Consider the following 72,089-nt stretch of genomic DNA (forward strand, 5'->3'; position numbering starts at 1 on the left):
TTTCACAACTGCTGGAGTGGCCAAATGCCTCTCCCAACTTTCTGCAGTAATATTTGGGTCATTTACTGGTTTTCTATCTTTAATAATTTTTGAGACCCCCCCCCAACCAGAAGAGTGTGGGTGAGGCCAGCTTTGCTGCCTGTTCTAAGCCAGCCATAAGTCATCAATATAATAAGCCTTTTTCCTCTTCAGTAGCTGCTTATATTTCTGCCTCATGGTAATATACTTCTTCTGTAATTCCATATTCGGGCTCATTAAGTATCTCCTAAGTGATTTCCTAAGCTGTTTTTTCCCTTCCTTGCAGTCATTATCAAACCATGTTGAGTAACTAGAATCAAACTGGCCCATTGACTTAGTAGTCATGAAAAAATGCTTCAATTTCTGACATATTTCCACAAAATATACTATAAGCTCTTGTTCACCCGTACTATTTGAATATATATGCGCTAGGGCTTCCATATGTGGTGAATTCATAAATTCTGTCACTGCTTTCCCATCAACCCTCTTCCATGTTAGCCTTCTCTCCTGAGCTATTTCCAAGTTGAAGCCTATTTGTTGAATTATTTGGTTCCTTTTCCTTAAGTCAGAAGGGAGTGCCAGGGACATCTCAGTCGGAAGATGGTCACTTTCTGGCCTTGGTAACATCAAGACCGAAGTGACCCCTGATACTAAACTGTGATAAACACAGAAGTAATCAATAGAACTACATGCCTTGAGACTAAAAAAGGTTATGGTTACCTTCTAACCTCTGTGTACTGGCCTACTATTTGAAGGTTACAGTTGTATACCATTGTTAGAAATTTTCCCCCATTTTTATTCTTTTTCCTATCTTGGGAGTCCCATAATTGTTGGTTATGTAAATAACCATCTGGAATTGTACCATTTTCAACAAAAGGCTCCAACGAAGGACCCACACAGGCATTAAAGTCTCCTGCCAAAATTAAAGGTGTTTTTATGAATTTTTTACATATATCTAATATCTTTACTTCTAGTGCCTCCCACAGATCACCCATTGCTGGATTGACATACACATTTATAAATACCATTGACTTCCCTCCATATGCCAAATGGATTGCTTGAAAAAATAAAAGGGCCGGCACACGAGCATATCTAATTTCCCTTCTAACCTAATTTGGCTTTTACCAAAATGCACAACCCTCCTGAAGCTCTTCCCTTTATAGCTACCCTCTTTGCTGGCAGCTGCCAAATATTAAACCCACGGAGCTCAATTGGGGCCTCATCACCACTAACCCAGGTCTCCTGCGAGGCAATTACATGATACCTGTTTAAAAATTTAATACAATCATCTGTGCACCAACTCCCTCTCCATCCTGTCACATTCCATGAGAAGAAGTGGACTCTTAAAGAAAGTGATTGCTCGCTATTTCCTAGTCAGGCTTCTTGAATAATCTCTTCCACCCGTTCTCTCCCGTTTACGCTCACACGCCCATTTAATTACCTGCGCTCCATAGAAGACTGTTTAGGCATCATTTCTTTGCCTGTTGCTTTTAGACTTGCAGATCCATAAGTTCTGTTAATCTCTGCCTCCACAATAAATGATTTTACTTGAGGCTCCATGCTTACATCATTTCTTGGTATCATTTTTGCCACTGAGGAGGACTGGGAGATTCCTTCCTGGGTACCTCCCATCTCCGGTGTTTGTCCCACAGCACTTTGCACTGTCAGGTCAGCTGTCTCTGGCACTTTATGCTGTATAGACGCAGATGTCCGGTTTCCTGAGCTTGTAAACTGCTGACTCTCTGGAACTGCATCATAACTTAATGGGGACAGAACTATCGGCACCAAAGGAGTGGCAGAGAAAATGGTCTGCTTCAGCAGCTTCCTCATCTCTTTAAGTTTTTTAAGTACTTCTTGCTGCTCCGTTAATGAAAGTAAAGAAAAAGTTTCTAAGCAGGCAGAGTCAAATATCTCATCTTGCATTAAGCCAATTGAAGGAAATTTCACAGTAGCTGGAACCAAAACCTCAGCCAACATTTCCTTTATAATGCTAGATCTCCTCCCTGTTTCAATTAACTTACTTTGCCTATTTCGTTTACTTTTCAAGTCAGCTGTCCCATGCGCTGCACCACTCTCCCTAGGGGCTCTCTGGATCAACAGGCTGACTTCGCTACTAGAAAAAATTTGGGTTGGTAAAATTTGGTAAAAAGCCAAGAATCCTCTCATTCACGTGAGCAGACTTGGAAAGAGCTGTTGTTTGAACTTAAGAAGAATTCTGGAATAATTATCACATTATGGAAGATATTCATATGCTACCAGATCTATTGCCCCCTTGTCACTCCGAGTAAGCTGTGACAAAGAGGTCACTATCTGTCTTTTTGAAGTCCATCTACCCGCATTTGTCTCAGAATTATATATGTTCAATACAATCTGCTCCTTCAACAATCACCTGCTTCCCCCCACACACCTGTGCCGTGGGATTTCAGGCCCATCCAGCTCACCATCTTTTTTTCCGCCATTACAGCCAATATGCTGTCTGCTTACTCCTTCCCTCGTTCGCACCATTGATGATATCTGACCAGGTCATTCTGTTTGTCAACCAGTCGAAATTACCTGTGGCTTTTCCATCTGTACCACAGCAACAAGATTGATCACAGAGTCCAACTTTAAACACACCTCTGCAAACTGGTCAAAAATGGCCCAGACTGTCTGAGAAGTGATCATGCTGTGCCGGCTGATGAAATCCTTTATGCTGTCACTTAGCTGGTTTTCAAGCCCTAAAGCTGATCCACTATGATTGTCAAACTCCAACTCTAGTCCCTTATCCTGGCTTGAAGCTGACTCACTTAAAACTGCTGAGTCATTTCTCATCCAATTACGCGGAGGGATTAGCGAGCCTCTCAACTGGCTTCTCAACTGGCTTGCCTCAGCCTGCGCCCACAGATCCCACTCCAGGGAAGAATCCCCAAACAATGCCAAAGCCTTGCAGCTATCTGGCAGGAGAAAGGGGGAGGATGCACGACCCACTGCAGATGGTATAGGCTGACAGAAACCATAAATTTTCTGTTGTTTTTGTGTATTGGTTCTATCTTCCTTACTGTTTGGTGAACAGTGTGCTGTCTTTCTTTTCTTCCCCTTGGGAGAGGCCATTGGTGTCCTCTGTTTTCTATTCCGAATGCAGTGCTTCTTTCCAGTATCTCTTTGCCAGGCTCCCACAGCTTGTCAAACTGGGAGCCGCCGTCCACACACACTTAATCTCCTGTAGTCATTCTTGTGAACTATGATCTAGTCATCTTTAGGATTCACAGGTACCTGGCACAGGTGAATCGCTCCTGTAAGTTGTTAATGGGCCATAAGTTTCTGCTGATTTCATAAAAAGCAACCAAAAAGCATGGGACACCTGTGGAAGAGCAATAAAAGATTGAACAGCATAACTTTCCCTTTGTTAGTCCTTTTTACAAAGACAGCAAAGTGTAAATCGTTAGGCATATATGAGAAGAGTCACATACCTTTTTAAAACATTCCTTTTGAGAACTTTGCTGAAACATAAAGCTCTAATCATTCTTTTTTGATCATTTTATCTTTTCTTATTCATGACATTTCCCATTTAGAAAATTTAGCCACTTTGTACAATTCTCATCAGATATTCTCCAACTTTTTTATTTTGGTAGCAGAACAATATTTTTCTATTATGTTGTCCTTAAATGGCAGGTTATAACATGGAAGAGAAAGCAGAATGATTGACAGATAACTGACTCAGTTGATGCTGCATTGATAGTAAACACACAGAGACACACAAAACCCTTAAAAAAAACAATGATACTATTGCCACTTCAAAAAAAGTGTTGGGAATGTCCCACTTCTCTTTTTCCTTCCTCTGAGGACAAGTTGAATAAATGTAAAGGTTTCCCTGTCCAAGGTGTCTGTCTCTCGAGGGTGGTGCTTGTCTTGGTTTCTTAGCCGAGGGAGCCAGGGTTGTCCAAAAACATTTCCATGACCATGTGGCCAGCATGACTATATGCTAAGGTGCAGAGAATATTGTTACTTCCTACCAAAGTGGCACCTATTTATCTACTTGCATTTACATGCTTTTGAACTACTAGCTGGGCAGGAGCTGGAACGAGTAACAGGAGCTCACACTGTTGTGTGGTCCTTGGTCTCAAACCTGGGCTGTCAGCTTTCCAAGGTGACAAGCTCAGTGTCTTCAACTGCTGAGCCATCACACCCAAGCTGGATGAAAAAATGCCAAAAAGCCACTTGCACATGATGTAGTTATTAAGCAATCCTTCTCACATTTGCTTAGAACAGGGGTGTCAAACTGCTATCCCATGGGCCGGATGCATCATAGTAAAACCATGCCCACCCCATTGCTGGCAATGGCAAAAAAAGTCACAATACTTCGTGACACGTCACATGACGTTGCAAGTTTGACACCCCTGGTTTAGCAGATTGAAATTCTCTGTGTGATTTTTTTCCCACTCAAGTTTTTCTTAGACATCTGAATGGAAGAAATATTACCTGCTGGAAGATTTTCTAAATCAATTTCAAAGGCAATAAATCAATTTAAGATGTTAATTTAGGATCAGAGTAAACAACAGTTGTTATAATCAGATTTAATGCATGAACTGTATTTCTTAACAAGTTAGACTTCATGTAGACTTCATTAACAACTTTCTTAAAATGTTACGCAGCAGCTCATATATGGCTATAGAAGTAGAAAAATATATTTTGACAGCCATATTCTGCCATAATAAGGAGCTTGTCAACCAATGCTGTTCTTACTGTTTTAAGAGCCATGGTGGCACAATGGTTAAAGTGCAGTATTGTAGACAAACTCTGCCCACAGTCTTTGATGGAGTTCAAGGTTGATGCAGCCTTCAGTCCTGCCGAGGTCATAAAATGAGGACCAGATTATTGGGAACAATATGCAAATAATGCTTACACCCCCAAAGCACTATGGGGTGGTATACAAGTCTAAATGCTATTGTTATGCAAATGCAGGACAAGTTAAGGAGATCATTTGGTGAAATCCCTCAGCTTTGTTTTCCGTCCCGCATATTTTGCCTATTGGTAGGAAAATAACTGCCAATCATTCTCCCTAATATGAGGTGGGATGATGCTTGGGATGAAGTATCAGCCTGTCAGGTTGCCTAACTGAATGGTATCAGGCACAGTGATGCACCACACTTGTGACCTCTCAATCAAACTATTTCTCATGATAGTCTAGCATTCTTCAAGAAGAGCACTACACACATATGCAAGAAGAACCCATCTCACAAGCTACAAGCTGCAGGGTGTAATAGGATGAAATAACTGATAATAAACAAGCTCCACCCTCAGTGCTGCAAAGAAATGGCAGTGCTGACAGTGAGTCCATTCTCTCAATGTGACCAACAGATACAGCCCATGGATAGAGATGAAACAAGAGCAGGCAAAATGATACTGGCACCCCAAGCAAAAGTACCTCCATGCAAAGGACCTCTTGCAGAAGGACTGAAAAACCTAATGCACTCAGTTCTGACAGAAACAAACACATAGCTAGCAGAATCCAACTTTTTTTCTCAACGGTCTTGTTTCTGTGCAGCAGAACGCTGCCTGAACTCTGGGTCCCTTTCTTAAGTAGAACAGAACTACTAAACCTGTCTTTGTAAGAAATCTGCATAAGACCTGCCTGAAAAATGCTTTGGAACTATTTGTCAGGTGAAACCCCTCTGGAAGCTAGATGCCAAATGATGACTGAGGGCAATTTCAGCAACTGGAGAAGATGGAATGTAATGGCAGCAGCCTTCAAGTAAGCAACCATTTAATCAGTGAAGCATGATAGATAATATCCATTACTAATGCTACGCCTGTTTGTTTATTTATTTCCACCTTTGTTATTTTTAAAAATACCTCAAGGTGGCGAACATATCCAACATATCTTCCTCCTTCTATTTTCCCCACAACTACAATCCTGTGAGTTGAATTAAGCTGAGAGAGAGAATGACTGGCCCAAGGTCACCAAACTTAGTGTGGGTCTATACATATGTTGTTTATAGTATGTTTTAGGCAGTGCTTTTTTTCCAAAAAAAAAAAAAAGGTGCCGGAACTCTCATCTTGGCAGGCGCAGAAGGCGTGGGGGGGCGGTGCTGCTGCAGTCACAGGTACGAAGGGTGTTGGCGGCGGGCTCCCCTCCCTGGGGCTGGAGCCGGCACGGCTGGTGCTGTGGGAGCAGCAGAGCCCACTCTATATGGTGGGGCTGCGCAATGCGGGCAGCGGAGGCGGTGTGGGCCAGGCGATGTTTTAATCTTATGATTTTAAAAATATATTTTTTCTATTGTAAGTTTCCCCAAACCTCGCCATGTGGATTGCATACAAATATTATATAATTGGTAAATAAAGGTAGAACATATGTTAAATATACATCAAATGATAATATGCTCCCCTACAAAGTCAATTCTTGCTCAATGAAAGACCAAGGAGTTAACTCGGAAAGGCAAGAGGAAAATCTAGAAGAGGTCTGTGCAGCTCTTCAACATCTTCATCAACGATTTGGATGAGGGGATAGATGGGGAACTCATCAAATTTGCAGACAACACCAAGCTGGCAGGAATAGCCAATACTCCAGAAGATAGGCTTAAGATACAGGAGGATCTGGACAGACTCGAATACTGGGCACTATCTAACAAAATGAAATTCAATGGTGGAAAAAGTAAGGTTCTACATTTAGGCAGGAAAAATCATATGCACAGGAATAGTATAGGTGGTACCTTGCTTAGTAGTAGTAACTGTGAGAGAGATCTCAGAGTCCTAGTGGACAATCACTTAAATATGAGCCAGCAGTGTGCTGCAGCTGCCAAAAAAACCAACACAGTGCTAGGCTGCATTAACAGAGGGATAGAATCAAGATCATGAGAAGGGGGTTTACCAGTTGGTTACCCCCCTGTCATGGTCCGACCAACATCTCCTGCAGCTGGTCTTCCGTTATGCCACCCCCCGCTGCTGGGCAGCAGAACCAACTAGATGGTTCCACCCCAGGCGCCTAATGGACCCTGAACGGTTCCAGATGGTGCTTGGATCTATACCCATTGCCCTCACTCACAGCCCAGTTGATAACTTGGTGGATGCCTGGGAAAAGGCGGCCACTGAGGCACTCAACTGTGTTGTACCCTTGCGACCTCTGACCCGGCGCAGATCCCGTTGGGCTCCATGGTTTTCTGTGGAGCTCCGGGAGATGAAGCATCGGAGACGGGGTCTAGAGAGCGGTTGGATGTCCAGCCGTTCCAAATCTGACCGATTGCAGCTAAGAACCTTTATAAGGTCTTATCTTGCTGCGATGAGGACGGCGAGGGCTAATTACTTCGCTGCCCTCATCGCGTCCGCAGATAATAGCCAGGCCGCCCTGTTTAGGGTGACTAGATCCCTTTTTCAACAGGAGGGGAGAGAGGATCCCTTACAGGGACGGGCCGAGGAGTTTAGTCATCATCTGATGGACAAAATCGGGCTGGCTTGGACTCTGACTGGGCGGAGTCTGACGTGGAGGAATCGGACGGTCTTGAGCATGTTATCTGGACTGAGTTCAATCCTGTTTCCCCTGATGATGTGGACAGGATCATGGGGAGGCTGAGCTCCACCACCTGTTTGTTGGATCCGTGCCCCTCCTGGCTGGTTTATGCGGCCCGGGAGGGGACACGAGGCTGATTCAAGGCAGTAATAACTGCTTCTTTGAAGGAGGGTGTCTTCCCTGCCTCCTTGAAGGAGGTGGTGGTGAGACCCCTCCTCAAAAAGCCTGCCCTGGACCCAGCTATTTTAAATAACTATCGTCCAGTCTCCAACCTTCGCTTTCTGGCGAAGGTTGTTGAGAGCGTGGTGGCGCATCAGCTTCCTCTGTTCCTGGAGGAAACTGATTATCTGGACCCGTACCAATCGGGTTTCAGGCCCGGGCACAGCACGGAGATGGTATTGGTCGCGCTGGTGAATGATTTCTGGCGGGCTCGGGACAGGGGTTGCTCCTCTGTCCTAGTCCTATTAGATCTCTCAGCGGCTTTCAATACCATCGACCATGGTATCCTGCTGCGGCGTCTCAGGGGGGTGGGAGTGGGAGGCACTGTTTCACGGTGGTTCTCCTCCTATCTCCTGGGCCGCTCGCAGTCGGTGTTGATGGGAGGGCAGAGATTCACCCCGAGGCCTCTTGTTTGTGGAGTTCTTCAGGGGTCGGTCCTCTCGCCCCTCCTGTTCAACATCTACATGAAGCCGCTGGGTGAGGTCATTCATGGGTTTGGGGTGGGGTGATGATACCCAACTTTTTCTTTCTACCCCGAACCAACCCAGCGATGCCCTCGCCGTGATGTCCCGTTGCCTGGAGGTGGTCTGGATGGGGAGAAACAGGCTTCGTCTCAATCCCACCAAGACTGAGTGGCTGTGCATATTGGCATCTCGGACTAACCAGTCCATCCCACCTTTAATGATGGGGGTGAGGTGTTACCCCCCGTCAATAGGGCTCGCAACTTGGGCATCCTCCTGGACTCACGGCTTAATTTTGAAGACCATATAGGTGCCGTGACCAGAGGGGCTTTTGCCCAGGTTCGCTTGGTGCACCAGTTGCAACCCTACCTGGACCGAGATGCCCTACACACAGTCACTCATGCGCTTGTGACCTCCCATTTAGACTACTGCAATGCTCTCTACATGGGGCTGCCCTTGAGGACCACTCAGAGGCTTCAACTGGTGCAGAATGCGGCCACGCGAGTTGTGATGGGAGCTTCCCGATACTCCCATGTAACACCTCTACTCCGTGAGCTGCATTGGCTTCCGGTTGCCCTCCAGGTAAGATTCAAGGTGCTGGTGATGACCTATAAAGCCCTAAATGGCTTGGGTCCGGGATATTTGAGGGAACACCTGCTGCCAGCATCAAGTTCCGTTCGTCCAGTGTGCTCACACAGGGAGGGTCTCCTCAGGGTGCCGCCAGTAAAAGACTGTCTGCGGATAACACCCAGGGGGAGGGCCTTCTCTGTGGGTGCGCCTGCCCTCTGGAACCAGCTGCCTGTGGAGCTTAGGACTGCCCCTGACCTTCGTTCATTCCGCCGGGACCTGAAGACCTGGCTCTTTGAGCTCTCCGGCCCAGGCTGAGAATTTTTAACTGGGGTTTTTATAACTTAATCTTTTTAAATTGTTTTTTAACTTTTATATTTTGTATTGCTGATTTTAAATACCCTGTAAACCTCCCTGAGTCCTTCAGGAAAGGGCGGTATATAAATCTAATAAAATAAATAAATAAATAAAGTATTAATACCACTTTACAAGGCCTTGGTAAGGCCATACTTGGAATACTGCATCCAGTTTTGGTCACCACGATGTAAAAAAGATGTCGAGACTCTAGAAAGAGTACACAGAAGAGCAACAAAGATGATTGGGGGACTGGAGGCTAAAACACATAGGGAATGGTTGCTGGAATTGGGTATGTGTAGTTTAATGAAGAGAAGGGTGAGAGGTGACATGATAGCAGTGTTCCAATATCTCAGGGGCTGCCACAAAGAAGAGGGAGTCAAGCTATTCTCCAAAGCACCTGAAAGCAGACAAGAAGCAATGGATGGAAACTAGTCAAGGAGAGAAGCAACCTAGAACTAAGGAGAAATTTCCTGACAGTTAAAACAACTAACCAGTGGAACAACCTGCCTCCAGAAATGGTGAATGCTCCAACACTGGAAGTTTTTAAGAAGAGACTGGCCAGCCATTTGTCTGAAATGGTATAGGGTTTCCTGCCTGAGCAGGGGGTTGGACTAGATGACCTCCAAGGTCCATAATAATTATTATTAATAATAATAATAATAATAATAATAATAATAATAATAATAATAATAATAATAATAATAGTTGTTGTTATTATTATTATTATTATTATTATTATTATTATTATTATTATTATTATTATTATTATTATTATTATTATATTGTAGAAAGCAAAGGCCCACACTGATAAATTAAAAATCTTTGTGGTCTGCAAAGGAATGCTGGTGAGCTAATCAATGATTTGGTGACTAGAGGAGCATCTACAGTGTTGGAGCTTGTGGTCATGGTAAGCCATGGAAGCACTAGGCAACATGACTTTCAGGGCAGTGGTGGTGATTTTATTACTTTAAAAAAAAGTGCTCTGTCCAAGGGTGCTTGGTAGGCTGCATGTACAGGCCTGGTCTAGAATTTATTTTGGAGCATTCAACTATCTAGAGCAGGCATGTCAAACTCATTTTGTTTGAGGCAACTTTTTGTAAAATAATTGCCATTAATTTGTTTTAATAAAATAATTTAAATCAATTTTTCACTTGATTTCAAATTAAATGAATGAGGGTTTTTTTAGTACAATTGCCAAATGCAATAAACTGGTTTTAGGTATATGTTACTGGAAGGAAAAAGCAATCCCTGTTGCGTTACTGATCCCAGAGAAACATTTGCATGTATGGTGCCATAGTTATGGATGAGAAATATTGGTTGCAAAGTTGGCATTTCTGGATGTAATACAGATATTTTGGACTTATTTTTGTTTCTTTGCATGTTTGATATTTTTAAAAAGGCATATGCTACTGACTACGCTTATGCACATATGTAACATGATCACTGCTTGTCCAAAATTTTACTATACAGATAATACCCCCACAAATTATTTTAGCCTTTTTAATAAATGTTGTTATTGATGTTAAGCTCACCAGGGAAAACATCATATATTGTTATGTATATACTAGGTTAATTATTTAAAGACTGAAGTGCAACATAACTAGATTCTAAATAATCTATTTTTCAAAACACACAACAGTCCAAACAGTAAAAGTAAAGTCCAAATTAAGAATATTTCATTCTTAAGAATTGTTTAGATTCAAAATAGTTTTCAAGAGTGTACAAAAGATACTATTTTTTCTAGAATCAGCTAAATTAGACATATTACATTGAGAAAAATGTTTCTCATTTCTTTCCTGTTACCTTTGATTTCATTGCAGAGATGTTAACATAAGAAATAGATTATTTTGTTATCTAATTTTACCTTCCAAAAGACAGAAGCAGATGAAAAATGTGAGGTTCTTTCCTGTTGGCTTTTCTGAATTAGCTGTTTTAGATTCTAAAAGTTTAGTTCCTAAAGAAGTAATCCTGTAAATAATTTTAATGTGCTCCTCTAGTGCAGGCTCTTTTATGACTCAAGGACTTCAATTCCCAGAATTCCTGAGCCAGCATGGCTCAGCTTGGAAACCTCTCCCTTTCCCCTCAGCATGGCTGGCTCAGGATTTCTGGGAGTTGAAGTCCACGAGTCATAAAAAAGAGCCAAGATTGCTAGCCCTGCAATAGGCTTAGGAAAGCCAATAAGGGAGCTGGGTTGGTGGTTTTTTGTTTTTTGGGTTTTTTTGCAAAAAAAAAGGTTCCGGAACGCCGTTCTGAGTGTTCTATGAGAAAAAAAGCCCTGGTTTTAGGTGTGTGTTTCACTTTGAGAGCGGGCAACTAAATTTCATTTTTGATGTGTGCCATTGTGCCCTCAGTAAAAAAATGACAATAAAGATTATCTTATCTTATCATGGCTAAGGTGGGACTTAAATCACAGTCTTGCTTTCTAGCATGATGCCTATACAACTATAAAAATACAATAGCTAAAGTTTACTTTATGCTTTTTATCTATGGGTGGAGGATGAAAGTGAAGGCAACTTCATTAGGACATGCCATAAAATCATATTGGGCATGTTTATGTTATTTTTAGGAGGGAGAAAAGGGTGAACTTGTAGGATTCTCTAGCTCTTGAGAAATTTCTCTGAAGGTTTTCAGTCGGTACATTTTTCCATACCAAGATCAGAAGCAGAGCTGGAAAGCACAGATTTCCTCCATGTTTTGCTGACAACATCTGCAGAAGTTTGTAAATTTAGAACATACTTGACTAGGTGAAAACCTTGATGGAGGTGTGCAAGAGACAGGCTGATAGATGTTGATGCAACTCCCATACATAATTGAAGAAATGTTTATATCAACCAGAGAGCTTGCCTACATTTATTCCTTCCTTTCGGGCTTGCTAAAACGTGGTGATGAATAGCTGTGCAGATTACAAATAATGGCTATTTGAAATGAATTCAACTTTCTGGGCCAAATTTGGATACATTTAACATTGTCAATGTATTTCAAAAAATATTCCCTTCTACTTCAGCATTTTTTTTATGCAAGTGAATGATATTTTTTTTAAAAAAAACCACCTCTATCACTAAAATAATTGTTTCATTTTGTTCCTTCTCACTGTTCTGTTTAGAGTCAGCAACCTCTCATGAGAAACAGAAAAAATAAGAAGGCTTCCTTTTTACATGGGCTTTCCTTCATGCAACTGGCTTTAGGGTATAAGGAAAAATGTGAACATAGTTGAAAATTCTGATCTGTTTTGTCTGTGTGTATTGCCTAGTTATTTAATTACACAGATGCATTTCTCAAATTGCAGGAAGTCAAGAGAATACAGAACTGCAAGGAAGAATCCAGATAAGTGTAATATTTTGATCAAAGAACTAGTGCTCAAAAGTTATTTTTTCTCCCTCCCTCATATCTTTTGATTTTCCAATCCAATTCCAAAATGTTGGTAGGAAATTATGTAAAAGTGGTTAGGACTCTGCCTATCCTTCCACCCTTTAGCAGGATCACTTTACAAACTCAGTAAAAATGATATCAAGTTTGGTGTGGCTGAGGAAGTCAACAAAATATGAAGTGCACAAATTCACCAGAACCAGCCAGGGACTGCAGGAAACTAAATCAGAGGGGGAAACTAGTTGGGCCAGGAATTAGAATATTCAGGAATGAAGTGTCCCGGGATAACGTTGCAGGATCCAATCTGGGTCGGTCATCAGGACCAAACGTTTTGTCTTCTGAGCCATCCACAGGGAGCTTCTCTCTAGCGGAGTGTGTCTAGAAGATGGGCTCCAGCACAAGTCCCAAGGCTTGGAAGACAAAACTTGCTATTAGAATGTTGCCAACTGCTCCATTCCAAACCCTCTTCCCTCCTCTGTCCTGATCACAAGATCAACAACAGGGCATACCCACCTTGTGTTTTCCAGTCACAGATACACACTATCACATATTCACAGGTGCAAAACAAGAAACAAGCAGAAACACACATACCTGACAGAGTCAACACATATGCACTCCCACTGATTAGTCCCTGCAAATAAAGTACATAGATGCAACACACATTATTTCAACACAAAAGAAGATGCACATGTGTCTTGTAGCTGGTAGTCTTGAAGGGATTGGGAAAATTCTAAAAGCCATGCTCTATATTTTTCCCTTCTTTGTTCGTTTTGTATTACACCAATAACACTGTGAGATTGTTGACAACTGCCTAGGATTTTTAGGTACAATGCTTTACTACTATGTTTAACCAAAATAGTAATTATAACTATTTCCTAGACCCTGTCTATTGGATTTCTCCTACCTATAAAACATTGAAGATGGAGCTATGAGTTTGTTGTTTATTGCACCAACTATGATTGACCCACAATTGATGAATTAACTGTGCAACCCAGTACGTATGAAAAACCTGTTTTGTAGTACTAGTGACTGGAATGATAATTTAAAGGACATAGCAGTGTTCCAGTATCTGAGGGGCTGCCACAAGGCAGAGGGGGCCAGGTTGTTCACCAAAGCACCAGAGGGATGGACAAGAAACAATGGTTGTAAACTGATCAAAGAGAGAAGCAACCTGGAATTAAAGAAAAACTTCCTGACAGTGAGGACAATCAACCAGTCGAACAGCTCACCCCCAGAGATTGTGGGTGCTCCATCACTGGAGATTTTCAAGAGAAGACTGTCTGAGACAGTATAAGTTCTCCTGCTTAAGCAAGGGGCTAGATTAGAAGACCTCCAAGGTCCCTTCTAGCTTCTATTCTATTCTATTCTATTCTATTCTATTCTATTCTACAGTATTCTATTCTATTCTATTCTATTCTATTCTATTCTATTCTATTCTATTCTATTCTATTCTATTCTATTCTATTCTATTCTATTCTATTCTATTCTATTCTATTCTATTCTATTCTATTATGCTGTTTCTATAAAAATGAGTTCAAGCATATATGAGTTTGTTTCCAAACTTTGTTGCCAGTACTTTGCTCCAAACTATTTTTTTTAAAATAACAATAAGAAAAAGAAGCTGTCAACTTATACATTTAAATCTTCAAACCTCTCTAGAACTAATAATGGCTGAAACTGAAATATATGACTTATTGGTGATCAATTTACTTTTTCATGGGTGCAATTTTGTCTAGTATGAGTTTGCCAAGATCTTAAGTGAGACAATTTAGTGTAGTGGTTAAGGCATCAGACTAGAAACAGGAAGACTGTGAGTTCTAATCCTGCCTTTGGCATGAAGCCAGGTGTGTGATCTTGTGCCAGTCACTCTCTCTCAGCTGAGGGAAAGAAGCAATGGCAAACCAGTTGTAAAAAAAAACCTTGCCAAGAAAACTATAGGGATTAATCTAGGCCAGGGGTGTCAAACTGCCAGCCCGCTGGCCGGTTGCATCATACGGAGGACACACCCACCGCAGCTGTAGCAATGCAAAAAATGTTGTGACACGTCGCAACGCATCGCAACACATCACGTAATGCGGCAAATTTGACACCCGTGGTCTAGGCAGTGTCAGGAGCCTGTTCAACTAAATCAGGCATTATAAATAAAGTCCTTCTAAAAAGGACTGTTGTATATCTTGTGAGTGGATCACTGAGTCATGATTGCTTCTATAAATAATTTCACTGTTCCTATTTGAAGGGAAAATAGATATTGATATCAGTAAAACTTGCATTGCTACTTTTAAGAACAGTCTCAGCAGACAAATGAACTCTATTAAAGTTTAAAAGCAGGTAAGAAATATAGTAATCACTGCAAGTGAAACAGATTGGTTAGACAAAATCCTTGAGTCTGCCCAAATGTTTCATGTAGCATGCCTAATAGGATTAACTCTAATTGCTTCCCAAATCAACCTGAAACTGAAAGACTGAAAACTAACAACCGGTAATGACACGTTTATCAGATCATCCAAGAGGCCAGTTCCCACTAATAGGTTTTATTGTTTCTTTCAACCATACTATTGAGCAGTCATTCATTAGAGTCACAAGCTAAAGCAGGGATATCAAACCCCATTGCTGGCAATGGCAAAACTGTCCCTATACATTGTGCAATGTCATTTGACGTCGCAAGTTTACGTGTCTGAGCTAAAGCATCATGTGTGCATGCCAGGAGTTAAGCTCATTTCCTGTGTGCTCCCTGTCCTAAAAAGCCATTCTTCCTCCAAGTGCTCTTTAAGCTAGAACAGGGGTATCAAACTGGCAGCCCTTGGGCTGGATGCATCATGCACAGGCCCCCGGCTCCGCAAAGGCAAAAAAAGTCACAATACGTCATGATATGTCACATGACGTGATCAAGTTTGACACCCGTGAGCTAGAACAGGATCACTTTGAAGGAAGTCCCAAGGAAATGCTGTGTATCAACCTGACAACTGCAAAGCACTTAATAATAAAAGGATAGACTGGCAGTTGGCATTCAGGAATGCAGGCCTTCCTAATAGTGAGAATTCAACTGATTAGTGTGGAATAGCTGCACAGCTGCGGCAATGCACTGGTGCAATTAAAAGCATATGGATTGCTGCAACACTAATAAATCAATGGCAATGGATGATGAAAACAAAGAAGGCCTCTCTTTGCACTCAGAAGAGTTTGCAACAATAGGGTTAAGCTAACTCAGGAAAGAAGCTTGATAGCTAAAGATAAGAATATTGTTCCTTATTTGTTCTTTATTTTAATACAGTCTCTTTACATACTCTCTATTTTTCTCTTTATTTTTCCAATGAAAAATTACTTTGGTTCTTGGTGACCTGAAATTTTGAAACAAATATTAACTGCAAAGTCGCGTGGTCGCACAGAGAGACTGACACTTGAGCTGGGTAGTATTTCTTTTATTCGGATCAGGAATGAATCTGGGACAAAGGGGTTTACCTGGTGTTTCTTATACCTGCCCAGGTGAATGATGGCCAATAGAATTGAACCTGGGCTTCCCGCCAGTGCATGTGGCCAATAGGTTTAAACCCTGGCTTCCCGCCAGAGCTGACCATGCCGGGGCTGTCAAACTAGCTCCGTCCGGCTTTTCCCGCCTCAGCGGTTATCGCCTGGAGCTGACCAGCCCCCTGCTGCGCTGGCATTTCCTGTGTATGCTAGCAGCATACACTACACCCCTTCCCCCATAGTGAGGATTTTTCCTCTGTCATACCATCTCCAACTATATACACATATTTACAAAACATGGTTACAATGGATGCACTTGTTGATCTGTTGCCCCCTTATGAACGTACATAGTCAGCGAGGTAGCTTGGCACTTTGTGTGGCCTACTTGACCTTCTTGGTACATGATCTTCCGGAGGTATGGTGGCGTGGCTATTCATTCCTTCCTGAAGCTCCTGTTGAGGAAGGTTGCTGTGTGTCTGTGTGTGTGATTTGCTGATTCCTGGTGACTGCCTGGTTTCTCTATCAGACTCCTGCCTGTACAGGGGTTGCCATTGCTCCCCCCCAACCATCCTCCTTGGTGAATGTGTTTGTATTGGCTTTTGTGTTGGATCTTCCTCCTCACCCCCCAGTGTGTCCTCTGCCACCCTTTCAGGAGTCCTTTTCCTCAGTTGATCCAGATGCCTTTTCCACAGGAGTCCCCCCTCCACCCTTACTCTGTAGGAAAGGGGCCCTGTTTGCTCTATAATTTCCCCTGGCACCCATGGATAACCCGTACTGTAGTTCCTGGCCCAAATGAGGTCCCCTGAGGTAAAATGTGTCTTGATGTTGGGTTCCCCGTGTCTGCGGCTACTCTGTCTGGATGAAGCCTGTCTAAAGTTGTAATGAGGCATCTCCCCCATCTGAGTTCCGCTGGGCTTTTGCCTGTGGCAGTGCAAGGTGTTGCGTGTTGGTGAAGGAGGAATGTGGCTAGTCTTTGCTTCCAATCTCCCTGTACTATGCGCTTGAGTGCATCTTTTGTTGTTCTCACGAATCGTTCTGCCAATCCGTTACTGGCAGGGTGGAAGGGGGCCGAGGTGACGTGTCTAATCCCCAAGGTCCTCAGGAACACCTGGAAATCCGAGGAAGTAAATTGCGTTCCATTATCTGACACGATTACATCAGGCAACCCATGTGTAGCGAATATCCCCCTCAATGCTTGGATGGTCCCTGCTGATGTCATGCTGCTTACGGGTACCACCTCAAGCCATTTTGAATGACTATCCACAACTACCAGAAATGTGTGACCTTGGAATGGGCCAGCGTAGTCTATGTGCACCCTGGACCAGGGTGAGTGTGTTTCCTCCCACTTATGGACTGGTGCATGTGGTTGTTCTGGCCGTGTCCTCTGGCATGTGTAACACCCCGCTACCTGTGCTTCTATCTCCTTGTCCAACCCTGGCCACCACAGGTAACTCCTTGCTAGAGCCTTCATTCTTACTATCCCTGGGTGTCCTTCATGTAGTGATTGGAGAACTCTTTCCCTGAGTCTTGTGGGAATTATGACTCTGTTTCCCCACAAAAGGCACCCTTTGTGTGTGGACAGTTCAAACCTTCTTGAGAAGTAAGCAGTGAACTCTTGCCCTGGTGATTTGTCTTGCCACCCACTACTCACCCACGAATGAACCCTGCTCAGAACCTTGTCTTTTGGTGTCTCTGTGGCTATGTCCTTCGCGTTGAGGGGGCATTCTGGCAGTTCTTGGATTGCCAGGATTTGGGCAGCCGGTGCTGGGTCCGGCTCCCTGTCCATTAGGGGCAGTCTGCTGAGACCATCAGCATGCCCCATCTCCTTCCCTGGTCTGTGTATCAATTTACAAGAATATGCAGAGAGAAATATTGACCATCTTAGCATTCTAGGTGACAAAATCTGTGGTGTTTGTTTCTCAGTTGTGAATAGTCCTAATAAAGGTTTATGGTCTGTGAAGATTATGAAATCTCTGCCATACAGGTAATCATGAAATTTCTTTTCTCCAGCAACCACTGCCAGTGCCTCCTTGTCTATCTGGGCGTAGTTCCGCTCTGCAGCTGACAGGGTTCTGGAGTAGTAGGCGATGGGAGCCTGAGTTCCATCCTCCTTGAGATGGCTGAGCACTGCTCCAATCCCATAAGGGAATGCATCGCACGCAAGACAGATTGGCTGATCCTCCCTGAAATGGGTGACAGTGGCATCGCTTGCTAACATGTTTTTTAGTGTTTGGAATGCTTTTGCATGTTTGTCAGTCCATTCCCAAGGTGCTTGCTTGTCAAGTAGCCTATGTAGGGGTTCTGCAATTGAGGCTTTGTGAGGCAGGAATGTGTGGAAGAAATTGAGGAGCCCCAAGAACGCCTGCAATTCAGGCTTGTTTTTGGGAGCAGGGGCTTCTTTGATTGCCCTCACCTTTGATGCAGATGGGTGGATGCCTTGAGCATCTATCCTGAACCCCAGGAATTCTGTCTCTGGGACCCCAATCCTGCACTTCTCCCTTTTGAGTTTGAGACCTGCCCCCCTGAACCTCTCAAGGACCGTCCTTAAACGGGTCGCCAGCACGTCCGGGGAGCTGGCTGCGATCAGGACGTCATCAAAATAAGGGCAAACCCCTGGTATACCCTTAAGCGTCCTTTCCATCACCTCCTGAAATATCCCCGGCGCTACGCTAACCCCAAACTGCAACCGGTCTACCCGGAACGCTCCCTTGTGAGTGATGATCGCTCTAGCAGCCCCTGGGTCTACCGGCAATTGCTGATAAGCTTGGGCGAGGTCCAATTTAGCGAACACCGACCCGCCTTGTAGGGACGCTAAGATGCTGCTGACTGCAGGGACCGGATAGGAATGGGCACTTAAAGCTCGGTTTATCGTCCCTTTATAATCAGCGCAGATACGAATTTCCCCATTAGCTTTAATTGGCGTTACGATGGGAGTTTCCCAATCTGCTCCATCCACTGGTGTTAACACCCCCTGGTCTACAAGCTTATCCAATTCCCGCTCTATCTTTTGCTTTAACGCGAATGGAACACGCCTCGACTTCATCCTTATGGGTTGTACCTGGGGATCTAGTCTAAATGAGATTGGGGGACCCGTGTACTTTCCCAACTGCCCATCGAACACGTCCGCGAATTCCTCGCAGACTGCTTCTAGGGACAAATGGCTCCGTGTTTGATTAATCCCTGTGATTTTGATGCCCAAGGCGTTAAACCACCCTAACCCCACAAGGCTAGTCCGCTGGCCCTCGACGACCAACACACTTAATTTACCCTTGAATCCCTTGTACTGCACCCACAACAACGCCTCCCCCCGGATTTTGATCGGTGAATTTTGAAAGTCAGAGAGGGTCAGTCTGGATGTTCTCAAGGGAACCCGTTGGCCGCTCCGCTTGCAAATGTCTAAAAACGTTCTGGCGGAGATGATGGATACGGCTGACCCTGAGTCCAGCTCCATCAAGCAGGGGACCCCTTGCAGCTTCACCCTCAGTTTTATTTTTTGAGCTAGCGCCGCAGGAGCCCCTGTTTTGAAAACGCCTGGCTGTCCCGACGTGTGACTCACAGTCAGACCCAACGACCGCTTCCCAGTACCTGTGGCATACTGGAACTCAGCTTCCACCTCGTGTAGGCTGTCCCACTGCTTGCCTCTGCAGACCGCCGCGATGTGCCCCGTTTTTCCGCACGACCGACACTTCGCTGACTTGAAACGGCAGGTAGACCGGGGATGCTGTCCTCCGCAGCTTGCACAGCGGGTAGACCGGGAGCCGCTCGCGCCACAGCCAGAGCACTGGGTAGACCGGGGCTGTCCGTAACTGCTGTTCTGGGTAGACCGGGAGTTGCAGCCGCAATGCTGGGTAGACCGAGGGCGATTCGCGCTGTGACCGTGAGGCTGGGTAGACCGGGGTCCGCTTGCTCCGCATCTGCACTTCTGGTCTCTCTCGCCTGCCGTGGTTGGTCTCGGTTCTTTTCTGTTGTCTCGGTCGGGGTTGAAGGATCGCTGAGGTCGGTTGATGGCATCCACCTCCAGCTCTGCCCCGTCTGCATCGGTGCCTCTTCTCACCTGGTGGATGGATCCACCTTCCCTCGTCTCGGGCTCCTCGGCTGCATCCCAGGCTAGGAGTTCGTCTTGGACATCCCTCAGGGTCAGTTTCTGCTTAGCAAAAAGTTTCTGGCGCAGCTTCCTGTCCCTCACCCCGCAAACGAGCCGATCCCGCAGCCTAATTTCTAGATTTTCGAAATTGCAGAGGCGAGCTGCCAGCCTCAGAGCTGCCATATACTGTTTGGCAGACTCACCTGGTCGCTGATCCCGTTTTTCAAAACGATACCGCCAGGCGATCTTGGACGTCTTGGGCTTGAAATGTTCAGACAGCTTCGCCAGCAATTCGTTGTAGCCGACGGAGTGGATGTCATCGGGTGCGCAGAGGCCGACCGCCAGCTGGTAGGTTTCTGTGCCGCAGCTGCAGAGCAGTACCGCCGCTCTCTGCCGGTCCTCCTTCACCCCGTTCGCCCTCAGGTAGCATTCTATCTGCCCCACGAAGGCTTCCCACTCCTCAGGGCGGCCGCTATTGAAAAGGGGATACTGACCCAGTTGTGTCATCTTGTCGTCTCGGTTGTCCTGCGTCTGGATCCGGGGCTGCCGATTGGATTCTGTCCATGGCTAGCGTTGTCCGATGCAGGATCCCACCTTCGTCGCCAGTGCAAAGTCGCGTGGTCGCACAGAGAGATGGACACTTGAGCTGGGTAGTATTTCTTTTATTCGGATCAGGAATGAATCTGGGACAAAGGGGTTTACCTGGTGTTTCTTATACCTGCCCAGGTGAATGATGGCCAATAGAATTGAACCTGGGCTTCCCGCCAGTGCATGTGGCCAATAGGTTTAAACCCTGGCTTCCCGCCAGAGCTGACCATGCCGGGGGCTGTCAAACTTGCTCCGTCCGGCTTTTCCCGCCTCAGCGGTTATCGCCTGGAGCTGACCAGCCCCCTGCTGTGCTGGCATTTCCTGTGTATGCTAGCAGCATACACTACATTAACAATGATAAGAGTTTCATGCTTCTCATTTCATCTTTGGCTTTAATGGAAAGATGGTTTCACACACTACACTGAGCCAAGGTTTGTTTAATGTTTTGTTGAATAAGCTACTATGTACTGAGCCATGAATTATGCTCCCTTTCAACATAGGTCTTAACCAAACTGCCACCACCCACCTTTATCCCTTTTTGTGATGCTGAATTTTTTGATATCAGGAAAAGCTGGTAGAAGGCAAGAGAGCAGCTTGACTCAAGGTTCCTTTCAAATAAAAGTTAGAGTTCACTCTCCAGAGGCAAAGAAGGAAATTCAGATTGTCTTTTGGCCCTCACTGGTTTGTTCTGCTCTGCTGGCAATTTTTCTTCTATCATTTTCCAAAGTGAGCTGCATATTGTCATGTTTAATATTTATTCACCTTGGGGGGCTTTGGGCAAGGAGTGCAACTTGCAGCCAAATAAATGAATAAACTAACAAATAAGCAAACATTGACAGCTTTAGACATGAAGAAATTATTTGGGGAGGCTGAGACTCCCTGAGATTCTTAAATGCTCCATTTGCAGAAACTAAAACAACTTTGCTGAAATGCAGTAGCCTGGTGCACAATGTCTCAGAGGGAAAACTAACTGGTTTTCCTCCATGTGTCTTCAACCTGGGGCACTAGTTGACAATGTGTGTCTTGGGTCTGCAAGGCAGCAGGACCAGGGGAGCATATCAACTGCTTCTGACATCAGCATTTTGCTCCAGCTTCTGAAATAATTACACATTCCACTTGACTCAGGTCCCCCGAAGGAAAATTCTGATATTGTTTTCCGCTTTTAAAGGAATTGAGTCGAAAGAAAGAAAGAAAGAAAGAAAGAAAGAAAGAAAGAAAGAAAGAAAGAAAGAAAGAAAGAAAGAAAGAAAGAAAGAAAGAAAGAAAGAAAGCTGGAGTAATATCAAGAAATGTAAATATTAGGAAAGGTGATAGGAGCTTCAGGCCAGTACTTGTGCAATACTTTTATTACTAAAACATTAGATGTTAAAGTATTGGATAACCCAAAGATAGTGACAAAAACAAAACACCTTTGAAACTCACTCAGACCTTTCTTCTGCCTCAAAGGGATCTCCTGTTTTGGCTAAAACAAAAATTTTTTGAAAAAAATACAGCTACATTGTCTGCCTGATTTATGTAATGCATATCCTGAGAAAAAAACTAGTAGTGCTATATCTTCGGAATTGATCTGACACTAATTTGTCTAAGTGGTGGGGGGATTACTTTGATTGATCACAATGTTCTGGATATTTCAGGCAAAACCTTTTCCTAGTTTAGCTTCTGGAGTTTCTTTGTTAACTGGAGATGAATTGCATCTTTTTAATGTCTTTTTAACCTTGTGTATTTTATATTTTTTAGCTTTTAACATTAATTGTTTGCATTTTATTTTTATTATGTCTTGCTATGACCATAATAAAGGTTTTTTTACATGTTCTGTTCTTGACCTATAAGATTAATAATATAATTGGCCATAATCTTTGATATACTGTATAATTGTTTTTAAACTTGTTAGCGTACAGGTAATCCCCTAATTATGATCATTCATTTAATGCTCATTTGAAGTTACACAATAAGCGCCCCCTAGTGTTTATGAGAGAATCCCAAAATTACAAATGTTGCAGCAGCAGCACAGCAGTCGTTTGCCCTTACGAATGACTGCAGAGGCTCTGCAACATTCACTCTATTCCACGTGCAGTCCCCACAATTGCTTCCCCCTCTCTTCCTGCTACCCCAGACTCATCTTGAGAAGATCTATCTCCTCTCTGCCACGATTTTTGCCTTTGAGGGAGAGGAGAATCAATGGAAGCTCCTAGATGCCATAATTTCGAGTGAGTTTGGGCACCCATCCTATTTTGCAGAGAGTGGGTACCTGAACTATTCCAAGATCACAAATCCCAGAAACTTTCATTTTCGGTGCAAAATCTGTGCCTGTCTCCTGCTTTCCCCCCCCCCCATTCCTTTCCTCCACCACCGCAACACTTTTTATCTGAACGAAGACCTAGGAAAGATGGGGAGATCCTTCTGTGAGGAAATGGGATGCTTGAAAATGCAGAAAATTGCTGCATTTTCAAGCGTTGCATTTGCACACAGGAGTTGCTCCTCATCTCCTGAAGGTATCCATTCAAATAAAAAGTGTTTGAGCAGAAATAGCTTGAGTTTCTCTAGTCTGTCCGAGTGGAAGGAAACAGAGGTGCAGAGGTGCATCTTCTTGAGAGCAATACTGTTCTGCACCCTGTTTTTTTTCCTTTCATACGGAGTGGAGAAACTCAAGCTGCTGCTGCCATTTGAGTTGGTAGGAAGGGAAGGAGAAGAATGGTCAGGATTTGTGCTACTAGCCAGTCAGGCAAGGAGTAGGTTGGGCAGGCTGGGTGGTTGAATGGATGGGTGGGGAGGGGAGATCATGGCCACTCAACACCTTGGACACAGGTGCAAGGGGACTCACTCTGTGATGCCTCCCCACTCAGTTGAAGGATTTGTTACTACCCTCAAACTAAGGCTGCCACACATGAGTGAGCGGCGCACCCAGGCCATGGACAGCATTGGTTCCTGCGCCTGGCCGACTCTGATTCCATGCTTTGCCCCATTGGCAAGCAAACGAAACAAACACTCCCCCCCACAATGGAAGCTTCTGAGTGATGATCTCTTTTGAACTCACGTGATATTACAGCTTCCATTGTTAGTGCAAAAAGCATTTCAAAACTGACTCTCCTCTCCCTAAAAGAGAAAGAAACTGCAGCAGAAAGGATTTTTCAGTCCGGTGTGGCAGGAAGGGAGGGGTAAGCATGAGGTATCTTAGTGGGTCAGGGAGGCCTTGGGGGCCTGTTCCATCAATAGGCTCACCATGGCCTTCCCCACCCTGAGACACCCCATGTGCACTTAACGAGCCACATACATCTTAATGAGGAGGGAATGTTCTTGTTCTAGGTACAAGATTCACTCCCACAAATTTTTGAGTTATGAATGGAATGGGTAGGCTCCATTACATTCATAACTCAAGGACTACCTGTATAAGCAAGGCACTTGGCATGAAAGACAGGTTATAAATAGTTTAAATAAATAGGCAAAATTCTGCATCTATGGAAAGGAAGGCAGATTAATTTTTCATGAAATGAAACCTCCATTTCTTCTATGCAAAACCCTTGCATTGAGGCAATATATATCTCATACACATATATACATCTGAGGCAAATAAATATATGTACCTTTACACAGAGAGAGAGAGACAGACACACACAGACAGACACACAGACACACAGACACACACACAGACACACAGACACACAGACACACACAGACACACAGACACACAGACACAGACACAGACATATATATATATATATATATATATATATATGGATCCTTGGTTTTTCGGGTTTTTCCCCGCGTAGAATTAAAGGTGTAGGCGCAACGTTTCGACGGAATCCCATCCGTCATCATCAGGCTTCTGCTTCCTTCTTCTGGGAGAAGCATGTGGCTCTTGCTCTTTGTTCCTCTTTTTTAAACTGCCAGAGGGGGAAACTGCCAGAAACAAACCCCTCCTCTCCCACAGCAACACATGAAACAAACTGTGCACAACATCTCAGATAGGATTCTCACCATAGCCGAAACCAACGTCCTGTCTAAAGGATTTAATTTTGCAGTCACTCCCAAACACATTCCCACGGAAACCATTATATGCGGAGTCGAATCCAGCCTGACCAAAATTAACCCTGATGATGCCAACAAAATCAGACTCGAAGTTACCAACATCCTCTGCACCAGCAAACCACCCAAAAGCAACTTACCCAAAGAGGAACAGACAGCACTACTTAACCTAAAAAATGACACCAGCATAATCATTCTGCCAGCAGACAAAGGCAACGCCACGGTGGTAATGAACTCATCTGACTACCATACCAAATTATCCAACCTACTCCGAGACTCCACATACAAACTCCTCAAGACAGATCCCACCACCTACCTGGAAAAAACCACAAAATCAAAAATAAAAGCCACACCCATCAGTGAAGAGATCCAGAAAACAATCATTCCCAGAGAAAAATCATCCAGATGTCCTAAGCTCTATGGTCTGCCCAAGATACACAAAGAAGGAACCCCACTCAGACCCATAGTCAGCTCCATAGGCTCACCTCTACAAAATCTAGCCAAATTTCTTGCCAAACAACTACAGCCTTATGCAAATTCCATCACCTCACACGTACAAAACTCATTCCAATTCATAGAGATCATAAGTAAACTAAACTTACAGCCCTGGGACCTACTTGTGAGCTTCGATGTTGTATCCCTCTTCACCCAAGTACCAATCAAAGAAGCCTTGACAGCTATCCTAAATAAATACAACCCCCCAAAACACATCCTAGATCTGACCAACCACTGCCTATCTAACACATACTTCATCTACAATGGACAAAGATACAAACAAATGGAAGGAGCACCCATGGGATCACCCCTCTCACCTGTCATCGCAAACCTCTACATGGAACACTTTGAAACCCTCGCTCTGGAAAAATCCAACCACAAACCCAAACTCTGGCTCAGATACGTAGATGACACCTTCGTAATCTGGCCACACGGCAAAGAAAAACTGGATGACTTCCTCATACACCTCAATAGCCTACACCCCAAAATACAATTCACCATGGAAACAGAAGCTAACAATCAACTTCCCTTCCTTGATGTCTTAGTCTACAAGAAATCCAACGGCTCCCTAGGACACACTATCTACCATAAAAAAACACACACAAACCGCTATCTGAACGCACTCTCACACCACCACCCAGCACAGATCAACTCCGTAGCCAAGACACTCATCTCCAGAACAAAACACCTAGCTGACGAACAACACCTAAAAACCGAACTACACACTCTCACTAATGTACTAACAGCCAATGGATTCCAAAGAAACACGATTACCAACTTAATCCAAAGAGAGACACCCACAAAAACCCAAGACAGAGAACAAGAAAATGGCAAAGCCCTCCTCCCATACTTAAAAGGGACCACAGACAGAATCAGCAAGGTCCTCCAAAAACACAACATCAAAACAGCATTCTACACAGACAGAAAAATATCCACCATCCTAAGAAACCCCAAGGACATAATTGGGTTAGAAAACCAAGGAGTATACGAAATCCCATGCACCACCTGCCCCACCACATACATCGGACAGACCAACAGAAGAATAAGTGCACGCATTGAAGAGCACAAAAACTCACTCAGAAAGGGAGAACAAACTTCATCCCTGGTCCAACACTTTGAAGCCACGGGACATGAAATTGATTTTAAAAAAACCAAAACTATCGCCAAAATTGAACATTTTAACAACAGAATAATCAGAGAAGCCATTGAGATAGAAAAACGCCCCCACAGCATGAATAAACGAGATGATACCTCTCGTCTACCAGCCATTTGGAAACCCGCCTTGATTGACAGACGAAGCCCAACCACCAAGAATGATACCAGACCCAAACTCATGATAACATCACATGACATCACCACCACACAACCATTCAAAAAGCAAATCCGAACCCACAACGATAAAGACACACAACCACAAAACAGAAACCTAACTACAGCTGCAACATCAGCCACTTTAAACCCCTCCAAACCACACAATAAGCAAACTGACACCCACTATAAAAACATGGCACCACCACAAACACGAAGCCGAACAAAAGCAGCACAACTCACCAGCTCAGTTCTGGAGCTGGCGGCTGAGACCAGCCCATCCACTCAGAACACACCCCCACCCAATCAGAACACACCCACCATTCAAAACACACTCCCACCCAATCAGAACACACTTGGTCCCCTACCCAATCAGAGCACACCTCCACAGAACACACCCCCTCTGGCAGTTTAAAAAAGAGGAACAAAGAGCAAGAGCCACATGCTTCTCCCAGAAGAAGGAAGCAGAAGCCTGATGATGACGGATGGGATTCCGTCGAAACGTTGCGCCTACACCTTTAATTCTACGCGGGGAAAAACCCGAAAAACCAAGGATCCACATACAGGCACCCGCGAAAACCTCAGAAAACATATATATATATATATATATATATATATATATATATATATATATATATATATATATATATATATATATATATATATATATATATATATATATATATATATATATATATATATATATATATATATATATATATATATATATATATATATATATCAGTATATACACACACACACACATACATGTGTGTGTGTGTGTGTGTGTGTGTGTGTGTGTGTGTAAATTTTAGATTGCTAACAAAGAATTAAAGGGACACTTTGTTAGCAATCTAAAATTTACACAAATATGAGCTGTCACTGTTGTGACTACTGCCTGTCGATGGCCTTCAGTTAGGCCGAAAGAGGAAATAAAGATTTGTCCCATGTTTGGGGCCTAGCAATCTCATCTGTCATCCTCAGGCTGGTAACAGCTTCGTTCTTCTGGGAGAAGTGTGTGATAGTGGCTGTTTTTTCTTCTTCTTTAAACTGCCAGAGGGGGTGTGTTCTGTGGGTGGAGGCTTGGCTGTGTTCTGATGGGGTGGAGGTGTGCTCTGATTGGGTGGGGGCTTAGCTGGGTTAGAAAACCAAGGAGTATACGAAATCCCATGCCCCACCTGCCCCACCACATACATCGGACAGACCAACAGAAGAATAAGTGCATGCATTGAAGAGCACAGGAACTCACTTAGAAAGGGAGAACAAACTTCATCCCTGTTCCAACACTTTAAAGCCACGGGACACGAAATTGATTTTTAAAAAACCAGAACTATCGCCAAAATTGAACATTTTAACAACAGAATAATCAGAGAAGCCATCGAGATAGAAAAACACTCCCACAGCATGAACAAATGAGATGATACCTCTTGCCTACCAGCCATTTGGAAACCCACCTTGATTGACAGACGAGTTCCAACCACCAAGAATGATACCAGACCCAAACTCATGATAACATCACATGACATCACCACCACACAACCATTCAAAAAGCAAATCCGAACCCACAACAGTAACGACACACAACCACAAAACAGAAAGCTAACTACAGCTGCAACATTAGCCACTTTAAACCCCTCCAAACCACACAATAAGCAAACAGAAACCCACTATAAAAATATGGCACCACCACAAACACGGAGCCGCACAAAAGCAGCACAACTCACCAGTTCAGGTCTAAGGCTGGCAGCTGAGACCAGCCCATCCACTCAAAACACATCCCCACCCAATCAGAAAACAGCTCCCATTCAAAACGCACTCCCACCCAATCAGAAAACAGCTAAGCCCCCACCCAATCAGAGCACACCTCCACCCCATCAGAACACAGCCAAGCCTCCACCCACAGAACACACCCCCTCTGGCAGTTTAAAGAAGAAGAAAAAACAGCCACTATCAAATAATAATAATAATAATAATAATAATAATAATAATAATAATAATAATAATAACAACAACAACAACAACAATAACAATAATAATAATAGTAATAATAGTAATGATGATGATGATGATGATGAAGAAGAAGAAGAAGAAGAAGAAGAAGAAGAAGAAGAAGAAGAAGAAGAAGAAGAAGAAGAAGAAGTTGTTGGAAGGGACCTTGGAGGTCATCTAGTACAACCCCCTGCTAAGGCAGGAAACCCTATACCATTTCAGACAAATGGCTGTCCAGTCTGTTCTTAAAAACTTCCAGATTTCGTCGAAACGTTGCCCTGATACCTCCAATTCTACGTGGGGAAAAACCCGAATGACCAAAGATCTACACAAGAGAGAGAGAGAGAGAGATGATAGAAATAGAGATAGAGATAGAGATAGAGATAGAGATAGAGATAGAGATAGAGATAGAGATAGAGATAGAGATAGAGATAGAGATAGAGATAGAGATAGAGATAGAGACGAATAGGAACATTTATAACCAAATGAATGGTTCCAAGGCCACAGCAAATCAAATTGCAGCTCTTGATATACTGCAGCTCATTCTGTAGTGGGTTTTGTGGGAATTAGAAGGAGTTGTTCTAATATAGTACTGCAATGACACTTTGCAATACTTGCAAACAATGCTATTTTCAATGAGCCACAGAAGCTAGACAAAAAGCTAATTCCTGTTATGGATGATTTGTAGCCCACAAACCATAGTCATCCTCTCAAATGTGTGCTAGGTAACATCATCAGTGAGACATGGGTGAAATAAAGCATTATCACTGATTCTTCCTATCATGCTGTGACAGTGACTGGCTGATTAAATTGTATGGTTCTGTTAGGTTATCCTGGTATGGGACCAGTTCTACGCAATATATGCTCGAGGAACCTTGGAAATCTTTAGCATAAGTTACCCATTTTCAGGGCATGACTACTCTGGACAGACTTTATAAATTTAAGTGCTCATAAGAAATTTGGGGAAGTCTGCTCAGGCAAGCCTCAGCTGTCAGTTTTGCACATGACTCTTTTGTACAATGGTTCATGGAAGTCGAGTTTTGAACTGCTAACAAATTGGTTACACAAACCAAACGGAATATATCATGTTTCTTTGACAAAGTCTGCACTTTTCTTTTTTCACAATGCATCTGATATGTAAGGCAGAAAGGCAGCAATGCTCTTGAAGGCAACTTTACACATATGATCAGTTCAGTTATCACTTAGTAACCAGTGTGTACAAGACTTAGCACATCACAGCAACTCATAATCACAGGCAGTTATGCAACCATGGAAACAGAGACACTAGGAGATACTACGCAAGCCTATCACACATGAGCTTCCAATTAGTAAAGCCTATCCACTTGCTGTTTCTAAGGAACTCTTTTAGAAAAAAATGGTCTCAGTGGAAATTCATCACTTCCTTACCCACACATAATTCCCTCTTTTTTAATTTTATTACTACAGTCATTTTCATGCGGACAGGATCCATTTCTAAAATTTCACAGCTCATCCTTATTTCCCACTGGAGCTCACATAATCTATGCAGAAGAGGCAGAATAATCAGTTGCCATGGAGGTGATTACAGCATAAAAATGAAATGATCATTAATCACCAGAGTAAGAAGGTCTCAGAATAAGGTTTGAATAAAATATTATTAGTTTAGTGCTACCTTTATGAGATAAAGATATCACTTTATCCTCACCAAGAAAGAGGAGGGGGGAAAGCACCATTTTCTCTAATCTCACTGAGCTAGGGTAAATTGGGAGAAGTGACAAGCAACAGCAAAATCAGACACTTAGCTCAACACCAAAGATGCCCTTTTCAGAAGCAAATGTAAAAATATGCTCCCACCATGCCCTGCTCAATTTCTGTGGCTTTCTAAGAATGATACTCTCACAGTGTTTGAGTTATCCAGGCATTTCTTACTTTGTTCCATAACTGTTGGGAATCCTTTAGCGGAATTGCCTGCCCAAACAGCATGGTAGGGTAAGTCTGAGAGTTTTATTTATTTTATTTATTTATTGAATTTCATCTCATTGATGTACTGACTTGCCCCCCCCCTCAATCTATTTGGAGGCAGACAAGTTGGAGAAAGTTGCTTTTCTGGGGACTTCCGGTCTTGCACAGTAGCGCAGCAGGCAAGGGATTTTGAGGCTTCTTGCCCTTCAGCTGAGTTTCTTCCTGTTAAAAGGTAAAGGTAAAGGTTCCCCCGCACATGCGTGCTAGTCGTTTCCAACTCTAGGGGTTGGTGCTCATCTCCGTTTCAAAGCCGAAGAGCCAGCGCTTGTCCGAGGACGTCTCCGTGGTCATGTGGCCGGCATGACTAGACGCCAAAGGCGCACGGAACGCTGTTACCTTCCCACTGTAGTGGTCCCTATTTTTCTACTTGCATTTTTACATGCTTTCGAACTGCTAGGTTGGCAGAAGCTGGGACGAGTAACAGACGCTCACTCTGTTACGCGGCACTCGGGATTCGACCCGCCAAACTGCCGACCTTCTGATCGACAAGCTCAGCGTCCTAACCCACTGAGCCACCGCGTCCCTTGTATTCCCTTGTTAGGGGACCCTAAATGGGCCAGAAGTTGCCCCAGAGAGGTGGCAAAGAAGGAAGGAAGTCCTGTGGACCATGGAGAGATGGCAGTCAACCCGATCGGTCCAGGAGAAGCTTTCCAGAAACCAACAGGAGAAAGGCTAACCTAACTTCAGAGTCTAGCCCAAGATATAAGCAACTGAAGCCAAACAGTACTACTTTAAGGACTTCCGGTTTGCCATCGCAGCCTCCAGATGCATGGAGCTGAACTCCATCTTCAGCATCCGATTTCATCCCACTGGGGGGACCTTGGAAAGGGTTGAAAGTCACCCTGTAGGGGCGACGAGTGAGGAGGGGATCTCCACTTGATTGCAGGAGGGTGGCAGCCCTTCCACTTGATCCAGGGCAGCTCTCCAAACTGGCGAGGGAAAGACCAGCCATAGCAATATGGCTCGTCATTAAGCTGCTGATAATCGAAGTTAAAATTACTGCCAAGCACCTTTAAAGCAATCCAGATGAAATTGGGTGAGATCTGATCTTCTCTTTATCTTCTCTAAATATCTTTCCTGCAAAAGCTGCCCTAAGTATTTTTCCCACTGTGAGGAGAGAGGGAAGGGAATTCCTGCCCCACACTCTAAGAACAGCAGTGACTGACTACCCAGGGGAAACAAAGCAATTATAAAAACAACTTTAATCTAATTGGATGCATATACTTTTGAAATTTGGGGGCTAAAAAGTTTTCCTAAAAGTTTTCTTATTCCTATTTCTACTGGATACACTGATTTTTATCTAAAAAGAAAAGAAATAAACTTTGAAAAACTATTATAAAAACAGGGGACTTAAAAAGTTTTAAATGGCATCAGTGATATCTTGTGGTGAGGTTTGGTATTACAACTTGTTATTCCCTAAAAGAAATATGGCTTGAAGCGCAGACTTCAGATAAAACTCTTTCAACCCTGATAATACCTGTGAGAAACTCAGCTGTAAAGAGAACTTCTGGGTGGCATAACTGGCCTGCTTGAACTATGAATGTAAACCTTTACTGACTTTCAGAGTTATATGTGGGGAATTGCTTTCCTATCTGTTTATTTGAGGAACATTGGTTATTATATGAGATGATGAAATACCTTGGACTATAAAATTTTACTTGACAAACAACTTCTACTATAAAGACAACCTATAAACAGTGAAATGGAGGTCCCATACCTAGTTATAAAATTATTTTTAATGTCTGATTTTAAAGTCCTCAGCTTAACACATTATTAAGAGAATATGGATGAAGACCAGGAAAAGATCCTTTCAATGTTGAAAGCAATACATGAAACCATTCTTTCATCTTGTGACAAAATAAGACCCAACATAAAAGAACAAGATGCCAACTTAGATACAAAAACCCAAATTCTGATTACAACCAAAGAACTAACAACGCAGAAGATAACAGAAGAAGTGGAACAATCAAATACTAAGACAGAGGACTCAATTGACCAACAAATGTGGTTAATGGAAAATCCAGAAAAGGGAGTGACAATACTGAAAATGGAAAAGACTTTCTATATAAATCAGAAGAAATTTGAGAAAGAAGAACAGATTGAATGGAAGATAAACATATCAGGACAATCATGGGGAATTGGAATAATAGAGAGATGATTTAATGAATACAAATGGGCCAAACCTTCCAAAAAATGGCAACTAAATGGTCTCTCTTATTTGAAATAATATATATAACAATAGAGGGAGATCTATTTGATGATCTAAAAGGACTGACATGAAAGGCTAGTTGGCAAAGGAAGAAAACCAGAAGAAGGCTGAAGAAAATTGGGGTTCTGATTTATTAGAGGGGATTTCATATTACTAATTAGAGGGTTAAAGGGAAAAGTTGAGATAAGGGAAATTTTGGTCCAAAAGAAAAAAAATATGAATATGTTTGATTTATTAATTAACCCAGACAATATATATAATGGTTTTGATTTATTAAAGGGGATTCTGTATTATTAATTAGATGGTTTAATATAGTGGGAAATAGATAACTTTTAGGAAATAGAACAAGATTATATTCAAATAGATAAAATGTGTATTTTGAATATTAGATTCTGTTATGAATTGAGATAAGGGAAATTTTGGTTACCTAAAGCCTGGAAATTATAAATATCAAATGTTAAATATTGATGGGAAACTAAAAATGGGGAAAAATCAATAATAGGACATTGATTGTCTATAAAGATTGAATGTAAAAGTAATTAAGATATGTATAAGCTAAACATTTATTGATAAATGTAATAATGATGTTTTTACTTAGTTAATATAATAAGAAGTGTATTAGCTTAAATACGAGATAGTAGATATTAAGGGAAAAAGAGAGCAAATATTTGATGCTGTAACTTCACATTTGTACTAAAATATTTTGTATATTATTGAACTGTTGATTAACCCAGCCACCACGTTGCTTTTTAAATACTTAGATGTAAGATTGGAGAATTAATAAAATGTTATTTTTTAAAAAGTACTACTTTAAGCTAATTGTAAACAGCACGTTTGAATCTTGGTAAGAACATCGATTTTCTCTATCCTACTTATAGACTTTCCTGAAGAAAAAAAAATCCCAAGAAGCAAAAAACCTCTGAAAGTGAAGGAGGGGGATCTTTGCCCCACCCTTTTACTAACAGAAATGGCGAATTAAACCTTCTATGGAGGACCAAAACATATAGAAATGAAATGAAATGATATAAAACCTAAATTTGGATCAGTTTGAAATTGCTGAATGGTTAAGATTCTTATTTTAAAGGCAACTATTTATTTTGAAAATTGAAAAATAAACTGGTGCTGACAGCTATGGCTTTCAACAGGACTTGGCAAAACCTGGAAAAAACTAATCTGTGCTTGTGACCTTCAAAGCTCTAACAATAGAGAACAGCTGTGACAAAATAGAAAACAATCTGGGCTGCAGACAAAGAGAGACTTATACACTTCAGGAAAAAAAATTTCTTTTGAACTTTCTGGATTACAAATATCTACTTAACTGTGATTCCAAAGTTATTTGCAGAGAAAAGAAAACTTTGATTCTTGGCCATCATGGAAAATCAGAGACTTGTAGAAAGAACTTATCAAGAAAAAATAAATATCTTTCAAGAGGAGATATATGATATGCTCCAACTAATTCAAACAACGATTTCGAACCACAAAGAAATCCAAAATAACTTTGAAAATATAAACCAATTCATCTCCAATTTAACTTTACAACAAAAAAATCCCAGAAAACAACAATAGAGAAGGAGCAGATAAAACAGATAACTGAACACAAATTCAAGGATAGAGACTTAAAGATGGAACCTAACAAAACAAAGAAGTATGATTTATCCCAACTGGAAAAAAATTCACAAGAAATATTGGATTTGGAAAAGACAATTTATACTTTAACACCACAAAACAAATTTAAGGATAAGAAAAAAGATTAGACAAAATGGACTGCAGAGATGTCAGGAACACCACTAGAACTGGAGAGACAAAAATGATAAGAGAAACAGAGAGAAAAAGAAAGAAAAAGATTTTCAACAAATATGAAAGAGCAAATGCCTCTTACAAAGATATTGTACTTGACTTACCTTTTATATCTACAGCAGGGATGGCGAACCTACAGCACGCGTGCCACAGGCGGCATGTGGAGCTATTCCTGTGGGCACGCATGCCATCACCCAAGAGGGAGGTGGGGCAAGGCTGCCCCGCCCCCTCTCCATGTGCTCCTGTGCTCTTGCTCTCTTTCTCTCTGCACTGAGAGTCAGAGAGCAGCTGCAAGAGCTGGGTGGATCCAGGCTCTTGAAGGTGCTTGCAGCTACAGCACAAGTCAGGTAAGCCTCCGGATCGATTTTGTGCCCCCCCCAGCCAATCAGGGTGGCAGACACCTTTTTGAAGCCTCTGGAGCTCGCATCCATTGCCATGGGGCAATTGTGCGGTCCTCCAGTGTCCCAATCTGGGCTCTAGAGGCCTGCAAAAGACCTCTGTCCCATGGATCTAGGGCTGCACAATGATTTTGCACCCTCCCCACTGCCAATCCAGGCGGCTGAGGCACCACAAAATTGCCCCACAGCCATGGATGCAAGCTCCAGAGGCTTCAAAAAGGCCTCTGCCACATGGATCGGCCGTAGGGGGGATGCACACAAAATCGCTGTGCAGCCCTAGGTCTGTGGGGCAGAGGCCTTTTCCAAGCGGTTGCAGGGTGATCCATGAGGGGGGTGGAAATGGTGGCGGCGGCAGGACAATCCATATGGGGGGAAACTGCAGCAGTGGCACAGCAATCCTTAGATGGCTAGGCCACGGTTCGGGAGACTGATGGTGCACCACTCTTCCCTCCTCTCACCATGGCAGGCTGCTACTCACCATGCTGTGGGCCACCAAGAGTCAAAGGCAAGCTGTGACCACGTCACCCCTGGTCAGATCAGCCAGCCACCTGGTTATGGGGACTGTTCTGCTCTCCCAAAAGGGCAGGGCTCGGGCCAAGAGGAGGCAAAGATCCTTGCCACTTCCTGGTTATTTGTCTCCAGCCAGAGGCAAAACTCTGTCCCATTTGCTGGCTGTTTGCCTCCAGCAAGAGGCAAAGATCCATGCCATGCCAAAACCAAACATTTGCCGCAAGGTGGCTGTTTGCCTCCGACCGAAGGCAAACAGCTGCCTTGCCCATTGCAGCAAATGTCTGGTTCAGCCTGGTGTGGCTGTTTGGCTCACTGAGACAGAACAATGCTGGGCTGTGTGGGAAAAGGAAGCATACGCTGTAAGATGGTCATTACTTACGCCATTTCCTTGAAGTGAATAAAATCCCTTTTCAAGTCTGGATGGACCACAAAAACTTGGAAGCACTAAAAACACCAAGAAAGCTCACCCCTAAGCAATCCCACTGGTCCCAGCAGTTTCACCAATTCCATTTTATGCTCAAACACTTGCCGGGGGGAAAGAACTTCCTGGCAGATGCACTGTCTCGCATGCCCCAATATAACAGCACATAAGCCACCGGTTCTAAACCACTCATGCCCAAACTACAACTAGCAGCACCAGTAACCACCAGGGCCCAAGCTAAAATAAAGGTGAAGCTAAGTAGCCAAACCAGAATCAAATTCCAGAAAACTTTAGAAACAGATGAATGGTTCCAGAAAAATAGACACGTGTGCACGATCAAGGATGGACTGTCATGGGTGGGGGAGAAGTTATATATACCAACCGCCCAGAGGGTCACTTTCATGCAGCTGTCCCATGATACAAAATCAACAGGGCATTTTGGATTTGTAAAAATATTACATTTAATTAAAAGGCAATCTTGGTGGCTGTCCATGAAAAAGGACATAGAAAGTTATGTGGACAGCTGCCCAACTTGCACAGCTGCTAAGAAGTTGCAAGAGAAATCGCCTGGACTGCTACAACCAGTGGCAAATCTCTCAGCCCCCTGGAAAGAAATATCCATGGATTTTACAGTGGAATTACTAGAAAGCAATGGAAACATTGTCATCTGGGTGGTTATGGACCTGTTTTCAAAACAAGTGCACTTCATCCCTTGCCAAAAGATCCCCACCGCAAAAACCTTAGCAAAACTATTCATGTAGCACATCTACAGACTGCATGGGGCACCCCAATGCATCATATCAGATAGGGAAGTGCATTTTACATCAGAATTTTGGAAAGAATTTTTATCCCTCTTAGGAACCTCTCAGGGACTGTCATCTAGTTATCATCCTCAGTTCAATGTACAGATGGAACATTCGAACTCAATACTTGAGCAATACTTAAGGTGCTTTATTAATTTCCAGCAAACTAATTGGACAGACCTACTCCTTTTTGCAGAAGTTGCTTACAATAACGCAGTCCACTCCAGCACAGGCTACACTCCCTTTCAAGTAGCCACTGGCCAAAGTTTTGACCCTATGCCAGAACTAACCCCAAATGAATCGGCAATCCCATCACTGAAAGAATGGATATCCCAATTGCAAAACACCTGGCCAGTGGTTAGGAAAACCTTAGACAAAGCTAGACAAGCACACAAAGCACAAGCGGATAAAAAAAGAGTCAAACCTAAACCATTCACTGTAGGAGAAATGATATATTTGTCTACAAAATACCTAAAATCCCTACAGCCTTGTAAAAAACTTGTCCCAAAATATATAGGACCTTTTCCAATCAAAAGAATCATAAACCCAGTAACAGTAGAATTAGAACTACCCAAGAACCTCAGGCAAATACACCCAATTTTTCACTTCAGCTTACTGAAACGAGAACAACAGTCACACTTAAGGCCAAAAATCTCACCACCACCACCTCCAATCATGGTTGAAGGAGAACAACACTTTGAGATAAAAGAAATCCTAGATTCTAGGAAGTATCATGGGGCAACCCAGTACCTAGTAGCATGGAAACACCTCCCCTCCTCACAGAACACGTGGGTCCACAAACGTCACATCAGAACACCCAAACTGCTAAAGAGGTTTCATACAGAATATCCCAACAAATAGGACTAATCTCTATACCTGTTTTGTTTTCTCTACAGGTGGATCTCTCCTATTTTTAAGGGGGGCAGGATGTCAGAACCCATTCCTATTTCATTTCTATCTATCCCCTCTGACCCAAAATGAAATTTCACCTTACCCTGGGTTCTGCCATACTCCCAAGGGGGAGGGGGGATGTGCCTGTGGGGTTATTGCCTTTGCTTCCTTTTTCTGCTACAATGTAACCTTTTGCTTTGTTTATTGCCTCTGTGTCCTCTACCCACTACAATGTAACAAATTGCTTCCTGCGTTATCTTTCTCTGAACTTTATCTCCCTAAACTGTCTGCTAGAACAAGGGAGAAAAAAGGAATGTAACCTCAGTGCCTGGTTTATGTCTACGTTCTCAGAGGAAGGTGTGAAGAAGCTGCCAACCATTGCTACACAAGCTGGAGATGGGCCAATGTTATTTCCCCTTTTCCCATGATGGACTTAACACCTGGGGATTGGCCATCCCATACTGGGCAGGCGGACTATGGGGTGGGGTCTTGTTTGGGCATACTTTAAACTATCGCTCTGCGTGGGAAATCTCAGATCCTGTCTATTGTGCCTGCTATCAACTACTCTTAATAAAAGTTCCTGTTGGAAGAAATTGCTTCCAAGAGTTCTGCTTTCTTAAGATGTGGGATTGAAATGGGTCCTGACACATGTCTGAGATGGTTTAGGTTCTCCTGCTCGAGAAGGGGGCTGGACTAGAAGACCTCCAAGGTCCCTTCCAGCTCTATTCTATTCTATTCTATTCTATTCTATTCTATTCTATTCTATTCTATTCTATTCTATTCTATTCTATTTTGAGGAAACTGCAAGACTTTTGAGAAAATGTGTAGGCAAAATAATTTAATAAAATGCTATACCAGGTAGCATAACAATATTGCATATTGTGAAGTCAGAATTTGTACATGCAACTAAATTAATTAGACATAATGCAGTATAAGTTAATGAAACAATAGAAATAGAAAGTGATATAAAGTGACATAAACAGGGACTGCCTTCTTCCCAGGGTGCTTAAAATCATTAATTTATCCTGTAAAAGCTTTCTGCCAGAGCATATACAATATGTACATTCTTACCAAGTTCCTTGATCCAAGTGTTTATATTACAGTACTAAAAATAAGATTCATATTAAAGAAAACTGATTTTCCATAGAAACAACAGAGCCTTTCCAGATGGTTGGCCTTGCTATCTTCCACCCCTTCTCAATCCAGTTTAAAATGCACCCAAGATTACACCAAGCTATTATGACTATATTTACAGTTGCCCTTAGGTAGCAAGAGGGGACAAGGTCATGTTGCTATGTTTACAAGGGTAGAAATTGCAAATAACTGTCAGTCAGTCACTGTTTGCCCTTTCTCTGAATAGGTGAACCAAGAGAATTGCCAGTCAATCAGTCCTTCCTTGCTATCCACTCAAATTGCAAATAACTGAAGACCTTGTCTCTTCCCGCTCAAGTTTCACCTGATTGATGACTTTAAATAAATTCCTTTTTCATAAACAGAAAGGAAAATAATCTGCTAGCATTTCCTTCTCCCTTTCCTAGGTAATTCTCTTGCTTTGTATGCATTTGTGAACATTTATCCTTTGTTCTGCATTGAAAGCCAAGCAACAGCTTAAGTGGAAGGAGGAGGGAGAGAGTGTTTTTAAAACAAATACAAGGATGCATTTTAAACAAAAAAAAATTATATGCATGGCAACAAACTTCTGTTGCACTCCAAGTTACAAATGCTGGCAAACAAACATTTTGCCTCTTCTTCGTAACATAACAGGCTGCTATGATAAAAATTTCAGAAGCCGAGAGGTGGAGTAGCCAAATATCTCCTCCAATAGAAGCACAGATTGCTCCTTCCAACACAAGGCAGCATTATGTTGTCTTCTGTGAAGCAGCAGTCACTGCCTGGAAACCAAATTTCCCCCCTCCACAGATGGCATAAGAATATTACTCATAGTTGCACATTTCATGGCATTATTATGATCAACAGAGATCTTACTTCATCTAACTATCAAGAGTAAACCTTGATCTGGAAGACTTCATAATAATCTACTTGGTGAGGGCAAAATGTTAGGATCTCATTCACCAACTAACTACAGACCCACTGATGATGTCACCATCTTGCCTGGGTCCTAGTATCAGACAGTGACAATTTTCCTTTCCTCCATCATGCATATGCAGACCCAAGAAGAGCTTTGTCGATCATGTCCAAGTGATTTCCCTGGCAAAGTCCTGCACTTCTGGAGCTGTTGGCTACTCAGACAGGCCCGTATCAATTGACTACATCAATGACATCTTTTTCCAGCTATTGAGGCCAAAATGTTATTACAGGAGAGAGGGCCTTTCCATCCTTGTCCAGTTACATCTTTCCCTTCCTTCCCACATTGCCTTCATCGCCTGCTGTTCTGCTACTTTCTTCTTTCCTTCACTTTCCAATATATCGTCCCCCCCCTTTTGCTTTACCCTTTTCCATTCTTTCTTTATTTTTGGCTATTTCTGTTTGAAAAGTGAGTGAATGGGGTTTTTTTAAGAGTAATTTGCCTGTGAGAGGAAGAAGGACTGTGGGTGCAGATATAGAGTCCATTAATTTTATAGTGAGATGTTTTATTTTATAGTGATTAATTTTAATTAGAGATGATTCACTCATTTTATATAACCATAGTTTTTGTCCTGGTCTTGTGTTTTTTTTTTTGTACTGTGGCTTCAGGTAGATAATATTTAAGCTTATATACAGCTGGATACCCATATTTAAATACAGTGAGAGAGAAATTTCAAGAACCATTTTCAACTGAAATTGAAAAGCTTGAATTGACAAAGTCGGGAAGCTGGGTATTGTTCAGAATGTTTGTGTTTTTAACATTTTCCCCCTACTCTTCATATGACAACAGTGAAAAATTCAAATTCATCTTCCTTTTTGGTAAATACAATATTAAGCTTTCCAATTATTCATACCAAAATAGTATAACTGAGTTACATATTTCTTAGGCCTGTCAACATGCATTAATGTGAATGTAATGATTCTAAATTATTCCCTGGGCAACGAACATAAGATCATATTTATTATTTTATATGCTGGCCATTCTTTCTTGCTCTAATATTTGGATAATAATAAATGGCAGATTGATGAATTAAATATGCTTTGCATATATATATTCCTGTGGCAAGACAGAAACTGCATCCTTCTGGTGCTAACCTATGTATCTGAGTAGTATGATAAATTTTGTTGTTAGCTGTGAAGTCGTGTCTGACCCATCGCGACCCTATGGACAACTTTCCTCCAGGCATTCCTGTCCTCTACCATCTTCTGGAGTCCATTTAAGCTCACGCCTACTGCTTCAGTCACTCCATCCAGCCACCTCATTCTCTGTCGTCCCCTTCTTCTATTGCCCTCAATCTTTCCCAGCATTAGGCTCTTCTCCAGTGAGTCCTTCCTTCTCATTAGGTGGCCAAAGTATTTGAGTTTTAGCTTCAGGATCTGGCCTTCTAAAGAGCAGTCAGGGTTGATGATAAATTGCATTGCCCTTAAACAAGACAGATAAACAAGATAGTTAATACCTAAAGAAACAAATCTTGGTGTTAGCAGTCCAGATAGCATGGCCTTTCTTCCTTAGGAGAAATGATAACAGTGCCAAGTGATAATGCATGTTATTCCGTTTTGCAAAGCCTCCGTCTCTGTTTGGATAAATCTATTTTGCATATTCTTTTGAATCTGTGCTCCTGGTTCTGTTTACAGGTAATCCTCGCTTAGCAATCATAATTGGGACCAGCAACTTGATTGCTAGATGCCACAGTCACTAAGCAGAATTTCACATAGTTTGGGCTTACAACCTCACTTCCACTTCAGCTGTTAAGCAAGGCACTGCAGTTGTTTAACATCATGCAACTGCATCTTACAATTTTATTTCCACTTTTTGTATTAATTTTACTTGTCGCAAACAAAGCACACAAATGGCAATCAGATAACTGTGGAATACTATAATAGTCATAAATGCAAGGATTGGTCACAAAAACATGCACATCATAACTTTGAACAGTTGCTAAATCATTAATTAAGTAATTAATTAATTCAGTTTGTGTAGCCACAAAGCTCATTCCAGTGACTCTGGCAGGGAACAATTAGAAAAACAATTAAAACAGTTAAAACACAATACATAAATACAGATCTACTGATATTTTATCTACGTGCTCCATTTTCCTCACAAGTTCATACATTTTTACACTGGATACTTTTTGTAGAAAGGAAATTACTATGACCTACAATCTGAACAATAAATTTGATGATGAAGATGATGATGATGATAGAGGACTCTACATGCATATTAGTGGTGGCATTAGAAAGGGTAATTTCTGCAGAAGTTCTTAATTCAAATACTACGCACTTCATATATATTTATAATTGATTTCAAATTATCACAAAATATTTCTTTCATGCTCCTTGCTCTCAGAAACAATACTGTACTCTTTTCATCTTAATAGAAATTAAAGAAAAATCATGGTTATAAAAATATACAAATATTAAACATTCCACTAAACTGAATTTCCCAAAGCTAAGACATTTTATGTCATTTCTATCACTTTTCTTATTTCTGAAAAGTTGAAAGAGCAATATTGACTCCTATGTATTGAATTACAATAATAAAATTAGTGATATGTTTATCAGTCTGAAGGGACCCTTTTTTAACACATATAAGGAGAAAGTGTCACTCAATATTTCTGTGTTTTTGCATAGTGTTATCTTAGCTCACTGACTATTCATGAGCTTAACTTTTTGAAGGTCTATTCTCTTTTTCTCCAATCTTTATAATGTTTTATCCACTCTACTCTACAGAAGTAGAGCTATACAGTACGTATGTATATAACAGAATTACAGAAATTCTGGAATTTCCCTAGCTTTTTATAGTTTCATATGTTTAAATTTTAAACAGATTAATTATTACTCCATAATTTTCTATATAATTATCTTTATTGTCCACATAACTATTTTTCTTTCCTTGTAGTGTTCTTAGAACTAGAAATATTTCAGACTTTTAAAGATTGTAACTTCAGAGCTTCAGACCATTCTTCCTTTGAAAAGACATTTAAAAGCTAGTTCCCCTCTGGTTCAGGATCAAGAACATTCTATCCTAATAAATGTAGAAATAAAGTGGTTAATGTTATGTTTCGGGATCGGTGAGGCATTGACGAGAGGCTTGGTACAAACAGCAACAGGTTTATTAGGTTAACACAGAAGCGGGGTGAACTGCTACTAAGCTTCTATTTATACGGATCACCGCTAGGCGGTGGCCAATTAAAGCAGTCTTCTCACTTAAAATGCAAGTAACAACTCTGGAGACAAGCAGTCTGGAGTTTAAACAGACACAGTAGTTAACTAACAATAACGGTTTCCAAGTATTTTACACCAATACATAACACCCCTTCCCCCTAGATGGTTTACAGTCTCTAGTATTGAACATAGTCCTCCAAATACTTTGGCGGCCTTTTCAACCACTCTGAACATTGCAGAATCACTGGGGGTTCACCGTCTACCAGCTCGCCTGCCAGGCTGGGTAGACCAGTGTTCTGAGACCCATTTGCATTGGGTCTCCTGGAGTCTCTTTGGCTGGTCTGTTCCAGTAGACCCAAACCAAAGTCCAATGGTGGTAAAGTTTTAGCTGGGCTAGAAATCAGAGCCATCTGCCAATTCCACTCAGTAGGTACAGTCCCTGTGAGAGGGGGTAATTCGCCAACTGCTGGCCCCCGTCTCTTCAGCTGGGAGTCTCGTCAGTGCATGCAGACTCTGCTGTCAAGCCGCTGTAATGCTGCCCCTGGGTCTGGTTTTTGTGAGAGTCTTGAGCCAGCAACTGGTTTGCTAGCCTCCGGTGCAGTTGGTCAATGTGCCAGCGAAGCACTCGACCATCTTCCTGGACAACCTCGTAAGAGAGTGGCCCTGACACCTTAGCAACCACAGCTACCGCCCACAGTGCCCCTTGACAATACTTCCGGGCCCAAACCCGGTCACCAACTTGCAAACTTCACAGTGGTTGTGAAGTTTGGTTGTGCTGAGTCTGATGCAACTTGGTCTGGGTGCAACCGATCTAACTTAGTGATCAAACGCCATCCCCATCTAAGTTCTGCTGGGCTTCTGCCCATGGAAGTGCAAGGCATCGTGTGTTGGCAGAGTAAAAAGTCTGCCAGCCTGTGCTGCCAGTCGCCGGTTATGATCCTCTTTAAGGATTCTTTGGTCATCCGGACCATGCATTCTGCTTGGCCATGTGAGGCCAGGTGAAAGGGGGCCGAAGTGGCATGCCTAATCAAGTTAGCCCTAAGGAAGGACTGGAATTTTGCAGAGGTAAACTGAGCCCCGTTGTCTGAGACTAGCATGTCGGGTAACCTGTGCATAGCAAAGATCCTGCGCATTTCCTGGATGGTCCTGGCAGCAGTCATAGTTGGGACAGGTGCAACCTGTAACCACTTAGAATGACTGTCCACCACAATGAGGAACAGCTGTCCCTGAAATGGCCCCACAAAATCGATGTGGATTCTTGACCATGGGGCTTGTGTGGTTTCCCAGTGGTGGACTGGGGATTGAGGCATTTCTGGCCTGGACTGCTGGCAAGTGTAGCAACTGTGTAGTTGGGCCTCAATATCTTTATCCAACCCCAGCCACCACAGGTAGCTTCTCACAAGTGCCTTCATTCAGACTATTCCCGCATGTCCCTCATGCAGAGACTATAATACTCTGGGCCTCAAGGTTGATTAGGTTAACACAGAGGCGGAGGTGAACTGCTGCTAAGCTTCTATTTATATGGATCACCACTAGGCGGTGGCCAATAGAATTAAAGAAGTCTTCCCACTTAAAATGCAAGTAACAGCTCTGGAGACAAGCAGTCTGGGGTTTAAACAGACACAGACACAACTAACAATAACGGTTTCCAAGTATTTTACACCAATACATAATAATAATACATAATAACAACAACAACCCAGTGAGGCACTACTTTGATGTGGTTGTGGGGCTTGTGTACTCTGAGGAAGATGAGAGCTATGCCCGGGTTAACAAGGTCCACACTAGATATTGGAGTTCCTGGCTACATACTTCCCTCCATGTAGATGCAGTTCCATTGAGAACCACACGCTGAATATGGCCAGTCTGCCAACTACGAATCCATCTGGTGGTGATGCTGTCTAACCCACATTTTTCGATCTTATCAAGTAGTAGGTTGTGGTCTATTTTATCAAATGCCCTACTGAAGCGCAAGTAAATTATATCCACAGCATTCATTTGGTCCACTAATTTTGTCAAAGAATGCAATAAGATTTGTCTGGCATGATCTGTTTTTGACAGACCCATGTTGGCTTTTGATAATGACTTTGTTGGCCTGTAGGTGTTCGCTGATTTGTTGCTTGATTGTCTTTTCCAGAATCTTCCCAGGTATTGAGGTCAGGCTGAGAGGTCTGTAGTTTCCTGGAATCATTTTTTTTACTTTTTTGGAGATGGGAACTACATCAGTTCTTTTCCAATCTTCTGGTAGTTTCCCAGTGCTCCAGGATCTTTGAAAGATATAGTTCAGTTGTTCTGAGATCACATCTGCCAGTTCCTTCAGGACCTTGGGATGTAATCCCTCTGGTCCTGGTGATTTGAACTCGTCTAGGGTGGACAGGTGCTCACTTACCATTTTCTTGCCTATCTTAATTTGTGTTTCTAATCTATTTTTTACGCTGTTTTTTGATAGGTTGGACTTTTTTTCCCTTTGTGTAAATATGGATGCAAAAAAATGAGTTAAATAGTTCTGCTTTCTCTCTGTTGATTGTCACCTTCTTGCCATGTTCTCTCACTAATGGACCAATCATTTCCTTTTTTCTTGTTTTTTACATGTTGAAAGAAGCTTTTTTTTGTTATTTTTGTTATTTTTTACTTTGGTCACAAGCCCTGATTTATTTTGAGCCTTAGCTTTCCTCACTTCATCTTTGCAGGCTCAGGCTATTTGCTAATATTCTGCCTTAGTTATGTGCCCCTCTTTCCACTTTTTATACTTGTCCTTTTGTCTTTCAATTTACCAGAGAGTTTTTTATACAGCCATGCTGGTTTCTTTTGAGAGCTGTTATTTTTCTTCTTCATTGGCATTGTGCTAGACTGGGCTTTTATAATCTCACTTTTCAAAATTTCCCAAGCTTCTTGAGTTGTTTTCCCCTTGAGGATTCTCATCCATGGAATCCTTCCCAAATTCTCTCTAAGATTATTGAAATTAGCTGTCTTAAAGTCCAAGATTCTAGTTTGACTATGTTCTATCTCTTGTACTTGCATAATGTTGAATTCTAATATTGCATGATCACTCCCCCTCAAGGTTACTGTGGCTTCAACACCTTCTATCATTTCATCTCTGTTAGTGAGAATTTAGTCCAATATGGCTGATTCCCTAGTTCCCTTCTCTACTTTTTGGGAGACAACGTTGTCTGCTAGGTTTGTCAGGAATCTGTTTGATCTTCCACTTGATGCAGAGTTTGTCTCCCAGTTGATGTCAGGGTAATTAAAGTCCCCCATTACTATTGTGATGTGCATACTTTAGTTAACTGACTAGCAAACAGTTCATTTATTTCCTCTGTTTGGTTGGGTGGCCTATAGTATATACCTATGGCAATGTCATTTTCCCCCCTTTTATATTGACCCAAATACATTCAAGACAGTTTTCATCATTGTTGTGCTACATTTCTGAAGAGATGTGGTTATTTCTTATAGAGAGAGCAACTCCACCTCTTCCTTTATTTGGTCTGTTTCTTTTAAATAATTTAAATCCCTCTAGCTATGTGTTCCATTTGTGGGTTTCATCCCACCAAGTTTCTGTAATGGCAATAATATCATACCTGCCCTCATTTACCTGAATTTCTAATTCACCCTGTTTATATGCTGAAGTATACACATCAATTTGCTATGATTTCTATAATCAATGCCCTTTTCACTTTCAATAAATCTAGTTAAGGAAAACTGTTGGAATTTAGCATTTTGCTTGTAGCTAATAGTAGATTTAGTAGATCCTTGGAAATTTAATATGCAAATATTTAGGTCTTGATAATTGCGATATTCCATAGGTGCTTGCTTATATAAGTGAAGTGGGACATTGGTAAGCAATAGCAAAAATGAGACTTTGGGATCATCTGATGTCCCCAAACTATATTTAATATATTCAGTTCACATATTTAACTACAAGTCCTCCATGGTTCAGTATTTTAAGGCTAAAAACTCAAGTACCTTTGAGTACCATTTCCTAATTGTTGGGCAAAGTAGTTAGGGATGGTTGAGAACTGCACCTGATCCTTGAATGACAAGTTGAAAGCTACATTCCAAAGAGTATGGAATCCAGAATTTGGAGAGCCTGTTTAAGCCATCAAGTCCGACTTTTGGCTTAGTGAAGAATCCAAATAGCATCAATATTTATATCCAATAGAGCAGGGGTGTCAAACTCAATTTCATTGAGGTCTGCATCAGTATTGCGGTTGCCCTCAGGGGGCCAGGTGGGTGTGGCCTGGGTGGGCGTGGCCTACTGGGTAGGCGTGGCTAAAGTGCGTATGGCCTACTGGGTGGGCATGGTCAGCTCTACATCGTTCGCATCAAGGGTGCCTATGGGGGCCTGGGCAGGAGTGGGACAGATCTGAGGGTCTCTGGCAGGAGGAGGGTCTCTGGGCCAGGGCCAAGGCAGTGGGGCCGTTCCCTCACTGTTTCCAGGATGGCTTTGTGGGCCACATGAACCACTTCGCGGGCCAGATCTGGCCCCCGGGCCTTGTGTTTGACATGTCTGCAATAGAGTGACTGTATACTACTGAAAAGCATTTAGCATTAGAAAAATTTTATAACATTCAATAGAATCTGTTTTTTTCTGATTTCAGATACTTATTTCATGTCCTCCTGCCCTTTGGGACAATAAAGAACAAACAATTTGTCTGACCTCCAATTAGACAGTTGAAGTGCTGTCATGTTCCTTCTCAATATCCACCCAGAGAGATTTTTCATTGTGGTAGGGGATTTCAATCAGACTGACTTGAAAGCAGCTCTCCCTAATTTCCATCAATACATGGATTTTGCTACTAGAGGTGCAAGTTCTCTGGATTTAGCTTACTCTAACATCGAGAAAGCATTTAAGGCTTTCTCAGCATTGCTTGTGATGCATCTCCAAAATGAGGGCAAGGGGCAGCCTTAAATGCATTTAAGGCTGCCCCTTGCCCTCATTTTGGAGATGCATCACAAGCAATGCTGATGGGCAGCCTTTCATTAAAGTGTGTCAGTACCGAGTTAGATGTCAGCAGTGATTTGACTGCCGAGAAGCTTTCCTCGTGGACACTTGTCCACTGCCACTATGCCTTTTTGTCCAAGTGCCTGTGTAATGACATAGTCCCCTGTGGGTGACTATGGTCTGAGCTTCCACTGTGGCATCATCAACGGGCAGTTGCTGGTAGGCTTGGGCCAAATCCAATTTGGCAAATATGTGACCTCCCTGTAGAGATGCCAAAATATGGCTGACTACAGGCACTGGATATACATGTTGTTTGAAGTGCTCTGTTTATACTGCACTTGTAATCCACACATATGCACACCTCACCATTGGCTTTAAGTGGTGTCTCCCACACACTTCTATCTACTGGCTGCAACACACCTTGTTGCACCAGCTTGTCCAGCTCTGCATCTATTTTTGGGTTGATGGCAAAAGGCACTCTGCGAGGCTTGATCCTGATTGGGGTCACAGTTGGATCAAGGTGGAGGGCAATTGGAGGTCCCTTGTACTTGCCTAAGCTAGGGCTGAAAACATCAGCAAATTCCTGGCAAACTGCTGATAGCTCTGCTGCTTGCATTCTGTTAATGCCAGTCACATGGCTGCCCAACTACCACAATGTTAAGGGGGCCCTCAAATTCTTTGAATTGAACCTTGAGTGTAGCTTCTCCCTTAACCGCTACGCGGGAATTTTGGAAATCCGTTAACAGCAAATTCGACAGCTTGAGTTTAACTCTTTTGCCACTGCAGTTGCAAATGTTGTTAAAAGTTCTTTGAGAAATTATGGACAGGGCTGACCCCGTGTCCAGTTCCATGTGGCATGGAATTCCTTGAAGCTTGACTTTAAGCCTAAGCTTTTCTTTAAGGGGGCGATGGGCGCCTGTTCTAAAAACACTCCTTCTGCTGGAGCAATAGCTAACTCTGTTCTGCCCCAGGGCCCCTGTACCTTTCCTGAGAAATTCTTTTTGTTGAATGTCCCTCTGGCGACCTTTACAGATGGCGGCAATGTGGCCTTGTTTGCCACATGCCTGGCACATTGCTGTATGGAACCAGCACTCCAAGCATCTGTGTCGGCCTCCAGTTTGAAAGCACATCAAAATGCAAGTAGAAAAATAGGGACCACTACGGTGGGAAGGTAACAGTGTTCCGTGCGCCTCTGGCGTCTAGTCATGCCGGCCACATGAGCACGGAGACGCTGGCACTTCGGCTTTGAAACAGAGATGAGCACCGGTCCCTAGAGTCGGAAACGACTAGCACGCATGTGCGGGAGAACCTTTACCTTTACTATATTCTGAGGACAGTTTCCTGTCACAGTTGAAACGATTAAGCAGAAAGGTCCATGGTGACTGTACACTGTACATTTTATTTGATCTGTATGGCTATGTAACCATTGTCTGCTACCAATCCTATGGCTATATAATACTCCTTTGCTAAAATTTCTATAGAATAAAACAGAATTTTCTCACAGGTTATGGGCCCAGGTAAACCCAGCTTCAACCCAGTATAAATCCAGTACCCATAGATGAAACCAGCTTCAACCCAAGTAAACCATCTTCAAAACAGAAGTACCTAGAGATAAACTAGAAATGAACCCAGTATAAACCCAGTATAAGCATAGAGGAAAAACATAAAGTTCAGCACACAGCAGAGCAAATCAGTCATAGCCAGCCACAGCAAATATGTGCAAGATACAGCAATAGAAAAAAGACTGCAACAAAAGAAAAAAAAATGACCAGTAACAAAGCTGAAATAAAGATTTCATTTGTGAATCTGACAAACCAGAACTATCAGTCTTGGAAATTCAAAATGAAGATGCTGCGAATAAGGGAAGGTATGTTGAAATGTATAAATGAAGTTAGGCCAAAACATCATTATAATGAGTGGATAGAGAAAGATCAGAAAGATCAGAGTACAATCTCTCTTAGCATAGAAGATGATCAAATCATACATATCTGTAAGTGTGAAACTGCTAAAGAAATGTGGGAAGGATTTCAAAAGGTGCATGAAAGAGCTAATCTAAGTAATAAACTGTATTTGATTAGAAAGCTTAGAAAATAAAGCCAGGAAAATAACTATTTTAAAGTTAAAAATAATTCACTACAATTTATATAATTATGTCTCATATTTTCGTAATTGTCTCTTGGCTCCTTAAACATTAGAATTAATGCCTACTTTTGGAAAGCCTCTAGGAGCTGCATTTGAAGGCTTTCAGGAGCCATAAATCCATTCCAGATCTAACCCCTCTACGCCACTGTTCATTTTTTTCCTAAAGATTAAAATTTCCCAATTATACTTTTAAACTACTATACTGTACTTAAAAAAACATGGTTTTAATGACAATATTTTGAGGAAGATGATCTCATTGGTTAAACACAATGACTAATGTCAGATGCAAAAAAAAAAATCAGAATGACTTGCCCTTTCCCTATAGGTATTCCCAATGTATAGTTTACTTCCTTTATGCATTAATCATGTGCATATAAGAGCACAGGGCTACAAGTTGAATTGCTTCAAGGACAAAATAGAATTTGAAGTTCCATCCAACAAAGCAAATTTCATGTGACTAGCTAGCATGAAAACATTTCTTTTCTGATTGAACATGTGTGTGCAATATTTAGAATGACTAGTTGGAAAAAAAGAGAAATGTTTGTATTGTCATAATTCTACACAACAGGACTTTCAACTAATGAAGTGTGCAGGATTTTTGCTGAAACCCTTCTTCAGAACTACAAAAAAGATCACATGCCCATACTTGCAACACTCAACCTTTCCTTTTCTGTTTCACTTAACTTCACCATTCTCATTTATAACCTAAGCTTCTTAGCAGGTCCTAAACTGCCAACTCCCTAGAATAGAATAGAGCTGGAAGTGACCTTGGAGGTCTTCAAGACCAGCCCCCTGCTCAAGCAGGAAAAACTATACCATCTCAGACAAGTAACTGTCTAGCCTCTTCTTAAAGATATCCAGTGATGGAGTAACCACAATTTCTGAAGGCAAACTGTTCTACTGGATAATTGTCCTCACTGTCAGGAGGTTTCTCCTTAATTCCAGGTTGCTTCTCTCTTTGATCAGTTTCCAACCATTGTTTCTTGTCCTGCCCTCTGGTGCTTTGAGAATAATGTGCCCCACTCTTCTTTGTGGCAGCCCCTCAAATACAGGAATACTGCTATCATGTGTCCCTTATTTATTCTTCTTTTTAGACTAGCCAAATCAAAGTCCTGCAGCTGTTCTTCATGTTTTAGTCTCCAAGCCTTTGATCATTTTAGTTGCTCTTCTCTCAATTTTTTCCAAACTCTCAACATCTTTTTTGTAATATGGTGACCAAAACTGGTTGCAGTATTCCAGGTGTGGTCTTACTAGAGCTTTTTAAAGCAGTATTAATACTTCATGTGATCTTGATTCTGTGCCTCTGTTTATACAACCCAGGATTGTATTAGCTTTTTTGACTGCTGCTGCACATAGTCAAGTGATCGTCCACTAGGATTCCAAGGTCCATCTCACAGTTAATGTTTTTGAACCAGGTCTTACCTAATCTGTACTTGTACCTTTGATTTTTCCTGCCTAAATGTGAAACTTTGCTTTTCTCCACACTGAAACTCATTTTGTTGGATAAGGCCCATTGTTCAACGTTTTTCAAGATCTTTTGGGATCCTGAGTTTTTCTTACGGGGTGATGGCTACTCCTGCTAGTTTAGTGTCATCTGCAAATTTGATGAGTTCCTCTTCAATTCCCTCATCTAAGTCATTTATGAAGATATTGAAGAGTACTGGGCCTAAGATGGAACCTTGTGCTACCCCACTGCTTATTTCTTTCCATGTAGATGTAGATGTAGTGCTATTGAGAACTACTCATTGAGTATGGTTTGAGAGCCAGTTAAAGATCCATCTGGTGGTGAGGTTGTCTACTCCAACTTTTTCTAGCTTACCAAGGAGTAGATTGTGGTCTACCTTATCAAATGCCTTACTGAAATCTAAGTATACTACGTCCACATTATTCCGTTGGTCTATTAGTTTAGTCACTTTATCAAAGAATGAAATAAGATTGATTTAGCATGATCTGTTTTTGACAAATCCATGCTGGCTACTGGTTATAACTTTGTTTGTTTCTAGTTGTTCACAGATCTGCTATTTGATTATCTTATCTAGGATCTTCCCAGGTGTTGATGGTCTGTCGTTTCTTGGGTCTGTTTTATTTCCTTTCTTGAAGATGGGAACCACATCAGCCCTTTTCCAATCCTCAGGTACTTCCCCGGTGCTCCAGGATTTTTGAAAGATATGGTGCAATGTTTCTGAGATAACATCTGCCAGCTCCTTCAGAAATCTGGGATGTAATCTGTTGCGTCCCGATGATTTATATTTGTCAAGGTTGGATAGGTGTTATCTTACCATTTTCTTGCTTATTTTAATTTTTGTTTCTAGTTTATCTTTTACAGTGGTTTTTTTTGGTATGTTGGGTATAATTTCTTTTTGTGTGAAGACTGATGCAAAGAATGAGTTAATCAGTTCTGCTTTCTCCTTGTTGCCTGTTATTTTCTTGCCATCTTCTTTCTTTAGTGCTCCTACAGTTTCCTTGACTTTTTTCTTGTTGTTAATATGTTGGAAGAAACATTTTTTATTATCTTCAATTTCTGTTGCAAGTCTTTGTTGGTTCTGAGCCTTTGCTTTCCTGACTTCATCTTTGCATGTTCTGGCTGCTGATAATTGGCTTTATTTATGTGCCTCTCTTTGAATTTTTTGTATTTGTCCTTTTTGTCTTTCAGTTTGTGAGAGAGATCTTTGTGCAGCCATGCTGGTTTCTTCTTGAATTTAGTGATCTGATATATCGCAATCTTTTAGGCAAATAACAGATTCAGTAACAGAGAGGGAAGCAAAAAATAAATCCTTAAATTTCTGCATTTCACTAGGGCCTAGTGGTCAATAGGTCATAAAGTACTGAAGAATCATTCCTACTGATTCATGCTTCTGGCTCAAAGTAGTATATTATAAAAGTAAAGCATGTGTGATAATATCAGGTTTAATTAAACTGGTAAACAATGAGTGAAGAGTAAGATTAAGTTGCTGATATCACCTTGGTTGCTTAATGTTCCTGGTGACATTAGAGATATATTTGTGACAGACATGAATGTTCTTGTTAAGGAATTTGTTGTGCAGAGGTCTCCTTGTGCTACCAAAGAGTTGCACAGACAAGGAAGGGTACTGAGAGCAGTAAAGGTCACACAAGAATACACTGAGTTATAAAAACAAAAAGTAGTTTACTTTTGAGGTGGTGTAAGAACAAAAATGCACAGTCAAAAAATAAACAGTCCAGGTCATAAACAATAGCAACAGTCCAAGTAGCAATCCAAACTACAAAGTCTTCTTACCAGTCCAGAGGTCAATACACAGTTCAGGTTACAACAGTAGTAAACCAACAGCAGAGCAAAAACAGTAGTAGTAGAGATCAGTGAATTCAGAGAGAGAGAGAGAAGCTACGTTCCTAGCTTCCTCTTATGGCCATGAGAACACTTACACACCCATTGGCCAATTAACTCCTTAAAGTCATAGCATTATGGTTAATATATTTTCAACCCAACATTGTAGGCTAGCACCATATGCCTAACAGTTCTCATACTTGTTGTTTGCCAACATTGGTGAAAAAGAACCCAAATAATCTGCAGTGAATGTTAGATTACATGGCCTTTTGTATGTTATCTATTTTTTTCAGCAATTACAAAGATCATTAAACAACAGCAGAGCTGAATCCAAAGAGTGGTGCCAATGTTTGCTTCTTTTCTAATAAATACAAATAAATTCAGTTCCAAACTGCAAGATGCAGTTAAAAGAGCCATTATACTGGAATGCAACCATTTCTAGCTGCAGGTATAGCTCTTAAGCTCCACATCTCCTAAAAAGAAAAAAAAAGAAATGCTAATGTTAATAATTGAGAAGTTGAGGAAATAAGTTTACTTAGATCTACTAAAGTCAAGCACCTTAACTTTCATGACTGAGTGTAGGACTGAAATCCAAAATTAGTGCAATCCAAAAAAAATGAAAAATTAGACTTGACTTCTGTATCAGACCCAAACATAAATACATCTTTCTAACTACTGTCTTCCTTGAGTTAAATGTATTCACTGTGGTGTATTATAATTACAGTGAAACCCTCAGATCAGAAGTATTCTCTTTGTGTATGTAGACAAGCTTTCTACAAAGCACAAATGGCACAATATATTAACCTTCAGCACAGTTGAGAACACTGGACATACATCAGAGTGAGCCTTAGTCAAGAGATGGCAAGCGACCTACTGTACATTATTAGATGAGTGATTCTTTGAAGCAATGAAAATGATGGATGACACTGGTTATATGTTGACTTGTTCATTAATTTATTCACAAAATTCATTACAGTGCACTTTTTAAAAAAAAAGATTTCTCAAAGTAGCAGCACTTCTCCCCCAAATACAATTACAGCTTTTTGAATACCTGTGCAGTATTCGTATAACCTTCATAATGGATTGTAAGCATATTGCAGGAATGAACAAAAATCTGCCACATAGCTTTTATAAAAGAATGTTTATATATGTATTAATCATATCCATTTTAAAGTCCCAGAACCATCATATCCCAAAAGAACCTTTCTATTTTTTTTCTTTCTATTTTTTTCATCTTAAGTCTAAGGACATATTTTTATATGTATGCAATTTATCATTTGATGCCTACATGACTGCTGTAGGTAACCTGATACCACATCACAGATTCGAGAGTACAGTTAGACTGCTTGTATCTCAAATACAATATTTCAGGGTTATCCATTCATAAATTAAGCTGTTAGACACCAAATGAATAATAATAAAATTAAAATAATGAATCTATCAGCAATAGGTTTTCAGGAGTTTTCAGGAGAATCCATACAATTTTTTAAATGCAAAAACTGTCTTCCAAAGCTGTCTGGACAAAGCTTGTCCAAGCAGCCACCAAAAGTCAACAAAGGGACATGAACATATATGAAAAAAACAAAAATCCACTGCCTGAAATTCTTGTTATTAACTTCTATACTACCTTTCTCCTCATTCTCCCCAGTATATTGAGCAATCTCTTACTGTTATGTATCCAAGTACAGCCACCTGCACATAGGGTGCTCAACGTGGGGGACCCGGTTTGGGTAAGGAACTATGGGGCAGGACGCACATGGATTCCAGGGACAGTGGTTGACAAAACGGGGCCTATATCCTACATCGTAGGGGTGGAGGGGGATCGACACATCAGGTGACACATAGACCAGCTCAGAGGAAGGGCCCCTGAGTGCACCACACACGCCAAACCAGACAATCAAAATCACACCCCAGAAGAGGCCAGACCGACTGGGAACCACACGGACCCTGAATCAGAGGAAGATGGCCTCCTGCAGCCAGCCCTGCAGCAGCAGCAGGGCATCATTGGTGGCAGGAACCTGGCAACGGGACTTAACCCGGCACAGGAACAACACGAGCCAGTTATGCTGGGCCAGGGAGTAGCCACACCCAGATGGTCCACCAGACCCCACAGGACACCTGCGTACCTAGCAGACTATGTGTGCAAGTGACCTCAACTCGTTGTTATGTATTATGCATGTATTGTAAATAGTTATGTGTGTTATAGTTAATAAGGAAGTTCTTCTCTAAGGGGGGAGGGGTGTTATGTATCCAAGTGCAGGCACCTGCATAGCAACAGCCACCAGGGGGCGTTGGCCTGGACGGTTTTGGTGGGAAACCCAGTTTTGGTGGGAAACCTAGGGCCAACCCCATTGGCTAGCCGCCTACCTGGCCGGGTATATAAGGAGGCCAGGTAGCCCTTGTTCTTCAGTACGAAACACCCCCCCCACAATAAAGAGCTGAACTCGTACTCCGGCTGGCGTCTCTTCCTTGCGTCGGACCCACTACATTACGGTCTCCCCAGTATATTGAGCAATCTCTTACACATTAGCATTCTACCATAAGTGATTGATTCATTTGCACACTTGGAGCATGACTCATTCTGTACCATAAGATACCTTTGCATGATACTAGTTTCATACCAACATATTTCACAGTACTGATTCATGATAGCAGTACTCATTCAATGTTTGTTTTAAAATCAGAGTCCTAGATTATAAAGGGATTTTCGAAGTCATCCAAGCTAACCGCTTGGTCAGTTCAGGGTCACTGCAGTATCTCTAACATCCAATCTTGAAGAGCTCTGTTGAAAGAAAAGAACGAGGAATTCTAATCCTACCAAAGCACAGTCAATCTCTCTCCACCATAAGAAGCAGAACCAAAATCCTACCAAGAAAACTGCAGAGACTAGCCTGGGGGGGGGGGGGAGAAGGAGGACCTTCTTCGTTTCTGAACCTGAGATAAGTGGGCCTCTCTCCTCAGAACGATCAATCCATGCCAGGTTAACAAAAAAATAATGCCCCAAACCAGAGGCACATTGGAGAATCATAATGAACCAGTCATCTAATAAATCATAAAGTAGAGACAAACTGGGGTTTTTTAGGTTTTTATTTAAATTTGATTTTATCTGAGCTGTTTTCTTCATATTTTTATGTCTCTTTATTCTACGTGCACTTACTACAGGCCCGAATGTCTATTCCTCCATGGAAGATTAATTCTGAATTTAAACCTCCAAGATTCAAGATATTTCTTTTTCTATATCTTGTATTGTCTTCAATTGACTCCCTAGCTTTTATCTGCTTAATAAATATTTTGTCCTTTCTTTTGAAATTTGTAGTCTCATTCTGGCAGGGAGTTTAATCTATGTATGCTGGCTACTCATCCAGTTACACACACACACTCACACAAAACCCAAGCAAAGCTAAGAAGAGGGGAGGGGGTTCCTCTTTCTCCCTCGTGAATAAAGGTACAAGGAATATATTTTTTTCAAAAAAGAAAATGGTAGAAGGCAGAAGCAGTCACATGGGCAGTCCCCAGGTTTTTGGAAAGGTATAACAATTGAGGTTGTGGTGGAAGGAATTAGGATCTGCTACTTGAAAAAGGCCAGATGGGCCAATTTGTCACATCTGTGTCTGTATTCAAGCAGGCACACCATGAGGTATTAGTGTAATGTGTTACACCCAGAATTCAATAGCAGTCATAGGTAAGAACAATTTGGTGACATTTTGCCATGCATTTTGTCAGTGCTAACAATAAATGAGCCACACATGGTGGGTTCAGAGAAGGTCTTATTAGCCTTTTCAGTCTGAGGTGGATGCATTCTTTCCCCTCCATGGACTGGTCAACCTGCTTTTGTTGCTCTTCTGTTGCTGCCTCTCAAAGAAGATGGACCACAGAAATAGATTCTGAAAAACTGCATTAGTCTCCTACTTATATCAAATTGGAGTAACTTGGCCAAATTTTAATCCTACAAGTATTTACATACTGAAATTGGGAACATCTGAAAATAAACTTTTACAATTCCATTTTAAAGCTGCATTCATCCAAAATCTACAACTAATTCAATTTAAGATATATTTCAATAATTTAGATCCTTAAGTATCACTACTAAGGAAAGAAAAACTCACTAAATTTGGAATACCTGATTAGGAATTATATCCATTAAGTTCAATTTACTAGGAAACAGGGTTGGATTTTTATTTATTATGTACACAGCGACATCTGCTGGCTGACGTTCAAAAATGACACTATAATAATTTTCAATAGCACTTCATTCTTGCCCCTATTCAGAAATGCCTGTTGTGTTAGCAACATAACATGCTATGAAGAATTAATCTTTCTCTGCATCTTCCTTTAGCACCATGGCAACTTCCTCACAAACATATGCAGAAATGAGGTTGTAAAAAAAAACACATTCGTGAAGTATGCAAGATTAATGTATTTGAATGAATGCATTTGACTTTGAGACAGTCAAATGCAGTCCTAGGCTGCATCAGCAGAGGGGCTGTATCAAAATCATGTAAAGTGATAATACCACTTTATACCACAATAGTAAAACCACACTTGGTACTGTGTCCAGTTCTGGTAACCACAATACAAAAAAGATGTTCAGGCTTTGAAAAGAATGCAGAGAACAACAAAGATGATTAGAAGGCTTGGTATCTATGAGTATTTATAAGGGTCATCAAAAAAGGATAAGGTGGTTATCTATCTTTTTCTTTTACACTTTTTAAAATTCTTGACAAAATTAGCATTAATCAGTTCCTATATTTTTCATTAGCATTTTTCTCATGAACATGAGCAAAGTTGAATTTGTTCAATGTCTCATTTTGCACTTCCTGGTCATATATTCTGTAATTTGTAATGTAATTTGAACAGAACAGAAAAGAATAACAGGATGGGAAAGGAACTTGGAGATCTTCTTATTGAGTAGTGGGCTTCAGTAGGCAAGGAGCAGACCAGCATAGTTACATTATTTATTGACTCAAACTAGAACTGGAGAATTGCAGGCAATTGCCTGTAATTTATACTCTGAGCCCACAGGGCCTTAACCAATCACAATACTTGAAAAACCCACCCAAATATGAATGTTCAAAATTTCCCTCCAAAACAGTTGGAGTTAACAGTCAGGGTCATCTAAAGGTTAGTTTCATTTTAGCTTCACAAGCAGTTGGAGTTAAGTTAGTTTCATTTTAACAGGGATTAACACAACTTTATATATATTCAATACAAAACACTTCTAGTCCAATTCCCTATTCAGTCAGGAAATCCTATACCGTTCCAGACAGATAGATGTCCAGTCTCTTCTTATATGCCTCCAATGATGGAGCACCCACAGCCTCTGAAGACAAGCCATTCCATTCGTTAATTGCTCACTGTTAGGAAATTCCTCCTTAGTTCTAGGTTGTTTTAGGAGATAATTGCTCCTCTTTATGTCTGTAGTGCAGAAATGCAAAAAACTATTTCAAAGTTTGCCATCAGATAGAAAAAACTATGCTTGTTTTAGCCCTCCAGTTCTTGGGATGCATGCTTCATTTCAAAACCCTTTGTAATTTGAGTTTCTGCCAAGAAATATCTTCAGCCAAGTAACTGTGATTGCACATGCATCGGAGACAGCCAAGAGCATCTTTCAACCACTTAGACCTAGAAATCGATGCGGGTGGATTAATGATTCAGAAAGTAGTGCTTCATACTTGCACATAGAAATTTAGCTCCAAGGATATGTTCTTTGCTTTCTCATACAAGCAGATGAATGGCTTGCACTTTGCAAAGGAGAATCTCTGGAAAGGCAGCCTAATCTTAGGCAGTGGGCAACACAAGGCATTGAGGTTCAGCAACAATAAAGCTTCTTCAAGTCTAATGTTGGTTTAAAAAAAGACCCTCATGCATACATTTACTCACTTGCACCAGCTTATATACCTGCGCATGACTGAGTCTGGAGAAGCTCAAAGTATGTTGTTGGGAAAGACAACTATATAGCACAGTGAGAGTCCACCTAATGCAGGGGTCTTTAAACTTGGTCCTTTTATGACTTGTGGACTTCAACTCCCAGAATTACTCAGCCAGCTGGCTGAGGAATTCTGGGAGTTGAAGTCCACAAGTCATAAAAGGACCAAGTTTGAAGACCCTTGACCTAATGGAATCTTATAACATAGATCTGTAGAAATGGTTCTTGTATCCCTCACCAACAGCTTTCCATATCATCTCAGCCTATTGTTGATCTGTTTTTTTCTTTTTTATAATATATTTTATTATTTTTTTAACATGGCCACCTTAATATTCAGTAAACAGTGTGTTGTCTGGGTTTACATTTAAAAAAACATTCACTAACAGTTGGTTTCTATGATTTATATTCAACATAATAGCTTTACTTGATTTCCTCTTCTTCCCATTATGTTCTCTTTTACCAACCTTAAATTAATACAATTGTTATTGTTTTGATAAATAACAACTGGATATAAAAAAATTTATATTATTTCTGCAAATAATAATCATATCAATATAACATTTGTTTTCTATCTAGTCATTCTGGTTGCCTCATCATAGATCCCATTTACAGTTCTTGTTTACATTTGTTTTTCCCACAATATTCACGACATTCTTACTGGTTAAGATTTTCTCAAAGTTAATTGCATTTAGATATTTGATTCTATTTTTTCTCATGTAAACCATCCCATAACCTTTACCTTACTTAAGGAATAAATAAGACTAAAGAAGAAAAAAGAAAAAGAGAGATAAAAAGATAGTATACTACTGAAAGTCCATCTTTCCCTTAAGTTAATACATATTTATTTCCAAAACGTTTCCATTCTTTTTTACCATAATTAAAAATATATTTAATCTTTAAATATTCCATTTAATAAATCTAGTCATCAGGTCTTTTAACTCTTATTCAAAACATTTTTTTTCAATCCATTGTAATTTTCTTAAAATCAATCACATTTAAATATCTAAAATATGTCCTTTTATATAAGCCATTCTAACTCTTTTATATTACTCACATCAAGAAATAAGATAAGAAAAGAGAGATTACTATGTTATTTGAGGGACTCCTCCCTCTTAAAGTAAAATTCATATCCAAAATCTTTCTATTACTTTAACCATATTCAAACAGTTGTTTCTTTTTTAAATATTCTCTCTGATAAGTCCCGTCATCTATTTTCTTAATTTTCACTTTGGCCTTCTTCTTTTGCCCAATATCTTTAATCAATATATTTTGCTAAATCAAAGAGTCTTTCCATATTCTTGTAGGTGTCACTGTTGATATAAAAAAATAAGTCAAGTACAATATCTTTGTAAGAGGCATTTTCTCTTTCATGTTTGTTGAAAATCTTTTTCTTTCTTTTTTCTCTTTCCCTGTTATCATTTTTTGTCTCTCCAGTTCTAGTGGTGTTCCTGATATCTCTGCAATCCATTTTGACCAGTCTTTTTTCTTATCCTCAAATTTGTCTTGTGGTCTTAAAGTATAAGTTGCCTTTTCCAAAACCAATATTTCTTGTAATTGTTTTTCCACTTGGCTTAAATCATACTTATTTGTTGTGTTAAGTTCCATCTTTGAGTCTCTATCCTCGGATTTGTGTTCAGTTATCTGTTTTATCTGCTCCTTCTCTGTTGTTATTTCCTGGGATTTTTTGTTGTTGTTGTTCTAAAGTTAAATTGAATATGAATTGGTTTATGTTTTCAAAGCTATTTTGGATTTCTTTGTGGTTTGAAGTCATTGTTGTTTGAATTAGTTGCAGCATCTCATATGTCTCCTCTTGAAATGTATTTATTTTTTCTTGATAAGTTCTTTCTGCAAGTCTCTGATTTTCCATAGTGGTCAAGAATCGAGGTTTTCTTTTCTCTGCAAATAGCTTTAGAGTCACAGTTTAGTAGATATTTATAATCCGAAAAGGTTCAAAAAGGTTTCCTGAAGTTTATAATCCTCTCTTTGTCTGCAACCCAAATTGTTTTCTTTTTTGTCACAGCTGTTCTCTATTGTTATAGCGTTGAAGGTCACAAGCACAGATTAGTTTTTTTTCCAGATTTTGCCAAGTCCTGTATAAAAGCCATAGCTGTCATAATCTTTATCTACCACTAGATGTCAGCACCAGTTTATTTTTTAAATTATCAAAATAGAAAATTGCCTTTAAAATGAGAATCTTAACCATTCAACAATTCCAAACTTATCCAAATTTAGATTTAATATTCATTTCATTTCATTTCTGTATGTTTTGATTCTCCATAAAAGGTTTAATTCGCCACTTCTGTTAGTAAAAAAGTGGGACAAAAATCCCCCTCCTTCATGTTCAGAGGTTTTTTGCTTCTTGGGAATTTTTTTTTATGAAAGTTAATAAGTAGGATAGAGAAAATCGATGATCTTACCCAGATTCAAACGTGTTGTTTAGAATCAGCTTAAAATAGTGGTTTTTTACTTCAGTTGCTTGTAGCTTGGGCTAGACTCTGAAGTTAGGCTAGCCTTTCTCCCATTGGTTTCTGGAAGGCTTCTCCTGGACCAATCGGGTCAACTGCCATCTCTCTGTGGTCCACAGAACTTCCTTCCTTCTTTGCCACCTCTTCAAGGCAGCTTCTGGCCCATTTAGGGTCCCCTAACAGGAAGAAATTGAGCCAAAAGGCACAGAGCCCCCAAATCCTTTGGCTGCTGCACTACTGCAAAAGACTGGAAGTCCTATTGTTGATCAGTTATGTTCCTGGTCCAATGTGACTATTAACTTTTTAAAATCTCTGATTGTTGTTCTCTGGTCTGTGACTGATCTTGATGAATCACTTTCCAGTTCTATGCATCAATGCATGACCTCATATGTATCCTATTCTGGACTCCTTTCTCACATGGAGATAAAATTATTGCTGTTGTTCCTTTTACACTTGCCTATTAGTTTAATGTTCACTGATGCTCATCTGCTTGCTGATTCCCATAGCTCAGAAAGAGTTAAAATGGTGTTGCTTTAGTCAAACATTTGCATTTTTGGATTTTTTTACTTATTAAAATTCTAGGCAAAAAAGTTGTATTGTATGTGTAGTATACAATACCGTATTTTCCGGTGTATAAGACGACTGGGCGTATAAGAAGACCCCCTACATTTCCTGTTAAATTATAGGGTTTGGGCTATACTCGCCGTATAAGACTACCCCTCTTCCAACGCACACCAAATAAAAATTAAAAAACATCAGATTTGATTTTAATATGGTAATTTTAATTCAAATGCTTATGACATGCAGGTACTTAGTAGGAAAACTGTCACTTATAAACATAAGGCTGTTTGTCATCAAACATGTAAACATAAAACAGTGCAAGTGGATTAAACTTAATAATAATAATAATAATAATAATAATAATAATAATAATAATAATAATAATAATAAGAAGAAGAAGAAGAAGAAGAAGAAGAAGAAGAAGAAGAAGAAGAAGAAGAAGAAGAAGAAGAAGAAGTTGGAAGGGACCTTGGAGGTCATCAAGTCCAACCCCCTGCTAAGGCAGGAAACCCTATGCCATTTCAGACAAATGGCTGTCCAGTCTCTTCTTAAAAACTTCCAGTGTTGGAGCATTCACCACTTCTGGAGGCAGGTTGTTCCACTGGTTAATTGTTCTAACTGTCAGGAAATTTCTCCTTAGTTCTAGGTTGCTTCTCTCCTTGACTAGTTTCCATCCATTGCTTCTTGTCCTGCTTTCAGGTGCTTTGGAGAATAGCTTGGCTCCCTCTTCTTTGTGGCAGCCCCTGAGATATTGGATCACTGCTATTGTGTCACCCCTCACCCTTCTCTTCGTTAAACTACACATACCCAATTCCAGCAACCGTTTCCTATTTTCCTAATTCACTTTTTCACTTTTCCTAATTCACTCTAAAGTTTCCCTGCGCAGAGCCTTATGTAACACCAGCTGCCTGCAATTAGTGCAGGTTCTCATCCCACCAGGCTCAAGGTTGAGTCAGCCTTCCATCCTTCCAAGGTAGGTAAAATGAGGACTCAGATTGTTGGGAGCAATAAGCTGACTTTGTAATAATGCTGCTTGTGGGGGGGGGGTGAAAGCTCTAATAGGCAGGCATATACATAGAATGAAGGCTATTGCTAAGCACATTGATTTGTGCTTTAAATTGTAAGCCACCCTGAGTCTTCGGAGAAGGGTGGGATATAAATGGGATTTAAAAAAAGACCAAATGGGAGATCCGCTCCAGGTTTTCCAGCCAGCCTGCCCAGTTCCTGAGTCAAATGTGTCCTTAGAGCTAAGCTGCTGCTCTGCTACGCATTCCCCACCTGCCTTTCAAATTGCTCTTGCATTCCCCACCTACCTACAGCTGCTCTTCAACTTTAGAAGGAAAGAAGCCCAGACCCCAGCCTGTAAAAAATCACAGACTGCAGCTTCTACTCCAATTGGTCCCGCTTTCCCTGCGCAGACTAAATGGAAGATCCACTCCAGGTTTTCCAGCCAGCCCTGTCCCTAAAGTTTCAGCACCCGGCGTATAAGACGACCCCTGACTTTTGAGAAGATTTTCATGGGTTAAAAAGTCGTCTTATACGCCAGAATCTATGGTATATAAAAATATTTTAGTGTAGTCAATTGTCAAAGTCAATTGATATATGTAAGATGCTTCTCTTCACAGTTGAAAAGTTCCTCTTATACCCAAGGGAAAATTACTGCATTATATAGATAAAAATAGTGCCCTTAATAATCAAAGGAAGTGCAAGAATCAAGTAATTAACTTGCTTTTCTCTTAAGCTGGAAAAAATAAAGTAGAATAGAGCTGGAAGGGACCTTGGAGGTCTTCTTGTCCAGCACCCTGCTCAAGCAAGAGAACCTATATCATCTCAGACAAGTGACTGTCTAGCATCTTCTTAAAAATCTCCAGTGATGAAGCACCCACGATTTCTGAAGGCAAGCTGTTCCACTGGTTAATTGTCCTCACTGCTAGGAAGTTTCTCCTTAATTTCAGGTTGCTTCTCTCTTTGGTCGTTTCCAACTATTGTTTCTTGTGCTGCCCTCTGGTGCTTGAAGAATAATTTGACCTCTTCTTCTTTGTGACAGCCCCTAAAATACTGGAATACTGCTATCATTTCATCCCTATTTCTTCTTTTCTTTAGACTAGCCAAACCCAAGCCCTACAGCCATTCTTCATATGTTTTAGTCTCTGGGCCTTTGATCATTTTAGTTGCTCTTCTCTGAATTTTTTCCAAAGTCTCAACATCTTTTTTGTATTTATGTTGATCAAAATTGTTGAAGTATTCCAGGTGTGGTCTTACTAAGGTTTTATAAAGCAGTACTAATACTTCATGTGATATTGATTCTATGTCTCTGTTTATACAACTCGGGATTGTATTAGCTTTTTTGGTTGCTACTGCACACTGCTGGCTCATATTCAAGTGATCGTCTACTAGAACTCCAAGGTCCCTCTCACAGTTAATGTTTTTAAGCCAGGTCTCCCCTAATCTGTACTTATACCTTTGGTTTTTCCTGCCTAAATGTAAAACTTTGCTTATCTCCACGTTAAAATTCATTTTGTTGGATAGGGCGCATTGTTCAAGTTTTTTAAGATCTTTTTGGTTCCTGAGCTTGTCTTTTGGAGTGTTGGCTATTCCTGCCAGTTTAGTGTCATCTGAAAATTTGATGAGTTCCCCATCTATTCCCTCATCTAAGTCATTTATGAAGATATTGAAGAGCACTGGGCCTAAGATGGAGCCCTGTGTTACCCCACTGCTTACTTATCTCCATGTGGATGTAGTACCATTGAGGATTAGTTGTTGAGTACAGTTTGTCAGCCAGCTACAAATCCATCCAGTGGTGATGTTGTCTATCCCACCTTTTTCTAGCTTACTAAGCAGCAGGTTGTTTGTCTACTTTGACAAAATCTAAGTATACTATGTCCACAACATTTCAGTGGTCTACTAATTTAGTCACTTTATCAAACAATGAAATAAGATTGTTTTGGCATGATCTGTTTTTAACAAACCTATGCTAGCTACTAGTTATAACTTTGTTTGCTTCTAGTTGTTCGCAGATCTGTTTTTTATTATGTTTTCCAGGATCTTCCTAGGTATTGATATTAGACTGATTGGTCTGTAGTTTCTTGGATCTGTTTTTTTTTTCCTTTCTTGAAGATGGGAATCACATTAGCCCTTTTCCAATCCTCAAGTACTTCCCCGGTGCTCCAGGATTTTTGAAAGATATGGTGCAATATTTCTGAGATAATATCTGCCAGCTCCTTCAGAAATCTGGGATGTAATCTGTCAGATCCTGGTGATTTATATTCGTTAAGGTCAGATAGGTATTCTCTTACCATTTTCTTGCTTATTTTAATTTTTGTTTCTAGTTTGTCTTTTGCAGTAGTTTTTTTTTTTTTTGAATGTTGGGCTATAATTTCTTTTTTTGTGTAGACCGATGCAAAGAATGAGTTTAAAAAGCACAAAGGAAACCTAGTTCATTGCTCCAAAACTGTGGAATTCAGTCATACTTTTAGCTCTAATATATTCAGTAATATCTTTAAGCCCTACTTGCTCAAAATTTACAAAGGAACATCCTTTGCCAGGCATTCAATGGTTAAGTTATACTAGCATTCACATTGTATTTTTTTAATCTTTAAGATTGTGTTTTTAATTCTGCCAACTGCCTTAAATGACCATTCCATCAGAAAGACAGAGGAGCACTTCATATTGGGGGAAAAAATCAGAAAGTGAGGCACAAGTTATTTATCTAAAACTAAGTCCACAAAAGAAGAAGCTATATCTGTTCACTCAAGCCTTAATGTTATTAAATGAGTTTTATATGCTGGGGAGTGAGGATGCTTATGGTTTAAGAAATGAAGATACCACTGCAACCACATGATTAAAGTCCCATCCTTTTTTACATGCGAAAAGGGATTGGGCTTTAATTGTACAGGTAGTCCCTGATTTATGACCACAATCAACCTCAAAATTTCCATTGCTAAGCAACACAGGTGCATTTTGCCCCATTTTACAACCTTTCTTGCCACAAATGTTAAGTGAATCACTGCTGTTGTTAAGTTAGTAATACAGTTAAGTGAATCTGGCTTTGCCATTGTCTTTGCTTGTCAGAACATCACAAAAGGTGATCAGAGGACCCTGGGGACACTGCAACCCTTATAAACACATGCCAGTTGCCAAGCATCTGAATTTTTATCACATGACTGTGGGGATGCTGCAACGGTCGTAGGTGTGAAAAATGGTCATAAGTCAGACTTCCGGTCTTGAGTCATAGTGACTCAGCTGCAAGATTGTGGAGCTCCGCCCCCCTCGGCTAGTTTTGTCCTGCCTGGGGACCCTAAAATGGGTCTAAAGTCACCCCAGAGAAGCGATGAAGGAGGGGCACCCCGATGATTGTGGAATGATGGCAATCGATCCACTCAATCTGGGGGAAGCCCTGTAACCCAGGGGTGTCAAACTTGCAATGTCACATGACGTGTTGAGATGTATCGTGACATTTTTGCCATTGCTGGCAATGGGGTGGGCATGGTTTCGCTATGTTGCATCTGGCCCACGGGCCGGCAGTTTGACACCCCTGCTCTAACCTGACTGGAGAAAGGCTGGCCACACCTCAGTGACCAGCCCAAGCTACTAGCAGCCAAAGTCCAAAGACACTAACTAGAACAACTGTACTGTTTCATGTAGAGATGTGAATGCTGATCCCTCTTGAAACAGCCAGAATAAACTCAAATGAAATGGAATAAACAAACTACTTTTATTTCTCATGATTCCAATGTCAATAACTCACGGTTACAGCACTAGTCCATTCGGAATGCAAGATTGTAATTTGAAGTCCATCTCATTAGGTGAAAAAATGATGATCTTTCCAACGTGTGCAAAGCTACATGTTGAAGATGGAGCGAGATCCCCAGCCACGCCAGGGTTCATTCCAGAGAGATAGTACAAAGACAAAGGCAGGAAGTCCTACCATAAAACTTAAAAGTCCACCCACTTAACTAAGTAAGCATGGTATTCACTAAACAGTTAGACTACAATTCCCATAAGGCATCTCTTGAGGAAATAATGTTTAACCCTGTAAATGCTGAATACACTAACACAGTTCTTAATTCCTAAACTTGATATAAAATGGAGCAGCTGAAAGTATACTGGTCCAGCACAACAACGGTGAACAAACAGCATGCTTGCAACTGGGTGAGAAATTCAATCTTCTCTCTCCTATTTTGTATTTGAATCCCTTGAAAAGATCCCCAAGAAGCAAAAAAATCCTCAAAAATTGAAAAGGGAGGGGATTACACCCCCACCCTCCCATAGACGGAAGCAGCAAATTAAATTTTTATGGGGAGCAGAAATATAATGAAATGAGGTTAATAATATTACAGTCTGGATAAATCTAAAAACCATGAAAACTGTTAGCATTTCACATCTGAAAGAGTATCAATGAAATTAAAAGAAAATAATTCTCCACTTAAAAAGTTGGAAAATGAATAGCTACTGACATCTAGTAGAGAATTACAGCATAAATGAAGAGAACTACAACTTAATTCAAATAAAAGAAAATTTTACTACAACAAATGAAATAAAAAAGATGTTTTATCTTCCAGGACTTCAAAACAAACTTGAGGACAAGAAAGAAGATCTAACAAAATGGATTAAAGAGCTGTTAGAAAAATTATTAAAGTTTGGGAGACAAAAAATGAACATCCTACTTAATTTGTCTTTTTTTATCCCCAACATCTACAAAAATACAGGAAAAATCCCCTGGCAAGCTGAACATACTGAATTGGAAAGCAACCTGGCAAAAGAAGAAGGCTAGAGTCAGATTTAAGAGATTTGATTCGACTTACCAGATGGAGTATTATATCATTAAACACTTGTTTGAATACGGTTAAAAGAATACATAAATTTTGAATATAAAGGAGCCCTATAGTAAGAGGGATAAGATACTTAAGTAGTATAATACTTTTTACAATATATGAAATGTAAAAATATTGGGATGGTGTATGTGAATGAAAAGTTTGGATATTTAAAGGTAGTTGATTTTGAGAAAATTATGACTGATAAGAGTGGTTTGAATAGTGGGGAAATTAAGCTTAAATAAGAATCTCAAAAACAGGACATATATTGACTTAATAAGATGACTTTTATAAATACAATTGAAATATAAGCTGATTTTAAAAAGATGTTATATGTTGATGTTATTGTTAGTTGTACAAATATTAGAAAAATGTTTATACTCAATTTTGTATGTATCAAAAGTATTAAGAGTTATATTTATTTAATGCAGACAAAAGGAGAATACTACTGGAAGAAGAGAAGATCAAGGAAATATATCATTAACACATTGATTAATTATAGAAATTAATTATTATTGTTTTTAAATATATGAACCCAGATATCACAATATTTGCTAAGTACTAGGGATTGTTATTGTAAAAAATCAATAAAATATAATTTTAAAAATGGTCATAAGTCACTTTTTAAAGTGTTGTTATAACTTTGAACAGTCATTAAAAGAATGGTTGTTAGTCGAAGACCACTTGTACAGTGATGGCTGTTTTTTACATTCTCTTCCCATATGCCCCTGACACCTTCTGATTATCAGCCATTCCTTGAAGAACCATATTGATAGGCATAAAGTTATCTATATCAATAAGTGAACAACCGGTTCTCTGTGTGGATGTCACTTCCGGAAGTCCATTCGGGCTTGGGCAACAAAAAATTAACTACCGGTTTTGCTGAAGTGGTGCGAACTGGCTGAATCCCACCACTGTGTAAATCTATTCATAATTATGCTATGGAGCCTTCATTGTGTTAAATGCCTATGAAAGTAACTTCTGTTTCTCTTGCAGATATTTTATAGTGTTCACCTGGCTGACGTGTTTCCTCCAAATCCTCTTATTAACATGTCCCGAATTCCTGCAGGAGATGATTATAACAAGGCATCTACTTAAAGGAATTTATCCAGTGCCATGTAAAAGGAAAAACCCTGCCCTCTGCCATGAATATTTTCATTATTTCCAGGTGGCAAATAGGTGATGAATTTTTGTGATTCAAATAACTATTACAGCAACTGGCTTCAGAGTAGATATCTCTTGCAGCCTAAGGGAGTATCTCAGTGTTTCTCAAACTCAGTAAATTTATGAAGTGTCAACTTCGACAACCAGAATTCCACAGCCAGCCTTTTTCCAAGTAAAGAAATACTGGAGTATTTAAAGAATCTCTTCACACAATGCATCAGCACCAATTTTAAAAAATGTTATCTGAATGCTCATTCAGTTTAGATTTGCTGATTCTCAATTACGAAGAATGCTTTCAAACAGATCATCCCTACCACTGCCAAACCAACACAGCATACAAGAATTTTTATTTTTATGGTAAGAAAAGGAAGGAAAGGGGGAAATAGAAAACTTCACTAGGTTATAAATGATATATAACAGAGTTTGGAGTCTGGGTTCTCTAGATGGGTCAAGGAGAATTGCACCTCATCTGGAGGAGATTTGTGATATCTTTGTTTGGGAAACAAATTTTTTGCATTGGCATCTTTAAATGAAATTTAAATCAGGTATGGAAATTGTAAGAGCTGGAAAAGGAAGATAAAATCCATATTTTCATTCTATTTTTTCTATTATTTGAGAATAGAATTTATCAAGGAGGACAAGGAAGACAAGGAGGGGAAATCTTACATTTATGCATTAAGAGACATAGGCAGAATTCAAATTGGCTGGGAATTTCACAAAACCGGTAATGTGAGTTATCTTTCCATTGCCTATGGCCAATAAATAACTCAAGCAGCAACTTGCACCTCAGTTGGGTAACTTGAAGTTACTGTTTGCTAATTACTTTGCTGTATCCAAGACAGAAAACAGAGGGAAAATACATAAATTTGCCTATCAACATTTTTCTCAATAGGAAAACAAATAACTTCAGAAAAAACTGTGCAAAGAACCCAATATTAATGAACAACAAAACAAAATGATTTCTGGGTGTGGTATCTGATTATACAAATGAAGCATTACATCCACAATTTGGTAAAAGATCTGTAGTTCTTTCTAGATCCTCCTATTTACTGTATGAGAATATAAAATAATAAAAGCCCATTCAGAATATTAATGTCATTTAGCTGATTACCAGATGATCTAGGCTGGAAAAATCCTAATAAGCATTAGATCTTTATCTTTATTAGACTTATATACCGCCCTTCTCCCGTAGGACTCAGGGAAGTTCACAAGGTTTTTAAAATAACAATACAACAATTACAAAAATTAAGAACAGTTAAAATGATTACATTTAGACCTTGAATAAATATAAAACCCCAATTAAAATCCAATTAAAACCCCAATTAATACTCTCAGTCCAGGCCAGAAAGCTCAAAGAGCCAAGTCTTCAGGTCCCGGCGGAATGAGCGAAGGTCAGGGGCAGTCCTAAGCTCTACGGGCAGCTGGTTCCAAAGGGCAGGTGCACCCACAGAGAAGGCCCTCCCCCTGGGTGTTATCCGCCGGCAATCTTTTACTGGCGGTACCCTGAGAAGACCTTCCCTGTGGGAGTGCACAGGACAAAGGGAGTTTGATGCCGGCAGCAGGTGTTCCCTCAGATATCCCGGACCCAAGCCATTAAGGGCTTTATAGGTCATCACCAGATGGCAGGAAAGAACTAGTTTTCTGTGTTGCTTTGTTGACATCCAGTCGTCATGTGGATTTTTCTACCTGAGATTCAGTAGCCTTACTGAAATTAATATAATTAACTTTATATTATTGCTGGAGAAAGAGGGGGGAGGAACAGAGGGAGAGAAGATAGATTGATGAGACAGAGAGAAACACACCCACATACATACATATTGTCAGAACCCATATTCTAAGGGGGCTCTTTTCTATCTTTAACTCTACTCTCTATATATTTCTGGGTTCTGCCATGCTCCTGGAGGGGAGGGGGGAAAGCGTTGTGGGTTATTGTTTTATTTTCCTCTATTGCTACACTGTAACACTTTGCTGTTTCTGCATACTTCCTCTGTGAACTGTCTTTCCCCTTGATGTCAGCTAAAAAGTGGGGAGAAGAAAGGAATGCATTTCCAGCACTGGTTTATCTCCACGTTCAGAAGAGAAGGTGTGAAGAGCCGACAAAACATCGCTGCAACTCTGAGGCAGCCTGGCATTATCTGCTCTCTCCCACAATGGACGTAACACCTGGGGATTGGCCCATGTGAACTGACTGGATGAACTTTGGGGTGGGGTTTGCTTTTAACCTATTGATCTGAGCAGGAAACCCTCAGATCCTGTCTATTATGCCTGCTGTCAGCTTCTCCTAATAAAAGTTCCTTCTGGAAGAAACTGCTTCCACGAGTTCTGCTTTCTTAGGATGAGGGTTTGAAGTGGGCCCTGACAAATATACTGTATTTATTTGAAAATATATCACACTTTATTAAATGAATTATATTATGTAAAGAGTTAGTTCTCTGCAAAACGTTACAATTCTGGGAAGGGTAAAAAACCAGCAACAAGATGGATAGACTTGGTTGCAATGGTGATGAGTGCAACATAGGAAGACCCAGGTTAAGGGTAGACCATCATAGAGAATATCTATATATGTGATTTTTAGGAGCTGAAAGTGATTTGATGACACATAATCAATCAACTATATTAAACAAGAGGAGCCAAGATGGTGGACAGGCAGCAAAGGCTGTAAAGAACTCCTCCAGAAGTAAAAGCTTAATTTTATTTTACTTTATTTTTATTTTTTTAACCTCTATTAACATTGTATTTTAACTTACAGTTGCAAGAAAACGTATGTGAACCTTTTGGGATTATGTGTTTTTTTGCATGAAGTGGCCATAAAATGCACTCTAAACATCATGTAAGTCACAACAATAGAAAAACACAGTCTGCTTAAAATAATACTACACAAACATTAGCTGTTGTCATGTTTTAATTGAAGATAAAATGAATGGAAACTAATCAAGGAGAGAAGCAACCTAGAACTAAGGAGAAACTTCCTGACAGTTAGAACAATTAACCAGTGGAACAACCTGCCTCCAGCAGCTGTTAATGCTCCAACACTGGAAGTTTTTAAGAAGAGACTGAACAGCCATTTGT

The sequence above is a fragment of the Vipera ursinii genome, assembly GCF_947247035.1.
Source record: "Vipera ursinii genome assembly, chromosome: 4".
In the NCBI taxonomy this organism is placed as follows: domain Eukaryota; kingdom Metazoa; phylum Chordata; class Lepidosauria; order Squamata; family Viperidae; genus Vipera; species Vipera ursinii.